General features: G+C 41.0%; 1 non-coding gene across 1 annotated transcript; it reads right to left on the bottom strand.

Moving 5' to 3' along the window:
- Positions 1 to 14949: 14949 nt before the first annotated feature.
- On the bottom strand, positions 14950 to 15043 carry trnai-uau (transfer RNA isoleucine (anticodon UAU)). Its single transcript has 2 exons — positions 15006 to 15043; positions 14950 to 14985 (listed from the first exon to the last, which is right to left on the bottom strand). It is a non-coding gene; the product is annotated as a tRNA-Ile (tRNA).
- Between the last annotated feature and the right edge of the window lie 57046 nt (positions 15044 to 72089).

A 72089-nucleotide genomic window follows, 5' to 3' on the forward strand; every position in this document is an offset into this window, starting at 1 on the left:
GAGCCGAAAAAGGAACCTGTCAAACTAGATTTAATGATGAACAATCGACCAGAATCAGTTATCAAACTGAACGTCTTGCCAATAATGTAGGTAATATGATTACAATTGTTACTGTTTTTAAGAGGCATAATGGAGTCAGAAACCACGTCTTTAACTAAAGTAAGACCAATCTGAAGGGATGCCAAATGTAATAAAAGCAGATGTCAAATAACGTGCAAGGCATATACAAGTTAGCAACAAATGTTTATTTGAGTATATTAAGGGAATAGGAGAGGCAAGAGAAAATGTTGTCCTTTTAAAGACAGATGCAGCAAAACTATGATAGAAAGTAAGGAAATGGAAGAATGGATAGCCAGCTAGTTATATATTAGTAAAGAGACAGTAGGCTGTAATTGTAGTAAAACATGGGAGGTGCTGTTCTACAGCGATCTGTGCTGTGACCATAGCGGTTCATAAAATCATGGGAGATTCTAAACTGGCCATTCGGCCTTCCAGCAACAGTTAGCAAGGGCTGACGTGAATGATATGTTTTATTAACCTCGGGGGTACATCCAGGGGCAATGATGTATGGATGATGAACTCAGGGATGCTGAGCGGTTTAAGGCTCTCCAGTCACATTGCAGTCTCATCTGGAGACGTGGCTTCGAATCTTACATTTGACAAATAAACATTTCTTTGTACAGAATATTTTTATGTATTTGCTGCATTTTCAGCGCAGTTGATTTATACCTTCCAGGAAACGATGTCGCCTTGCAGCCATGGCAGGTTTGTTTTATTAGTTGTAAGTATGTATTGTGTTGGGGTCAGCAGAATAGGGCAAGTGGAATAAAAACATAAGAAATAGGAGCAGGATTCGGCCATTTGCCTCCTGGGAGCCTGCTCTGCCATTCAATAAGCTAAAGGCTGATCAGATCTAGGACTCAGTTCCACTTCCCTGCTGTGTGCCCTTAACGCTTCACTAACTTATCGTCCAAAAGTCTGTCTATCTCCAACTTTAATTTATTCAATGACCCAGCCTCCACAGCCCTCTGGGGCAGCTAATTCCACAGATATCCGACCCTCTGAGAGAAGAAATTCCTGCTGATCTGTTCTAAATGGGCGAATCCTTATTCTTAAAGTATGCCCCCGAGTTCTAGATTCCCCCACTATTGGAAACGTCCTATCGGCAACTACCGTATTGAGTGAGTCCCCTCACTGTCTTATTCATTTAAATAAGATCACCTCTCTTTCTTATAAACTCCAATGAGAATAGACGAGATCTGCTCACCCTTTTATCATAAGTCAATCCCTTTATTGCAGGAATCAACCAAGTGAACATTCTATGAAATGTTTTAATAAGGTGAACAAAACTGTAAGCAGTACTCTGCTAGGTGCGGTCTCACCACTACCCTGTACAGTTGTAACAGGACTTCTATGCTTTTATACTCCATCTCCCTTACAATAAAGGACAGCATTCCTGATTACGTGCTCTTGTGCATACTGTTTTGTTCTGTTTAATGCACAGGGACTGTAAGGTCCCTATGTACTGCCGCATTTTGTAATATCTCTCCATTTAAGTAATAATTTGCTTTGTTATGTTTTCTGACAAGTGGATAACTTCACAATTACATGCATTATATTGCTTCTGCCAAATGTTTACTTAGCCTGTGTATAAACCTTTGTAGATTTCTTGTTTAATTTTCAGAACTTGCTTTCCAACCCATCTGTGCTTCATCAGCAAACTTGGCTAAATTACACTCGGTCCCTTCATCCAAGTCATTGATATGGATTGTAAATAGTTGAGGCCCCAGCACTGATCCCTGTGGCACCTCACTAGTCACTGTTTGCAAGCGGATAATGACTCATTTATCGTCGCTCTCTGTTTCTGTTTTTAGCCAATCTTCGACCCATGCTAATATGTTACCTCCAATCACGGGAGCTATTATCTTTCGCAGTATCATTTTACTTGGCATCTTATTGAATCCCTTCTTTAAATCCAAATATAACTCAACCCCTGGTTCCCCTTAAACAACCTGCTCGTTACATCCGCAGATAACTCAGGAAAATTTGTCAAACATGATTTCCCTTTCATAAAACTAGGCTGTCTCTGTTTGACTGCATTATTATTTTGCAACTGTGCTGGTACTGCTTCCTTTATAATGAATTCCATCAATTTCCCAACGACAGATATTAGGTTAACTCGTCTATACTTTCCTGCTGTCTGCCTCCCTTCTTTTTGATATGGAGACATAAGATTTTCAGGTTTCCAATCAGCTGGGATCTCTCCAGACACCAGTGAATTTTGGTAGATTACAAACAATATCTCTGCAGCATCTTCGTTTAAGACCCGAGGCTGCAGACAATCAGCTCCAATAGACGTGGCTGGCTTTAGTTCCATTATTTTACTGAACTCATTTTCTTTAGTGATGGTGATTGTATTAATTTACCCCTCAATACCGGCCCTTAATTATCTATTATTGGGATATTCTTAGTGTCTTCTACCGTGAATACCGGTACAAAATATTTGTTCAAAGTCTCTCCCATTTTCCTGCTCCCCATTATTTATTTCCTAGTCTCAACCTCAAAGGTACTTGAGCAATTCTCTTCATCTTTTATATACCTGCAGAACCATTTAATATCAGTTTATATATTTCTTGTATCTTTACTCTCATAATCCATGTTCACTCTGTATTATTTTTTCAGTCGTCCTTTGCAGTTATTTGTAAATACTCTGGCCTCCCACTAATCTTGCCTACATTGTATGCCATTGTTTTTAATTTGATACCATCCTTTACTTCCTTAGTTAGCCACAGTTGGTTCTCCCTTCTCTTAATGTATTTCCTTTTGACTGGAATATATTATTGTGGAGAGTTAGGAAATATCAACTTAAATATACGCCATTGCTCATCAACATTCTTACACTTTAATCTATTTTACCTATCAACTTTAGCCAACTCTGCATAGCTTTGGAAGCGACTTTATTTAAGATCATTCTGTTGAGAATCAATCCATTGGTCTCAAACGTTGCAGTATTCAACATCATAAATTATCGGATAGGAGTTTAATCATTCCACAGAAATCTACAGCGGCTTTTGAAGAAGGTTCACATAAATTTTCATATTTAAAGCATGGTCAAAAAAAAACTCAATTAAAGTTCTGTTACAACAATCAATTAACTTTGATTTTTGTAACTACACTTGAGTGTCTCCACGTTAGATTCACATCTTTTTGTGAGTTGTCATTGTGTTAAATGCAACGGTTTTTGCGTCTCTAATTATTTCAATGTAATTAACGGTATCTATATTGTTATTTAATGCATTGGGGTGGAGAATCTGTGTTAGTTATCAATGTATTTTTGAGCGCTTCAAATGTTCAGTCTGGCCTCAATCGACCATCCCATATCCCCGAAGTGGGAGACGGCAAACCATCTGTGACATTCGATTTCAACTTTTGCTTTAATTAACCATGCTGATATTTATAAAATGTGATGTTCAGAAGATAACTACTCATGTTACATTAGACTTTCTGAAGCAGCAAAAGTTTCGCATACGCTCTCTGATAGATCCCGAGCTAGCCTTACTCACTCCAATACCTCCTCAGCGTCATTAATAAATCCTGAGCTTCCCTTAGTATTTCTGAAACCTACTAAGCGTGGATTACCCGCTCTGATATCCTCTGAGGTCCCGTAATTTCTCCAAAATATTTTGAGAGTCAGTTACTTTCTCTGATATCTACTGAGAACCCTCATAATCACATGACACAATTTCAGAAAATCTTCAATTCCCACAGATCCTCTGAGATCTCCTTGCTCTCAGAATCCCCAATAAGAAATTGTGAGACTCCCCGATACCATGAGCAAAGTGTATTTTGAATGCCCGGGTGCAGGATAATGCAGGGACAAATGGCTGACTTTACAGCTGGTGAGTAGCAACGTTAATTTAGAACTTGTGTTTGAGAAGAGCACAGAAACATTCAGCTAGGACTTGCGCCCTTGCGGCAAGTTTTGAGTTGTCTGGTAAACTGCTATAGTGAAAGCACAAAATTATGAAAAGGAAGTGCTGGCAACATTCAGCAGCTCAGGCATCATCGGTGGAGAAATATTGCTTTTCCCAGGACCTCACTTCCACTTTGATTTATACTTCACGTAGTTCATATCTTACAATTCCAACATCTCCGTGGAATCAAAAGTTGTGGATGGAATTCGGACTTTGCTGTTTTCAGCAAAGAGATTAAAGGAGCAAAATAAAACTCCCCCACTGCGGCTTGAGCAAGAATGGAACTCAGACGGAGGAGTCTTGAATGAGTAAAAAAAAGCAAATAATAATATTATTCAATGCAAAAACGATATAATTGGAAACCACACACCGTCGATTAGCGGCCCATCACCTTAACCTCTCAACCACCTTGACCCGTGAACACAGCTCAGGAAGCTCTTTCATTTCCTTCATTCTCAATGCAAAGGCCTGGTCTCAAATGAGGCAACGGGAGAGCTAGCTTTCAATTATCCATCACCAGCATCATATGAATTGCCTTTGGCATTGTAGCGTGGCTGAGCGATCTAAGGCGCTGAATTTATGTTCCAGTTCCCGAGAGTGTTTGTGTTCGAAACCCACCGCTGTCATAGTTCACTTTATATTGGTGTTTTTCAACGAACTCAGAGTTGCAATGTTAAAACCAAAAAATAAAAATTGCTGGAAATTTTAGTAAGATATCGAATGAGACAAACTCTTCACAAAAAAATATATTTTTTAAATCGGCGTCGTTCGTCGCAAAACTGATTTTTTCAGTCATTCCTGGGATGTAGGTATCGCGGGCAACGCCAGCACTTATTGCCCATCTCTCATTGTCCTTGAGAAGGTGATGGTGATCCGCATTCTCTCGAGGCCTCCTTTTCTGAAACTTCCAGGCAATCTGCAGAATAAGTTTGGAAATAGGTCAGCCGTCTCAGCTTGCTTTCTTGAAGTACGTAAATATTCCAGGTCTCTCCCGAAACCTTTTGTTTCCTCAGAACAGGTCTTTAAATCTCCAAAGCCATCCAGAGGGTTCCGATTGAAGAAATTAAACGATTTGGATAATTGATTTCAATAGAGAAAGTACCCGCTGCGAGCAGGGATCAAAGCTGCACAGGGAAAGGGTAGATACGGGAATCCGCGAAAATCCAAACAGCGTAAACAAATTCACTGGTTATACTATCAGTTCCCCTAAATATCGTGACAACTTCAATCAAATCACAACTTAATCTTACAAATTCAATATCATACAACGCTGATTTTTGTAATCCTCTCCTCGTAATTTCTCCTCGAGTCCGGGTTTAATTCCTCTTTAATTACATTGCACTCACTCAAATATGAATATTTATTTCCTGCATTACAAATAAAAAACAGAAACAACACAATTATAAACCAGCACTACGGCGAAAAATGATTGGTATGTGTGCAATTTACAGAGCCGGAACAGACGCGATTGATGGACAGCCCCATTTTGTGCTGAATGATTCGATGTTCATATGTCTTCTTTTTTAAAATACAGCTGAAAAGGCAGCTGTATTCTGGGAGCACTGATACCGCACAGCATCTGCATGTGGCTCCAGTGGCATGATCGATTAGTGCGCAGTATTTAGTTGACAGTACAGGCACGCGAAATGCCTCAACTCTAAAAGACAATAGTTTTGCTAGTTACATGTGCAGCAGAGTTGAAGGAACACTTGGTCGGTTCCCAAACTTTATCTACTTATTAGAGTTTTCATGTGAGCAGTTAGGTTCCTCTGGGCCGCAATGTTGCAAGTGCAGGTGAGAGTTTTACAGTAGCGTTTTTTTATTACAGATTTATAGGAGGGAGCGGGGTCGTTTCCATTCATAAATCACTAACTCCAAAGTTAGGAAAAATGATCGAGAAACAGACTCTAATTCAACGCTCTGACAAAGGTTTTGACACAAAGTGGAATATGTGTCAACACACGGAGTATCTGTATATGCTTCCGACATAATATTCAAAACAAGCAAGAAATCCGCTGAACAGCTTGTTGAGAATTTCGATAAAGATCATCACATGTGTTCGACGTTTGCAAGCGATCACTTAGAGGTGGGAAATGAAGTTTGACGGGAGCGGACAAACCGCCCCGCTCGCTGGGAGCAACCATAATCCTCAGACTACCACAGCCATTTATAGGATTTTCGGCGTTTTTTTGATTTGAACAATTAGGCAGATGTTGGCAATGGTGCTGCAAGAAACACATTAAAACCGTTGAGGTGTTAGGGCTCGGGAGCGGCTTTGTGGCGCAATGGGTATTGCATTGACCATTTATATCATTCTATGATACAGACACATTCAAAGGATATCGGCTCAAATTTTAGGCAGGGTTTGGTGTTTAGGACCCCGGAAGTGAACATGTGGAGCAAAACCTCATCTGTCTTCATTCCGTCCGCACTATTTCGAGAATCGCACCAAAGAAAGAGACACAAAATAACTAAAAACTTCCGAAGCCCGGAGTCTTTACGTCTTCAGCAAAACGCGCTGCCAACTGCGCTATTCCGGCAATTCCAATTCAATGACCCACAGTAACGAATTAGTTGTAGGTGTGCTGCAAAAGTTCCTCACCGAAATTTGAATAAGTAACAACACGGGTTGAACGCGAACCCACAACCTTGGAATGATTGTTTGAAGTTTACCTAGAAATCTAATGTGCTGCAGATTGCAACACAGGGCCGAATACAGAATACGTTTCTGAATTAGTGACTTTGTGCTTCATGTTAGTGAATGTAAGATTTGATATGTTTTGAAGGTATCTCTGCAAATCATTTAACCTCTGTATTTTTAGCAACGCATTAGTGAGAGAACCAAGCACATTGCTCCGAGAAACCCTTCTCTAAACGTGAAAAGATGACAGTATTTAATGTGAAGAGTTTTGATTTATTCGGACGCACATCTGGAGTAAAGGCCGCCGCGACACAGATGTGATACGATCACACAGTCTTATAATCTGGAGTCAGACGGATACAATCCTGTTGTGTCTCAAATACCCCCATACAATGAGGCGCTTCTTCTACATGGTGGCACTTTGAGACATCGCTTCCTTAATTCTAACTTTGTGACACATGAAGGTTTTCCAATCCCCACAAGCTCTCGTGGGGTATAAGGCAACCATGTGAAGCAGCATTCTCTGTCAGGTTCCATATCCCGCTCGCTTCTGCCGCCTGCTGCCAATGATCGACAACTAATACAATTGTAGAGATCGGGCGCAGAGAATCATCAGAGAAAGTGGCATGATCTCAAAATACAAATTAGAGGGGCAGCATCACGGGAACAGGTAATGTTGTGGGGTATGGAATTCGGTCAGAGCTGTAAACAAATAGGTGAAAGATAAAGAGAAATATTTTCCGGAGTGGGAGGGTCCAGTTCAATGGGAGCTACACGTAAAATTAGAGCTAACCTGTCCAAGGATGATGAAAGGAATCGATTTGCTCACAGAAGGTAGGGAAATCCTGGAACTTCCTCCCCTAAAAATCGGTTGATGTTGGGGGTCGAATGACAATTTCAAACTCGTGATTGATAGATTGTTGTTAGACAAGGTTATGAAGGTGTATGGAATCATCGCACAGACCAGCTCTGATCTAATTAAATGTCGGAGCAAGCTTGAGAGGCTGAATAGCTACCTCCTGTTTCTATTTTCCTATGAACGTAACAGGACAGAAACAGAAACAGCTGCAAACACACGTTGCATTTTATTCATATTTAAAAGCAAAATAACCATGCCACGCGCAATGACGCTTTCGTCAGTGAAGAACTCCCCCGACTTTCCTGTGGCTCTCTTGCCTCTCTCACCCCTTCATCCCACACGCTGCATGTTTTTAAACCTAGTTTTAAATCTGCTGCTCTGAGCCAGTGCATTCTGCAGTCTCACAACTCTTTCTGCAAATATCGTTTCACTGCTTGCTTCTATGTTTATTGTTATGAATCTCGATGAGGTGAAATGGGACTGCTTCGGACATCGATTTAAAATATGGCTTATTGGAAACACGTTGGGGTCATAATCTCGTTCGCACATAACTGAATCTAAATCGTTCAAGTTGGAATATTGTATTTTCTGGATGACAATAAACAATATCTTGCTATAAATGTTGGCTCCTCATTTCCCTGGTGTCAGAGGAGGGACTGACCTATCAAGAAAGACTGGATCAACTGGGCTTGTATTCACTGGAGTTCAGAAGAATGAGAGGGGACCTCATAGAAACATATAAAATTCTGACGGGGTTAGACAGGTTAGATGCAGGAAGAATGTTCCCAATGTTGGGGAAGTCCAGAACCAGGGGTCACAGTCTAAGGATAAGGGGTAAGCCATTTAGGACCGAGATGCGGAGGAACTTCTTCACCCAGAGAGTGGTGAACCTGTGGAATTCTCTACCACAGAAAGTTGTTGAGGCCAATTCACTAAATATATTCAAAAAGGAGTTAGATGAGGTCCTTACTGCTAGGGGGATCAAGGGGTATGGCGAGAAAGCGGGAATGGGGTACTGAAGTTGAATGTTCAGCCATGAACTCATTGAATGGTGGTGCAGGCTAGAAGGCCCGAATGGCCTACTCCTGCACCTATTTTCTATGTCTATGTTTCTATGGTGGTAGTGAGTTCTACATCCTTACCACACTCTGCGTAAAGAAGATTATTCTTAAATCCCAATTTGATTTGCTGCTGATTTATCTTATATTGATGGTCTCTAGTAATACTTTCTCCAGAAGTGGAAACACTTTATCAACTCTATCAAAATCTTTCAAGATATTAAAGAGCTCGATTAGGTAATCCCTCAAACTTCCCATTTCACGAAAAAATAAATTAAGCCTGTCGATTCTTTCCTGATGTAGTACTAACTTCTCTGCACCCTATCCAGTGCCCCACTAGTTTCTTTTATAATATAGCGACCAGAATTGCACACAGTACGCCTAATGTGGTCTAACTGTAGAGAGTTCTGCATTGGTCGGGTTTGAAACCGGCGTGGCCAGGCTGCCAGGTCTAACTAAAAGGGGCCAGCACCTCATCATTTGAGTAGACATTTCACAGCCATCCTGTAGTAATTGAAGGCCGTTTGCTTACAGAAGCTGATTGTACAATGTCAACATTGTCGATCTGGTTGCACGGGCAGGACACGACGTGATGGGGACTTTTTGCAGCGTATTTCTATACTGATGCAAAAAGCCTGAAATTGAATAGCTGAGTTGTGCTAGTTGGCAGACGAGAGGTTAAGGCGATGGACTGCTAATGGATTGTGCTCATGTTCTTTGTTAAGCGTTTGTTGCTGATAAACCTTCCAAGCATTTGACTGAATCTTACATAAATTAGGCTTTGAATCCAAATCTCCTCAAAACTGCAATTTCCTGATAACATTATGGTACATACCGTAAATAACCATCTTATCCATTATGCTACGCGCTCACTGAGTAAGTCACGGCGATTTCTTATTTTTTCTTGATATCCCAACTGAATTTACTGACTGGAGGAATTGTATTAACTCCACGTGATCGGCTCGGCTCATCCTTGGGCCGAAATGCGAGTGGTGCGAGAAAGTTCTGCAACTGAGTCATTACTGTTCTTTAAGGAAGGGAAAATACCCACTACACGTCCTGCTATACAAGTGGGCACAGTCCTATCGAACTCTCATGGTACTTAATCCCCTCTTAGCGGGACCGGAGAACCATTTTTAAGAAGTAGGCTCATGGTCTGCTCAGCAGAAATTCATTGTTCTGCATTGCTCAGACAGCTTTCCAACTGGGCAGAGGCATCCAATTGCCGTGCGAGCATTGCTGACTATTCCACGTCAACAATATTAGAATGTCTTTACATAACTAGTTTTGAATATGTGACCTGTATTATCAAATAAGATTTTACAGCATTAATAGCTCTATATTGTCGTCTGTGTCGGCATCCACATAAGGTACACTCTACATTAAGACAACTGTAATCGGTGCTGCTTTATTTCACTGCGAGCGCGAACGAACATATCTATGAAGATATTTGCCCCGAATTTACAACATTGCTGTCCTATAGTCCACGTATTACTTTGCCCATTGCTGTACTTGTTGCAGGTTAGATCAACCCAGGCCGTCCATTTAAACCTGAGAAGTCAATCAGCGAACACCAAAGAAATACAAGAGGCAGAGATCGGGAGAGTTAGAAAGATGCATGCGAAGACAATAACAGAAAAGATCATTGCAGCTTGAGGGGAAAGCCTTTTGCTTTCTTGAAATGTTGTAAAACCATAAAAGATAATTGGGCGACAGTTTAAACGTGCCTCCCTCCCAGGCGGAGCTCACGCTCTGACAGAGATAAAGGCAGCCCGGCAGCTACAGCTCCTAGTTATTCAAGCACTGAATGGAGCTTTAAACATTGTAGCAGCGAGCAGGTAAACCTGAGTGGATTTCAGGCCCAAAACAATAAACCTTCCGGCTATCACAGGCAGTTGCGGTTTGCTGCAAACTTTTAATTTCCAGCCTCGGAACCAGCTAACCCTGTCCTGCAGGGCTATGGGGAAATGGCGGGGGAGTGGGACTAGCTGAGAGCTGGCACGCTCTGGATGGGACGAATGGCCTCCTGCTGTGCGGTAATCATTCTATTAATTTACAATTGGACTTTTATGGGACTCGAATCGACAAGTTTGAATATTTCTTGAGAACAGAATCAGCGAGGAGTCCAATGCACGAGCCATTGCAACACGGAGCACAACGGTTTTAGTGAAATGTTGAGGAAAATCCTTGTTTCTGTTGAATGTCGTGCAGGAATTATGTAGAGATAACCAATGTGTTTACATATCTTCTCTTTGAAATCGAGTGTGTTTCCGGTAGATTATTATTTACATCAGAGTTATTGATTAAATGTCAAAACGCCTCCACTCCATCTCACATGTACGTACAATTTTCATCCTCCATTGCAATATTGTGTGCTGGAATAAAAGAGTGAATATATAGGTAACGTTTGGGAGTACATCAATTGTATATTTGAATACTGTCGAAATGTCACAAGCAAAGCCATCAGCTCTATTAGGTGAGGCTCGAACTCACAACCTCGGCCTTTCTGGGTGCTCACACTGTCATATAAGTACGGCGTCTATCCGATTCCGTCGCTGGAATTGGATGCGAATGCTGTGTGGTATTAGTGCTCCCATCATACATAAGAACATAAGAACAAAATAATTAGGAACAGGAGTAGGCCATCTCGTCCGTCGAGCCTGCTCCGCCATTCAATATGATCATGGCTGATCTGCCGTGGACTCAGCTCCATTTACCCGCCCTCTCCCCGTAACCCTGAATTCCCTTATTGTTTAAAAATCTATCTATCTGTTACTTGAATACATTCAATGAGCTAGCCTCAACTGCTTCCTTGGGCAGAGAATTCCACAAATTCACTGCCCTCTGGGAGAAGAAATCCCTTCTCAACTCGGTTTTAAATTGGCTCCCCCGTATTTTGAGGCTGTGCCCCCTAGTTTTCGTCTCCCCTAGTGGAAACAACATCTCTGCCTCTTACTTGTCTATCACTTTCATAATTTTAAATGTTTCCAAAAGATCACCCCTCAGCCTTCTGAACTCCAACGAGTCAAGACCCAGTCTACTCAATCTATCATCATATGGTTACCCCCTCATCTGCGGAATCAGCCTAGTGAAACGTCGCTGTACCTCCTCCAAAGCGAGTATATCCTTTTTTCAGTAAGATGACCAAAACTGTACTCAGTACTCCATGTGCGGCCTTACCAATACCCTATATAGTTGCAGCAGGACCTCCCAGCGTTTGTACTCCATTCCTCTCGCAATGAAGGCCAACATTCCATTCGCCTTCCAGATTACCTACTGCACCTGCAAACTAACTTTTTGGGATTCATGCAGAAGGACCCCCAGGTCCCTCTGCACCTCAGCATGTTGTAATTTCTCCCCATTCAAATAATATTCCCTTTTACTGTTTTTTCCCAAGGTGGATGACCTCACACTTTCCGACATAGTATTCCATCTGCCAAACCTTAGCCCATTCGCTTAACCTATCCAAATCTCCTTGCAGCCTCTCTGTATCCTCTGCACAACCCGCTTTCCCACTAATCTTTGTGTCATCTGCATATGTTGTTACACTACACTCTGTCCCCTCTTCCAGGTCATCTATGTATATTGTAAACAGTTGTGGTCCCAGCACCGATCCCTGTGGCACACCACTAACCACCGATTTCCAACCCGAAAAGGACCCATTTATCCCGACTCTCTTTTTTCTGTTCGCCAGCCAATTCTCTATCCATGCTGATACATTTCCTCTGACTCCGTGCACCTCTATCTTCTGCAGTAATCTTTTATGTGGCACCTTATCGAATGCCTTTTGTAAATTTAGATACACCACATCCATCGGTACACCTCTATCCACCATGGTCGTTATATCCTCAAAGAATTCCAGTAAATTAGTTAAACATGATTTCCCTTTCATGAATCCATGCTGCGTCAGCTTGAGTGCACTATTCCCATCTAGATGTCCCGCTATTTCTTCCTTAATGATAGTTTCAAGCATTTTCCCCACTACAGATGTTAAACTAACCGGCCTGTAGATACCTGCCTTTTGTCTGCCCCCTTTTTTAAACAGAGGCGTTTCATTAGCTGCTTTCCAGTCCGCTGGTACCTCCCAGATTCCAGAAAACTTTGTTAGATTATAACGAATGCATCTGCTATAACTTCCGCCATCTCTTTTAATACTCTGGGATGCATTTCATCAGGACCAGGGGACTTGTCTACCTTGAATCCTATTAGCCTGTCCAGCACTACCCCCCTAGTGATAGTGATTGTCTTAATGTCCTCCTTTCCCACATTCCTGTGACCAGCAATTTTTGGCATGGTTTTTGCGTCTTCCACTGTGAAGACCGAAGCAAAATAATTTTAAGGTCTCAGCCATTTCCGCATCACCCATTACTAAATCCCCCTTCTCATCTTCTAAGGGACCAACATTTACTTTCGTCACTCTTTTCCGTTTTATATATCTGTAAAAGCTTTTACTATCTGCTTTTATGTTTTGCGCAAGTTTACCTTCGTAATCTATTTTTCCTTTCTTTACTGCTTTTTTAGTCATTCTTTGCTTTTGTTTAAAATGTTCCCAATCCTCTAGTTTCCCACTAACCTTGGCCACCTTATACGCATTAATCTTTGATTTGATACTCTCCTTTATTTCCATGGTTATCCACGGCTGGTTATCCCTTCTCTTACCGCCCTTCTTTTTCACTGGAATATTTTTTTTCCGCACTATGAAAGAGCTCCTTAAAAGTCCTCCACTGTTCCTCATTTGTGCCACCGTTTATTCTGTGTTTCCAATCTACTTTAGCCAACTCTGCCCTCATCCCACTGTAGTCCCCTTTGTTTAATCATAGTGCATTCGTTTCTGACACAACCTCCTCACCCTCAATCTGTATTACAAATTCAATCATACTGTGATCACACATTCCGAAATGATCTTTTACTCGGAGATCGTTTATTTTTCCTGTCTCATTACACAGGACCAGATCTAAGATAGCTTTTTCCCTTGCAGTTTATGTTACATATTGTTCTAAGAAACAATCCCTTATGCATTCGATGACTTCCTTTTCCAGGCTACCCCGTGCGATTTGAGTTGACCAATCGACATGTCGTTAAAATCGCCCATGACGACTGCCGTTCCTTTTTCGCATACCTCCATTATTCCATTGATTATTGCCCGCCCCACCGTGAAGTTATTATTTGGGAGCCTACAAACTTCGCCCACCAGTGACTTTTTCCCCTTACTATCTCTAATCTCCACCCACAATGATTCAACATTTTGTTCATTAGAGCCAATATCGTCTCTCACAACTGACCTGACATCACCCTTTATTAACAGAGCTCCCCGACCTCCTTTCCCTTCTTGTCTAACTTTCCAAATCGTCAGATATCCCTGTATGTTTAATTCTAAGTCTTGGCCACCCTGCAACCACGCTTCTGTAATGGCCACCAATTCATACCCATTTGTAATGATTTGTGCCGTCAACTAATTTACTTTATTTTGAATGCTGCGTGCATTTAGATAGAGTGTTTTAAGCCTAGTTTTTAAACAATGATTTTTAGTTTTGACCCCTCCTGCAGCCCGTTTATATTCAGTGGCCCTTTTTGTTGCAGCTGCCTATTACACCTGTCTTATAATTCCTCCCCTAAAAATCTATCGAGGTTTGGGTCAATGAACATTTTCAAGTTTCACATTGATCGATATTTGTTCGGCAAGGATACGAAGATTTATGGAATCATCGCAGGCAAATGAAATTAAGAATGCGTTAAAATGGACAGAAACAGAAACAGCTGCAAACAAACGTTGCATTGTATTCATATTTAACAGCAACAATATCCGTGCCATGCGCAACTATGCTGTGGTCAGAGAAAAACGCCCTGAACTTCCGAAACTCCCTTGGCTTTTCTGTGGCTCACTTTCCTCTCTTCCCTTCCTCCTGCACGCTGCCAGTTTTTAAACCTTGTTTTAAATCTTGGTCTGGGCGAGGGCATTCCACATTCTCAGAACCATCTCTACTGTTTCATTGCTTGATTTCTACGCTTATTAATTATGAATCTCCTTGAGATACAATGGTAGCGCTTGCGACAACACAGTAAAAGGTGGCTTATTGAAAACAAGTTGTGATCATAGTTTGGTTTTGTACAGAATTGAACCTATATCACTCAAGAGGGAATGTTATATTTACAATAAACTATATCGTCCTTTAAATTTTGGTTCATTCGCTCCGGAGTGCCAGATGAGGAATTGTTTGATGCCCTCATTTATTTCATGTGGGGAACAGGCACGGGTATTCAATCAGAAATAACCCACAGATTGACATCGGAATAACCGCAGCGAGACAGCAAGACAGACAGCACCACGGTAAATGGCGGAATCGACAAGAGAGATGGATGAACAGAAAACGGCCTCAGACTCTGAAAAGTGCAAACATCACATGCAAAAGCATCGGCTGCTCCAGGTGAGGCTCGAACTCACAACCTCGGCATTTCCCAAGCCTGTACTGTCATATAAGTACCGCGCGCTAACCGATTGCGCCACTAGAGCTGCATGTTCTGTGGTCTTTGTGCTCCCATCATACAGCTGCCTGTTCCACCTGTCTAACAAGGAGGAAGACAATGAATCATCGAATCATTCAACACAGAAGGAAGCTTTTCATCCCATCGTGTCGATGCCGGCTCTCTGCAAGAAGCCTTCAGTTATTGAGACTCCATAGATTTTCACCATAGACGTGTTTTATTATTTGTGTAATGTTTTGTTATTTGTAATGAATTTGGATGTCTGTGCGGGAACTTTATAAATATATTTGTGCATCTATCTGTGAGTTGTAAATTAAATTGTGTGGAACATTGATAATCAAATTATATGTGTTCATATATGTGTTATTATAAATCTATTTGTTTTTATGTCTGTTTCCGTTATGAATTTATCTCTAAGTATATCTGTGCTTATAATTGTATTTACGTTTATTTGCGAGGTGTTTACAATTAGCATAGATAAAAAGGTATTCACAGAAAATACATTTATAACAAACATAGATGCTCCACAATACTATTATAAATAACTTTGTTGCATTCAAAGACATAAACACGATCACAGATATACAAAATATATTTATATACCACAGAACATATTGCAACTTAACACAGAGACACCAAAATATATTTAGAGCTAGCACTGATCAATGAACATTTTACTCTCTACGGTCCTCAGCAAATTTTGCTGTGCCTGTCTTTCCTCTGCTTGTGCTCGGTATAAGGGAAGGTTTTGCCGAGCCGTGGTATATCGTTTCACAAGGATGGGATGAAATGCACTGTCTGAGGCCACGTTCACTGATATAGTTGATATATAATAATCATCTAGACTTGTGTATAAAAGCATAATTACAACATCTATAGATGTTTCATCCTGGTACACAAATCCACTGCCAAATTAGTTCAACGGCTCACCCGCCCCAGTTGTTAAACTTCCCGCGAGGACATTGGTCCAAGTTCTATTGATGTACTACCCGATCTACTGTAACCGGTCCCTCCTGCGCCAGAACTGGTCCCAATGCCCCGGATTCTGTAGCCCAAACTCGTGCACCATTTATCCAGACAAACGTTGCTATTTCTAACCTCAATAGCGCGGGGCATGGGAATAATCCATAGAATACCTTTGTGGTCCTGCTCATTAATTTCCTCATTGAACCTGAAACTCTGATTGAAGGAACTCATCCCCTTGTTTCCTTATGTCATTGGTTAGCACATAGATCACGGCTTATGCTGCTCCCCATCGCCCCTCAAAATGTTCTGCAACCACTCAGTGATGTTCTTTACCTGGCAGAAGGGAGGATACACACCACGCATGACTCACGTTTATCGTTGCAGAAAGGCACTGACTTTCGAATCGCCAATGACGTCAACTTATCTTACTTTTTAGTTTCAAAAGCAAAGCACTGCGAATCCTGTAAGCCTGAAATGAAATCAGGAAATGTTGGATATACTCAGCCAGTCAGGCAGCATCTCTGGAAATATTTCTGATGACGGAGTTGTGATTAAATGTCATTGACGTGAAGCGTCAACAATGGAATCCAGATACGTTCCGACATTGTAATCCCCAAGCGCCAGTTTGTGGGTACTGAAACCAATCCGGCTACCACGCATTAATCTGGGAGCTAAATTGTTGTTGTTGTTCTGGTAAAGTCGCAATAGCAGAGGACTGCAATGAAATATCCAAGTCTTTAAGATAAATCATATGTTTTACACTTAATAAAACGAGCCAGTTCCAAAAGACATTCAATCTTCAAAACGGTTAAATTCCACCGTTTAATTTCCGCCATGTCTGCCGGGGAAAAAGACAGGTTTTGGCTGTTTTTTTTAATTGCAGTTCATTGCTGTTGCGACTCGTTTACTTTGAACATTCTCCCATTAAATATTCTCACAGAGGCCGTCTGACTGGTTCACGAGTTCACGACATCAACGTTTACTCACTCCTGTGACCGCCACCTAGTGGTTAGGATGCAGCGCTCACTCCTCGTCGGCACAGGTTCGATGCATTTTCCGGGATTTATTAAATTAAAATGAAGCTTTTTAAATTAATTACATAACATTCTTTGAAAGATGAATAATTATTGCTATCGCCATTGACAACTTGTCACGTTCTGTTTCAGACTGAGGGAAATACATGACAACAGAGAGCCTTCCAAACTTCCAACAATTGCGGTCTCGAAGGGCAAGTAGGATGTCAGCACGCACCCGTCGAAGCCCCTCAAGTGCGCTTCTCAGAGCGCGATGTGCGTGCGCCGAAAACTGGCACTGGGACAGTCAAAATGGCTTTTGGCAGATCCAACGCATCCCCGAGAGAAGGGTCATTGCGGTCGGAGATTTGCGCTATTTTCCCAACTCTTGCCGAGAAAATCTCCTTCAAAATCTTACGCCTGGTAAGGGTGACAGAGAGATAGATAGGCAGGGGAAGACAGTTATGTGCATGTCACAGAAAGAAGGTGACAGACAGGGGGTCGTGATTGAGAGGAGACAGTCCGGAGAGACAGAAAGCAAGACAGACAGATTTTGAAAGAGAGAGAGAGAGAGAGCGACAGACTAGGGGGAGGGGAGACAGATTGAGTTAATTATGGTGGGGGTTATAGAATGCGACAATACTGAGGGGGGAGGGGCGGCAAAACCGACTGACAGGGTGAGAAACGGATGGAGACAAACTGGGTGGGTGGGAGATATGATGGGTGACAAAGAGAGAGGGAGACGTGGAAGTCAGAAGGGAGGAGGCAGACCGTGGAGAATGATGGAAGGGGGAAGTGCGTGACAGACAGGGGAGGCAGAAAGGGAAGACTGACGGAGGGCAGATAGAGAGCGACAGACAGGGGCAGACAAGGTTGAATGGTGGAAGGGGACAGTAATTGACAGACAGGGGAGGCAGACGGGGGTTAGCCAGAAAGATAACATACTGGGCTGAGATAGAGATAAAGAGAGAGAGACAAAAGGCGGGGTGAGGCAGTGAGAGTGAGAGAGAGGGGTTGAGACAGACGTGTAAGAGACAGATAAATAGAGAGTGTGGTGAAATGATCGGGGCAAAAAAGGCAAAACGGCGAGAGATACAGATGGGGCAGACAGCAACGGCAGTCAGATGAGGAGATATAGACAGAGAGAGAGGCATACAGGAGAGACAGGAACAGAAAGACATACGAGGAGGCAGAATGAGAGAGATATACGGCGGATCAGACCGAGAGACAGACACGGGTAGGAGGGTGGGGAGAGAGATAGAGTGATGGAAAAAAGCGGTGGAAAAAGACAGATGGCAAGACAGAGAGAGGCAGGTGGGGGAGAAAGTAGGAGGAGACAGACCGGGAAAACACCGAGAGAGAGCGAGAGAGAAACCATACAGTAGCAGAGTGGGAATGTTACTGAACTACTAATCCAGAGACCTGGTCTAAAGATCGCCGAGATGTAAGTCCAAATCCTGCCATGGCAGCTGAAGAATTTAAATTGAGTTAATTACATGAATCTGAATTTAAAGAGCGAGTATCAGAAATGACCATGACAATACTGGATTGTCATAATAATCCATCTGGTTCACTAATGACCTTTCGGGGATGAAATATACCGTCCTTTCCTGGTCTGGGCTGAGCGAGAATGAGTGATGGGGATACAGCTGTGGATAGACAGAAGTGAATACACGTGCGGAGGGTTAGAGTGGGACAGACGCAGAAGAGAAATGGGCAGAAAACAGACCCGGAAAGACAGGGAGAAAACGTCGTGGTAGACAAAGAAAAAGAGCTTGGGGAGCGAGAGAAAGAGAGAGGGAACAACAAATTGGGTGTGGTCGGATAGAGATTGACTGGAAGAATGGTGCAGTGCGACAGGCTGCGGTAGATAGATGATATATTACAAAGACAAAAGCTGAGACGTTGCTCGACGGGAACAGGAAAACTGGTGAGCTAGAGGGGCGGCAGAGAGAGCGAGAGAAAGACAGGGGAGAGATAGGAAGGAGATAGAGAGGGGCGGTGGGGTTAGCGGGGGGTGGGGGCAGAGGGAGAGAGTGACCTACAAGAGGTGATAGAGAGAGAGCGACAGACCGTGTGGTGGAGATAACCGACTGGAAATGTAAAAGAAGGAGACAGAGTGGGTGAGGCTGATGGTGGTAGACAGACGGGAGGATGTAGAAGGGGAGAGAGATACACCTGATGTAAACGAGGAAGACAGAAATAGAACAGACGAATCAGACAGACACAGAAATGTTAGGGAGAGAGAGAGCCAGACAGGGGAGACAGAGAGGGTGACAAACGGGGGAGTTAAACACGAGGGAGACAGGGAGGTAACGACAGAGACAGACAGTGAGAGAGATCGGTTGACAGACTGCGGGGCCAGACGGACCGAGAAGTGCAAGGGACAGACTCGAGAGACAGAGACAGAGGGATGGAGGGGGAGAGACTGATGGGCACAGATGGCGAGTCAGAAATAGAGATAACAGCAGAGGAAAGAAAAATACAGTGGGAGTCAGACGGAGAGAAAGGCGGGAGGGGCACAGAGAAAGACAGACGGAGGTTACACAAGTGGCGAGAAAGACTGCGGAGTGATAGGTTGGGCAAGAGAGTTTTGGAAACAGATGGGGAGACAGAAAGAAAGACAGACATGAGGAGAAAGAGAAAGAAAAACAAACGGGGAGACTCTTTTCAGTCCCGGTCTCGTCCAATTTTAGTAAATAAAAATGTAACTGGCACTGTAAATAGTGTCGTGGAACATAATGTTGCAAAGAGACGCTTATTAAGTGCTTGTGAAAATAAATATGCAGATATAGGTCCCAGTGACGAAGTGTAAATTATTTCATATTGAACCTAAGAAAGATGGATCAGAGTATATTATACTGAGAAACTGTGCCTGAGAATGATATTTAGCGGTGCAAGTACTGAAATCTCTCCAGATCCCCCTGTTTTTGGTGGTCATAATTTCCCTATCTTTTGAACACAAAATGCCCCTGTTTCTGAAACTCCTTATTTCCATGTACCCGGAGCTCTGAATTCCTCATGTTTCAATAGCTCCTAATTCCTCTGTTTCAGGAGCTCCTCATCCCTCTGTTTCAAGAGCTCCAAATTCCTGTTTCTGGAGCTCCTTGTCCCTCTGATTCAGGAACTCCTGATTCCCCTGTTTCAGGAGCTCCTTATCCTACTGTTTCTGGAGCTCCTAATTCAGCTGCTTCTGGAGCTCCTTATCCCTCTGTTACAGGAGCTCCTTATCCCTATGTTTCTGGAGCTCCGAATTCTCCATTTTCTTGCACACCTCATTTCTCTATTTCAGCAGCTTCTAATTCTCCAGTTTCAGGTGCTCCTCATTTCCCTGTGTCAGGAAATCCAGATTATCCTCTTTCTGGCGCTCAAATTACACTCTTTCTGTCGCTCCTTGTTCTAATGTTTCAGTCGGATCTTTGTCCCATGTTTTGGAGTAAATAATGCCCCTGTTACTGGAGCTCATAATATTTATTGTATTCTTCATGTCTGTATTTATTGTACTCTCCATGTCAGTATTTCTTGTACTCTCAAGGTCAGTATTTATTTGTACTCTCCAGGGCAGTATTTATTGTACTCTCCAGGTCACTATTTATTATACTCTCCTGGTCAGTATTTATTGCACTCAGCAGGTCAATATTTATTGCCCTCTCCAGGTCAGTATTTATTGCCCTCACCATGTCAGTATTTATTGTACTCTCCAGGTCAGTATTTATTGCATTCTCCATGTCTGTATGTATTGTACTCTCCAGGTCAGTATTTGTTGTACTCTCCAGGTCAGTATTTATTACCCTCTCCAGGTAAGTATTTATTGTATTCTCCAAGTCAGTATTTATTATATTCTCCAGGTCACTATTTATTACCCTCTCCAGGGCAGTATTTATTGTAATCTCCAGGTGAGTATTATTTGTACTCTCCAGATCAGTATTTATTGTACTCTCCAGGTCAGTATTTATGTCCTCTCCAGGTCAGTATGTATTGTAGTCTCCAGGTCAGTATTTATTGTACCATACAGGTCAATATTTATTGTACTCTCCAGGTTAGTAATTATTTTACTCTCCAGGTCTGTATTTATTACCCTCTCCAGGTCAGTATTTAATACACTCTCCAAGTCAGTATTTATTGTACTCTCCCGGTCAGTATTTATTACACTCTCCAGGTCAGTATTTATTGTTCCGACCAGGTCAATAGTTATTCTACTCTCCAGGTCAGTATTTATTGTAATCTGCAGGTCCGTATTTATTGTTCTCTCCAAGTCAGTATTTATTGTACTCTCCAGGTCAGTATTTATTGTACTCTAAAGGTCAGTATTTATTGTATTCTCCAGGTTAGTATTTATTGTACTCTCCAGGTCAATATTTATTACACTCTCCACGTCAGTATTTATTGCACTCTCCAGGTCAGTATTCATTGTACTCTCCAGGTCAGTATTTATTGTACTCCCCAGATCAGTATTTATTGTACTCTCCAGGTCAGTATTTATTGTGCTCTCCAGGTCAGTATTTATTGTTCTCTCCAAGTCAGTATTTATTGTACTCTCCAGGTCAGTATTTATTGTACTCTACAGGTCAGTATTTATTGTACTCTCCAGGTTAGTATTTATTGTACTCTCCAGGTCAATATTTATTACACTCTCCAGGTCAGTATTTATTGCACTCTCCAGGTCAGTATTCATTGTACTCTCCAGGTCAGTATTTATTGTACTCCCCAGATCAGTTTTTATTGTACTCTCCAGGTCAGTATTTATTGTGCTCTCCAGGTCAGAATTTATTGTACGCTCCATTTCAGTATTTACTGTACCCTACAGGTCACTATTTATAGTACTCTCCAGGTTAGTATGTATTGTACTCTCCAGATCTGTATTTATTACCCTCTGCAGGTCAGTATTTATTACCCTCTCCGGGTCAGTATTTATTGTCCTCTCCAGGCCAGTATTCATTGTACTCTCCAGGTCAAAATTTATTGTACTCTCCAGGTCAGTATTTATTACCCTCTCCAGGTCCGTATTTATTGTACTCTCCAGGTCAGTATCTATTGTACTCTCCAAGTTAGTATTTATTGTACTCTCCAGGTCAGTATTTATTGTACTCTCCAGGTCACCATTTATGGTACTCTCCAGGTCAATATTTATTACACTCTCCAGGTCAGTATTTATTGTACTGTCCAGGTCAGTATTTATTGTACTCTCCAGGTCTCTATTTATTGAACTCTCCAGGTCACTATTTATTACAGTCTCCAGGTCAGTGTTTAATCTACTCTCCACGTCAGAATTTATTGTATTCTCCATGACTGTATTTATTGTACTCTCCATATCAGTATTTCTTGTACTCTCTAGGTCAGTATTTATTGTACTGTCCAGGTCAGTATTTATTGTTCTCTCCAAGTCAGTATTTATTGTACTCTCCAGGTCAGTATTTATAGTAGTCTCCATGTCAGTTTTTATTGTACCCTGCAGGTCACTAGTTATTGTATTCTCCAGGAAAAAATGTATTGGACTCTCCAAATCTGAACTTATTACCCTCTCCAGGTCAGTATTTATTACCCTCTCCAGGTCAGTATTTATTGTACCCTCCAGGTCAGTATTTATTGCACTCCGCAGGTCAATATTTATTGCCCTCTCCAGGTCAGTAATTATTGCCCTCTCCATGTCAGTATTTATTTTACTCTCCAGGTCAGTATTTATTGTATTCTCCATGTCTGTATTTATTGTACTCTCCAGGTCAGTATTTGTTGTACTCTCCAGGTCAGTATTTATTGTACTCTCCAGGTCAGTATTTATTGTACTCTCCAGGTCATTATTTATTACACTCTCCAGGTCAGTATTTATTGTACTCTCCAGGTCAGTATTTATTGTGCTCTCCAGGTCAGTATTTATTGTACTCTCCAGGTCAGTAATTATTTTACACTCCAGGTCAGTATTTATAGTACTCACAAATTCAGTATTTCTTAACCTCTCCAGGTCACTATTTATTGTATCCTCCAGCTCAGTATGTATTACCCTTTCCAGGTCAGTATTTAATGTAGTCTCAGGTTCAGTATTTACTGTACTCTCCAGGTCAGTATTTATTATATTCTCCAGGTCAATAGTTATTAACCTCTCCAGGGCCGCATTTATTGTACTCTCCAGTTCAGTATTTATTTGTACTCTCCAGGTGAATATTTACTGTACTCTCCAGATCAGTATTTATTGTACTCACCAGGTCCGTGTTTATTGTCCTCTCCAATTCAGTATGTGTTGCATTCTCCAGGTCAGTATTTATTGTACCCAAAAGGTCAATATTTATTGTACTCTCCAGGTTAGTATTTATTTTACTCTCCATGTCTGTATTTATTACCCTCTCCAGGTCATTATTTAATACCCTCTCCAAATCAGTATTTATTGTACTCTCCAGGTCAGTATTTATTGCCCTCTCCAGGTCAGTATTTATTGTACTGTCCAGGTCAATATTGATTGTACTCTCCAGGTCAACATTTATTGTACTCTCCAGGTCATTATTTATTATACTCTCCTGGTCACTATTTTTTGCACGCTCCAGGTTAATATTTATTGCCCTCTCTAGGTTAGTATTTATTGCCCTTTCCAGGTCAGGACTTATTGTACTCTCCAGGTCAGTATTTATTGCATTCTCCAGGTCAGTATTTATTGTAATCTCCAGGTCCGTATTTATTGTACTCTCCAGGTCACTATTTATTGTACACTCCAGGTCACTATATATTACAGTCTCCAGGTCAGTATTTATTGTACTCTCCAGGTCAGTATTTATAGTACTCTGCAGGTCAGTATTTATTGTACTCTCCAGGTTAGTATTTATTGTACTCTCCAGGTCAATATGTATTACACTCTCCAGGTCAGTATTTATTGTACTCTCCAGGTCAGTATTCATTGTACTCTCCAAGTCAGTATTTATTGCACTCCCCAGATCAGTATTTATTGTACTCTCCAGGTCAGTATTTATTGTCCTCTCCAGGTCAGTATTAATTGTACTCTCCATTTCAGTATTTATTGTACCCTACAGTTCACTATTTATTGTGCTCTCCAGGTTAGTATTTCTTGTACTCTCCAGATCTGTATTTATTACCCTCTCACGGTCAGTATTTATTACACTCTCCTGGTCAGTATTTATTGTACTCTCCAGATCAGTATTTATTATACTCTCCAGGTCAGTATTTATTGTACTCTCCAGGTAAGTATTTATTGTACTCTCCAGGTAATTATTTGTTGCACTCTCCAAGTCACTTTTAATTACACACTCCCGGTCAGTATTAATTGTACTCTCCAGGTCAATATTTGTTGTACTCTCCAGATCAGTATTTATTGTTCTCTCCAGGTCAGTATGTATTGTCTTCTCCAGGTCAATATTTATTGTACTCTCCAGATTAGTATTTATTTTACTTTCCAGGTCTGTATTTATTACCCTCTCCAGGTCAGTATTTAATACCCTCTCCAGGTCAGTATTTAATGTACTTCCAGGTCTGTATTTATAACCCTCTCCAGGTCAGTATTTATAACCCTCTCCAGGTTAGTATTTATTGTACTCTCCAGGTCAGTATTTATTGTACTCTCCAGGTCATTATTTATTGCACTCTCCAGGTCAGTATTTATTGCACTCTCCAGGGCAGTATTTATTGTACTCTCCAGGTCAGAATTGATTGTACTCTCCAGGTCAGTATGTATTGTCCTCTCCAGGTCAGTATTTATTGTACTGACCAGGTCAGTGTTTTTTTTACTCTCCAGGTCATTATTTATTGCACACTCCAGGTCAGTATTTATTGCACTCTCCAGGGCAGTATTTATTGTACTCACCAGGTCAGTATTTATTGCACTCTCCTGGTCAGTATTTATTGCCCTCTCCACGTCTGTATTTATTGCCCTCTCCAGGTCAGTATTTATTGTACTCTCCACGTCAGTAGTTATTGTATTCTCCAGGTCAGTGTTTATTGAAATTTCCAGGTCAGTATTTATTGTACTCTCCAGGTCAGTATTTTTTGTGCTCTCCAGGTCAGTATATATTATCCTCTCCAGGTCAGTATTTATTGTACTCTCCAGGTCAGTATTTATTGTACTCTCCAGGTCAGTATTTATTACCCTCTCCAGGTCAGTATTTATTGTACTCTCCAGTTCAGTTTTTATTGTACCTTCCAGGTCAGTATTTATTGCCCTGTCCATGTCAGTATTTATTGTACTCTCCAGGTCAGTATTTATTTTATTCTACATGTCGGTATTTATTGTACTCTCCAGGAAAGTATTTGTTGTACTCTCCAAGTCAGTATTTATTGTACTCTCCAGGTCATTATTTATTGTACTCTCCAGGTCATTATTTATTACACTCTCCAGGTCAGTATTTATTGTACTCTCCAGGTCAGAATTTATTGTACTCTCCAGGTCAGTATATATTGTACTCTCCAGGTCAGTAATTATTGTACTCTCCAGGTCAGTATTTATAGTACTCACAAATTCAGTATTTCTTAACCTCTCCAGGTCACTATTTATTGTACCCTCCAGGTCAGTATTTATTACCCTCTCCAGGTCAGTATTTATTGTAGTCTGCAGGTCAGTATTTACTGTACTCTCCAGGTCAGTATTTATTATATTCTCCAGGTCACTATTTATTTCCCTCTCCAGGGCAGTATTTATTGTACTCTCCAGGTCAGTATTTATTGTACTCTCCAGGTGAGTATTAATTGTTATCTCCAGATCAGTATTTATTGCACTCTCCAGGTCAGTATTTATGTCCTCTCCAGGTCAGTATGTATTGTAGTCTCCAGGTCACTATTTATTGTACCATACAGGTCAATATTTATTGTACTCTCATGGTTATTATTTATTTTACTCTCCAGGTCTGTATTTATTACCCTCTCCAGGTCAGTATTTAATACACTCTCAAGGTCAGTATTTATTGTACTCTCCCGGTCAGTATTTATTACCCTCTCCAGGTCAGTATTTATTGTTCTGTCCAGGTCAATAGTTATTCTACTCAAAAGGTCAGTATTTATTGTACTCTCCAGGTCAGAATTTATTATACTCTCCACGTCACTATTTTTTGCACTCTCCAGGTTAATATTTATTGCCCTCTCCATGTCAGTATTTATTGTACTCTACAGATCAGTATTTATTTTATTCTCCATGTCTGTATTTATTATACTCTCCAGGACATTATTTGTTGTACTCTCCAAGTCAGTATTTATTGTACTCTCCAGGTCATTATTTATTGTACTCTCCAGATCATTATTTATTACACTCTCCAGGTCAGCATTTATTGTACTCTCCAGGTCAGTATTTATTGTACTCTCCAGGTCAGTATATATTGTACTCTCCAGGTCAGTAATTATTGTACTCTCCAGGTCAGTATTTATAGTACTCACCAATTGAGTATTTCTTAACCTCTCCAGGTCACTATTTATTGTACCCTCCAGGTCAGTATTTATTACCCTCTCCAGGTCAGTATTTATTGTAGTCTCCAGGTCAGTATTTACTGTACTCTCCAGGTCAGTATTTATTATATTCTCCAGGTCACTATTTATTACCTTCTCCAGGGCAGTATTTATTGTACTCTCCAGGTCAGTATTTATTGTACTCTCCAGGTCCGTATTTATTGTTCTCTCCAAGTCAGTATTTATTGTACTCTCCAGGTCACTATTTATTGTACTCTCCAGTTCACTATTTATTACAGTCTCCAGGTCAGTATTTATTGTACTCTCCAGGTCAGTATTTATTGTACTCTACAGGTCAGTATTTATTGTACTCTTTAGGTTAGTATTTATTGTACTCTCCAGGTCAATATTTATTACACTCTCCAGGTCAGTATTTATTGTACTCCCCAGATCAGTATTTATTGTACTCTCCAGGTCAGTATTTATTGTCCTCTCCAGTCAGTATTTATTGTACTTTCCATTTCAGTATTTATTGTACCCTACAGGTCGCTATTTATTGTACTCTCCAGGTTAGTATTTATTGCAATCCCCAGATCTGTATTTATTACCCTCTGCAGGTCAGTACTTATTACCCTCTCCTGGTCAGTATTTATTGTCCTCTCCAGGTCAGTATTTATTGTAATCTCCATGTCAAAATTTATTATATTCTCCAGGACAGTATTTATTACCCTCTCTAGGTCCGTATTTATTGTACTCTCCAGGTCAGTGTATATTGTACTCTTCATGTCAGTATTTATTGTCCTCTCCTGTCAGTATTTATTGTACTTTCCATTTCACTATTTATTGTATCCTCCAAGTCAGTATTTATTGCACTCTGCAGGTCAATATTTATTGCCCTCTCCAGGTCAGTATTTATTGCCCTCTCCATGTCAGTATTTATTTTACTCTCCAGGTCAGTATTTATTGTATTCTCCATGTCTGTATTTATTGTACTCTCCAGGTCAGTATTTGTTGTACTCTCCAGGTCAGTATTTATTGTACTCTCCAGGTCAGTAATTATTGTACACTCCAGGTCAGTATTTATAGTACTCACCAATTCATTATTTCTTAACCGCCTCAGGTCACTATTTATTGTACCCTTCAGATCAGTATTGTTTACCCTCTCCAGGGCAGCATATATTGCACTCTCCAGATCAGTATTTATTGTACTCTCCAGGTGAGTACTTATTGTACTATCCAGATCAGTATTTATTGTACTCTCCAGGTCCGTATTTATTGTCCTCTCCAGGTCAGTATGTGTTGTCGTCTCCAGGTCAGAATTTATTGTACCCTACAGGTCAATATTTATTTTACTCTCCAGTTTAGTATTTATTTTACTCTCCAGGTCTCTATTTATTACCCTCTCCATGTCATTATTTAATACCCTCTCCAAATCAGTATTTATTGTACTCTCCAGGTCAGTATTTATTACCCTCTCCAAGTCAGTATTTATTGTACTGTCCAGGTCAATATTTATTGTACTCTCCAGGTCAAAATGTATTGTACTCTGCAGCTCAGTATTTATTATACTATCCTGGTCAATATTTTTTGCACTCTCCAGGTTAATATTTATTGACCTCTCTAGGTTAGTATTTATTGCCCTCTCCAGGTCAGTACTTATTGTAATCTCCAAGTCAGTATTTATTGTATTCTCCAGGTCAGTATTTATTGTAATCACCAGGTCCGTATTTATTGTACTCTCCAGGTCACTATTTATTGCACTCTCCAGGTCACTATGTATTACAGTCTCCAGGTCAGTATTTATTGTACTCTCCAGGTCAGTATTTATTGTATTCTACAGGTCAGTATTTATTGTACTCTCCAGGTTAGTATTTATTGTACTCCCCAGGTCAATATTTATTACACTCTCCAGGTCAGTATTTATTGTACTCTCCAGGTCAGTATTCATTGTACTCTCCAGGTCAGTATTTATTGTACTCCCCAGATCAGTATTTATTGTACTCTCCAGGTCAGTATTTATTTTCCTCTCCAGGTCAGTATTTATTGTATTCTCCATTTCAGTATTTATTGTACCCTACAGGTCACTATTTATTGTACTCTCCAGTTTAGTATTTCATGTACTCTCCAGATCTGTATTTATTACCCTCTCCAGGTCAGTATTTATTACCCTCTCCTGGTCAGTATTTATTGTGCCCTCCAGGTCAGTATTTATTGTACTCTCCAGGTCAGTATTTATTGTACTCTCCAGGTCATTATTTATTGTACTCTCCAGGTCAGAATTTATTGTACTCTTCAGGTCAGTATGTATCACCCTCTCCAGCTCCGTATTTATTGTACTCTCCAAGTCAGTATTTATTGTACTCTCCAGATCAGTATTTATTGAACTCTCCAGATCAGTATTTATTGTACTCTTCAGGTCAGTATTTATTGCAGTCTCCTGGTCAATAATAATTGTCCTCTCCAGGTCAGTTTTTATTGCCCTCTCCAGGTCAGTATTTATTGTACTCTCCAGGTCAGTAGTTATTGTATTCTCCAGGTGAATATTTATTGTTCTCTCCAGGTCAGTATTTATTGCCCTCTCCAGGAGAGTATTTATTGTACTCTCCATGTCAGTAGTTATTGTACTCTCCAGGTCAGTATTTATTGTTCTGTCCAGGTGAGTATTTATTATACTCTCCAGGTCAGTATTTCTTGTTCTCTCCAGGTCAGTGTTTATTGCCCTCTCCAGGTCAATATTTATTGTACTCTCCAGGTCAGTAGTTATTGTATTCTCCAGGTCAGTGTTTATTGTAATCTCCAGGTCAGTATTTATTGTACTCTCCAGGTCAGTATTTATTGTGCAATCCAGGTCAGTATTTATTACCCTCTTTAGGTCAGTATTTATTGTAGTCTCCAGGTCATTATTTATTGTACTCTCCAGGTCAGTATTTATTGTACTCTCCAGGTCAGTAGTTATTGTATTCTCCAGGTCAGTGTTTATTGTAATCTCCAGGTCAGTATTTATTGTACTCTCCAGGTCAGTATTTATTGTGCAATCCAGGTCAGTATTTATTACCCTCTCTAGGTCAGTATTTATTGTACTCTCCAGGTCATTATTTATTGTACTCTCCAGGTCAGAATTTATTGTACTCCTCAGGTCAGTATGTATCACCCTCTCCAGCTCCGTATTTATTGTACTCTCCAAGTCAGTATTTATTGTACTCTCCAGGTCAGTATTTATTGTACTCTCCAGGTCACTATTTATTGTACTCTCCAGGTCAGTTTTTCTTGTACTCTCCAAGTCAGTATTTATTGTACTCTCCAGGTCAGTATTTATTGTGCACTCCAGGTCAGTATTTATTATCCTTTCTAGGTCAGTATTTATTGTACTCTCCAGATCATTATTTATTGTACTCTCCAGGTCTGAATTTATTGTACTCTTCAGGTCAGTATGTATCACCCGCTCCAGCTCCGTATTTATTGTGCTCTCCAAGTCAGTATTTATTGTACTCTCCAGGTCAGTAGTTATTGTATTCTCCAGGTCAGTGTTTATTGTAATCTCCAGGTCAGTATTTATTGTTCTCTCCAGGTCAATTTTTATTGTGCTCTCCATGTCAGTATTTATTACCCTCTCCAGGTCAGTATTTATTGTATCCTCCAAGTCAGTATTTATTGCACTCTGCAGGTCAATATTTATTGCCCTCTCCAGGTCAGTATTTATTGCCCTCTCCATGTCAGTATTTATTTTACTCTCCAGGTCAGCATTTATTGTATTCTCCATGTCTGTATTTATTGTACTTTCCAGGACAGTATTTGTTGTACTCTCCAGGTCAGCATTTATTGTACTCTCCAGGTCAGTATTTATTGTACTCTCCAGGTCATTATTTTTTTCAATCTCCAGGTCAGTATTTAGTGTACTCTCCAGGTCAGTATTTATTGTACTCTCCAGGTCAGTATTTATTGTACTCTCCAGGTCAGTAATTATTGTACACTCCAGGTCAGTATTTATAGTACTCACCAATTCAGTATTTCTTAACCGCTCCAGGTCACTATTTATTGTACCCTTCAGATCAGTATTTATTACCCTCTCCAGGGCAGCATTTATTGCACTCTCCAGATCAGTATTTATTGTACTCTCCAGGTGAGTATTTATTGTACTATCCAGATCAGTATTTATTGTACTCTCCAGGTGAGTATTTATTGTACTATCCAGATCAGTATTTATTGTACTCTCCAGGTCCGTATTTATTGTCCTCTCCAGGTCAGTATGTGTTGTCGTCTCCAGGTCAGTATTTATTGTACCCTACAGGTCAATATTTATTTTACTCTCCAGTTTAGTATTTATTTTACTCTCCAGGTCTCTATTTATTACCCTCTCCAGGTCATTATTTAATACCCTCTCCAAATCAGTATTTATTGCACTCTCCAGGTCAGTATTTATTACCCTCTCCAAGTCAGTATTTATTGTACTGTCCAGGTCAATATTTATTGTACTCTCCAGGTCAAAATTTATTGTACTCTCAAGCTCAGTATTTATTATACTAGCCTGGTAAATATTTTTTGCACTCTCCAGGTTAATATTTATTGCCCTCTCTAGGTTAGTATTTATTGCCCTCTCCAGGTCAGTACTTATTGTAATCTCCAAGTCAGTATTTATTGTATTCTCCAGGTCAGTATTTATTGTAATCACCAGGTCCGTATTTATTGTACTCTCCAGGTCACTATTTATTGTACTCTCCAGGTCACTATGTATTACAGTCTCCAGGTCAGTATTTATTGTACTCTCCAGGTCCGTATATATTGTATTCTGCAGGTCAGTATTTATTGTACTCTCCAGGTTAGTATTTATTGTACTCTCCAGGTCAATATTTATTACACTCTCCAGGTCAGTATTTATTGTACTCTCCAGGTCAGTATTCATTGTACTCTCCAGGTCAGTATTTATTGTACTCCCCAGATCAGTATTTATTGTACTCTCCAGGTCAGTATTTATTTTCCTCTCCAGGTCAGTATTTATTGTACTCTCCATTTCAGTATTTATTGTACCCTACAGGTCACTATTTATTGTACTCTCCAGGTTAGTATTTCATGTACTCTCCAGATCTGTATTTATTACCCTCTCCAGGTCAGTATTTATACCCTCTCCTGGTCAGTGTTTATTGTGCCCTCCAGGTCAGTATTTATTGTACTCTCCAGGTCAGTATTTATTGTACTCTCCAGGTCATTATTTAGTGTACTCTCCAGGCCATTATTTATTGTACTCTCCAGGTCAGAATTTATTGTACTCTTCAGGTCAGTATGTATCACCCTCTCCAGCTCCGTATTTATTGTACTCTCCAAGTCAGTATTTATTGTACTCTCGAGATCAGTATTTATTGAACTCTCCAGATCAGTATTTATTGTACTCTTCAGGTCAGTATTTATTGCAGTCTCCTGGTCAATAATAATTGTCCTCTCCAGGTCAGTTTTTATTGCCCTCTCCAGGTCAGTATTTATTGTACTCTCCAGGTCAGTAGTTATTGTATTCTCTAGGTCAATATTTATTGTTCTCTCCAGGTCATTATTTATTGCCCTCTCCAGGTCAGTATTTATTGTACTCTCCATGTCAGTAGTTATTGTACTCTCCAGGTCAGTATTTATTGTTCTGTCCAGGTGAGTATTTATTATACTCTCCAGGTCAGTATTTCTTGTTCTCTCCAGGTCAGTGTTTATTGCCCTCTCCAGGTCAGTATTTATTGTACTCTCCAGGTCAGTAGTTATTGTATTCTCCAGGTCAGTGTTTATTGTAATCTCCAGGTCAGTATTTATTGTACTCTCCATGTCAGTATTTATTGTGCACTCCAGATCAGTATCTATTACCCTCTCTAGGTCAGTATTTATTGTACTCTACAGGTCATTATTTATTGTACTCTCCAGTTCAGAATTTATTGTACTCCTCAGGTCAGTAGTTATTGTATTCTCCAGGTCAGTGTTTATTGTAATCTCCAGGTCAGTGTTTATTGTACTCTCCATGTCAGTATTTATTGTGCACTCCAGGTCAGTATGTATTACCCTCTCTAGGTCAGTATGTATTGTACTTCCCACGTCAGAATTTATTGTACTCCTCAGGTCAGTATGTATCACCCTCTCCAGCTCCGTATTTATTGTACTCTCCAAGTCAGTATTTATTGTACTCTCCAGGTCAGTATTTATTGTACTCTCCAGGTCACTATTTATTGTACTCTCCAGGTCAGTTTTTCTTGTACTCTCCAAGTCAGTATTTATTGTACTCTCCAGGTCAGTATTTATTGTACTCTCCAGGTCAGTATTTATTACCCTCTCCAGGTCAGTATTTATTGTACCCTCCAGGTCAGTATTTATTGCACTCTGCAGGTCAATATTTAGTGCCCTGTCCAGGTCAGTATTTATTGCCCTCCCCATGTCAGTATTTATTTTACTCTCCAGGTCAGTATTTATTGTATTCTCCATGTCTGTATTTATTGTACTCTCCAGGTCAGTATTTGTTGTACTCTCCAGCTCAGTATTTATTGTACTCTCCAGGTCAGTAATTATTGTACACTCCAGGTCAGTATTTATAGTACTCACCAATTCAGTATTTCTTAACCTCTCCAGGTCGCTATTTATTGTACCCTCCAGGTCAGTATTTATTACCCTCTCCAGGTCAGTATTTATTGTAGTCTCCAGGTCAGTATTTACTGTACTCTCCAGGTCACTATTTATTACCCTCTCCAGGGCAGCATTTATTGTACTCTCCAGATCAGTATTTATTGTACTCTCCAGGTTGGTATTTATTGTACTCTCCAGGTCATTATATATATTACACTCTCCAGGTCAGTATTTATTGTACTCTCCAGGTCAGTATTCATTGTACTCTCCTGGTCAGTATTTATTGTACTCCCCAGATCAGTATTTATTGTACTCTCCAGGTCAGTAATTATTTTCCTCTCCAGGTCAGTATTTATTGTACTCTCCATTTCAGTATTTATTGTTCCCTACAGGTCACTATTTATTGTACTCTCCAGGTTAGTATTTCTTGTGCTGTCCATGTTAGTATATATTACCCTCTCCAGGTCACTATTTATTGTACTCTCCAGGTGAGTATTTATTGTACTCTCCAGGTCAAAATTTATTGTACTCTCCAGGTCAGTATTTATTACCCTCTCCAGGTCCGTATTTATTGTACTCTCCAGGTCAGCATTTATTGTACTCTCCAGGTCAGTATTTATTGTACTCTCCAGGTCAGTATTTATTGTACTCTCCAGGTCAGTGTTTATTGTACTGTCCAAGTCACTATTTATTGTACTGTCCAGGTCAGTATTTATTGTACTCTCCAGGTCACTATTTATTGAACTCTCCAGGTCAGTTTTTATTGTACTCTCCAGGTCAGTATTTAGTGTATTCTTCATGTCTGTATTTATTGTTCTCTTCATGTCAGTATTTCTTGAACTCTCAAGGTCAGTATTTATTTGTACTCGCCAGGTCAGTATTTATTGTACTCTGCAGGTCACTATTTATTGTATTCTCCAGGAAAGCATTTATTGCACTCTCCAAATCTGTACTTATTACCCTCTCCAGGTCAGTATTTATTACCCTCTCCAGGTCAGTATTTATTGTGCCCTCAAGGTCAGTATTTATTGTACTCTCCAGGTCAGTATTTATTGCACTCTGCAGGTCAATATTTATTGCCCTCTCCAGGTCAGTATTTATTGCCCTCTCCATGTCAGTATTTATTGTACTCTCCAGGTCAGTATTTATTGTATTCTCCATGTTTCTATTTATTGTACTCTCCAGGTCAGTATTTGTTGTAATCTCCAGGTCAGTATTTCTTGTACTCTCCAGATCAGTATTTATTGTACTCTCCAGGTCAGTATTTATTGCACTCTCCTGGTCAATAATTATTGTCCTCTCAAGGTCAGTTTTTATTGCCCTCTCCTGGTCAGTATTTATTGTACTCTCCAGGTCACTCGTTATTGTATTCTCCAGGTCAGTGTTTATTGTACTCCTCAGGTCAGTATTTATTGTACTCTGCAGTTCAGAATTTATTGTACTCTCCAGGTCAGTATTTATTACCCTCTCCAGGTCCGTATTTATTGTATTCTCCAGGTCAGTATTTATTGTACTGAAAAGGTCATTATTTTTTGTACTCTCCAGGTCAGTATTTATTGTACTGTCAGGTCAGTATTTATTATACTCTCCAGATCAGTATTTATTACCCTCCCCAGGTCAGTATGTATTGTACTCTCCAGGTCAGTATTTATTGCACTCTCCTGGTCAATATTTATTGCCCTCTCCAGCTCACTATTTATTGCCCTCTCCAGGTCAGTATTTACAGTGCTCTCCAGGTCAGTAGTTATTGTACTCTCCACGTCAGAATTTATTGTACTCTCCAGGCCAGTATTTATTACACTCTCCAGGTCCGTATTTATTGTCCTCTCCAGGTCAGTATTTATTGTACTCTCCAGGTCAGTAGTTATTGTATTCTCCAGGTCAGTATTTATTGTACTGTCCAGGTCAGTATTTATTCTACTCTCCAGGTCAGTATTTATTGTACACTCCATGTCAGTATTTATGATACTCGCCAGGTCAGTATTTATTGTTCTCTCTAGGTCAGTATTTAATGCCCTCTCCAGGTCAGTATTTATTGTACTCTCCAGGTCAGTAGTTATTGCATTCTCCAGGTCAGTGGTTATTGTAATCTCCAGGTCAGTATTTATTGTACTCTCCAGGTCAGTATTTATTGTGCATTCCAGGTCAGTATTTATTACCCTCTCTAGGTCAGTATTTATTGTACTCTCCAGGTCATTATTTAATGTACTCTCCAGGTCAGAATTTATTGTACTCTTCAGTTCAGTATGTATCACCCTCTCCAGCTCCGTATTTATTGTACTCTCCAGATCAGTATTTATTGAACACTCCAGGTCAGTATTTATTGTACTGTCCAGGTCAGTATTTATTGTACTCTCCAGATTAGTATTTATTGTACTCTTCAGGTCAGTATTTATTGCAGTCTCCTGGTCAATAATAATTGTTCTCTCCAGGTCAGTTTTTATTGCCCTCTCCAGGTCAGTATTTATTGTACTCTCCAGGTCAGTAGTTATTGTATTCTCCAGGTCAGTGTTTATTGTAATCTCCAGGTCAGTATTTATTGTACTCTCCAGGTCAATTTTTATTGTGCTCTCCAGGTCAGTATTTATTACCCTCTCCAGGTCAGTATTTATTGTACTCTTCAGGTCAGTATTTATTGTACTCTCCAGTTCAGAATTTATTGTACTCTCCAGGTCAGTATTTATTGCACTCTCCAGCTCAGTATTTCTTGTACTCTACAGATCAGTATTTATTGTACTCTCCAGGTCAATATTTATTGCAGTCTCCTGGTCAATAATAATTGTCCTCTCCAGGTCAGTATTTATTGCCCTCTCCAGGTCAGTATTTATTGTACTCTCCATGTCAGTAGTTATTGTATCTCCAGGTCAGTATCTATTGTTCTGTCCAGGTCAGTATTTATTATACTCTCCAGGTCAGTATTTCTTGTTCTCTTCAGGTCAGTATTTATTGCCCTCTCCAGGTCAGTATTTATTGTACTCTCCAGGTCTATAGTTATTGTATTCTCCAGGTCAGTGTTTATTGTAATCTCCAGGTCAGTATTTATTGTACTCTCCAGGTCAGTATTTATTGTGCAATCCAGGTCAGTATTTATTACCCTCTTTAGGTCAGTATTTATTGTACTCTCCAGGTCATTATATATTGTATTCTCCAGGTCAGAATGTATTGTACTCTTCAGGTCAGTATGTATCACCCTCTCCAGCTCCGTATTTATTGTACTCTCCAAGTCAGTATTTATTGTACTCTCCAGCTCAGTATTTATTGTACTCTCCAGGTCAGTATTTCTTGTACTCCTCAGATTAGTATTTATTGTACTCTCCAGGTCAGTATTTATTGCAGTCTCCTGTTCAATAATAATTGTCCTCTCCAGGTCAGTTTTTATTGCCCTCTCCAGGTCAGTATTTATTGTACTCTCCAGGTCAGTAGTTATTGTATTCTCCAGGTCAGTGTTTATTGTAATCTCGAGGTCAGTATTTATTCTACTCTCCATGTAAATTTTTATTGTGCTCTCCAGGTCAGTATTTATTACCCTCTCCAGGTCAGTATTTATTGTATTCTCCAGGTCAGTGTTTATTGTACTGAAAAGGTCATTATTTTTGTACTCTCCAGGTCAGTATTTATTGTACTGTCAGGTCAGTATTTATTATACTATCCAGATCAATTTTTATTACATTGCCCAGGTCAGTATGTATTGCACTCTCCAGATCAGTATTTATTGTACTCTCCAGGTCAGTAGTAATTGTACTCTCCAGGTCAGAATTTATTATACTCTCCAGGACAGTATTTATTACCCTCTCCAGGCCAGTATTTATTGTCCTCTCCAGGTCAGTATTTATTGTACTCTCCAGGTCAGTATTTATTGTACTCTCCAGGTCAGTATTTGTTGTTCTCTCCAGGTCAGTATTTATTGACCTCTCCAGGTCAGTATTTATTGTACTCTCCAGGTCAGTCGTTATTTTATTCTCCAGGTCAGAATTTATTGTACTGTCCAGGTCAGCATTTATTATACTCTCCAGGTCAGTATTTATTGTACTTTCCACGTCAGAATTTATTGTACTCTCCAGGCCTGTATTTATTACCCTCTCCAGGTCCGTATTTATTGTCCTCTCCAGGTCAGTATTTATTGTAAACTCCAGGTCAGTATATATTGTACTCTCCAGGTCAATATTTATTGTAATCTCCAGGTCAGTATTTAATGTACTCTCCAGTTCAGTATTTATTGTTCTCTCCAGGTCAGTATTTATTGCCCTCTCCAGGTCAGTATTTATTGTACTCTCCAGGTCAGTAGTTATTGTATTCTCCAGGTCAGTATTTATTGTATTGTCCAGGTTACTATTTATTATACTCTCCAGGACAGTATTTATTGTACACTCCATGTCAGTATTTATGGTACTCTCCAGGTCAGTATTTATTGTTCTCTCCAGGTCAGTATTTATTGCCCTCTCCAGGTCAGTATTTATTGTTCTCTCCAGGTCAGTAGTTATTGTATTCTCCAGGTCAGTGTTTATTGTTATCTCCAGGTCAGTATTTATTGTACTCTCCAGGTCAGTATTTATTGTGCACTCCAGGTCAGTATTTATTAACCTCTCTAAGTCAGTATTTATTGTACTCTCCAGGTCATTATTTATTGTACTCTCCAGGTCAGAATTTATTGTACTCTTCATTTCAGTATGTATCACCCTCTCCAGGTCCGTATTTATTATACTCTCCAAATCAGTATTTATTGTACTCTCCAGGTCAGTATTTATTGTGCTCTCCAGGTCAGTATTTATTGTACTCTCCAGGTCAGTATTTCTTGTACTTTCCAGATCAGTATTTATTGTACTCTCCTGGTCATTATTTATTGCAGTCTCCTGGTCAATAATAATTGTCCTCTACAGGTCAGTTTTTATTGCCCTCTCCAGGTCAGTATTTATTGTACTCTCCAGGCCAGTAGTTATTGTATTCTCCAGGTCAGTGTTTATTGTCATCTCCAGGTCATTTGTATTCTCCTCTCCAGGTCAGTATTTATTACGCTCTCCAGGTCAGTATTTATTGTACTCTTCAGGTCAGTATTTATTGTACTCTCCAGATCAGAATTTATTGTCCTCCACAGGTCAGTATTTACTACCCTCTCCAGGTCCTTCTTTATCGTATTCTCCAGGTCAGTATTTATTGTACTGAAAAGGTCACTATTTTTTTTTCTCTCCAGGTCAGTATTTATTGTACTATCAGGTCAGTATTTATTATACTCTCCAGATCAGTATTTATTACCCTCCACAGGTCAGTATGTATTGTACTCTCCAGATCAGTATGTATTGTACTCTCTAGGTCAGTATTTATTGCACTCTCCTGGTCAATATTTATTGCCCTTCCAGGTCAGTATATATTGCCCTCTCCAGGTCAGTATTTATTGTACTCTCCAGGTCAGTAGTTATTGTACTCTCCAGGTCAGAATTTATTGTACTCTCCAGGCCAGTATTTATTACCCTCTCCAGGTCCGTATTTATTGTCCTCTCCAGGTCAGTATTTATTGTACACTCCAGGTCAGTATTTATTGCCCTCTCCAGGTCAGTATTTATTGTACTCTCCAGGTCAGTATTTATTGTACTCTCCAGGTCAGTAGTTATTGTATTCTCAAGGTCAGTGTTTATTGTACTGTCCAGGTCAGTATTTATTATACTCTCTAGGTCAGTATTTATTGTACACTCCATGTCAGTAATTATGGTACTCTCCAGGTCAGTATTTATTGTTCTCTCCAGGTCAGTATTTATTGCCCCCTCCAGGTAAGTATTTATTGTACTCTCCAGGTCAGTAGTTATTGTATTATCCAGGTCAGTGTTTATTGTAATCTCCAGGTCAGTATTTATTCTACTCTCCAGGTCAGTATTTATTGTGCACACCAGGTCAGTATTTATTACCCTCTCCATGTCAGTATTTATTGCACTCTCCAGGTCATTATGTATTGTACTCTCCAAATCAGAATTTATTCTACTCTTCAGCTCAGTATTTATCACCCTCTCCAGGTCCGTATTTATTGTACTCTCCAAGTCAGTCTTTATTGTAGTCTCCGGGTCAGCATTTATTGTACTCTCCAGGTCAGTATTTATTGTACTCTCAAGGTCCGTATTTATTGTATTCTCCAAGTCAGTATTTATTGTACTCTCCAGGTCAGTATTTATTGTACTCTCCAGGTCCGTAGTTATTGTACTCTCCAGATCTGTATTTATTGTACTCTCCAGGTCAGTGTTTATTGTACTCTCCAGGACAGTATTAATTACCCTCTCCAGGTCAGTATGTAATAGCCACTCCAGGTCTGTATCTATTGTACTCCCCTGGTCAGTATTTATTGTACTCTCCATGTCAGTATTTATTGTACTCTCCACGTCAGTACTTATTGTACTCTCCATGTCAGTATTTATTGTACTCTCCAGGTCAGTATTTATTGTAGTCTCCAGGTCAGTATCGATTACTCTCTCCATGTCAGTATTTATTGTACTCTCCAGGTCTGTATTTATTTTCCTCTCCAGGTCATTACTTATTACCCTCTCCAGGTCAGTATTTATTACCCGCTCCAGGTCTGTATTTGTGGTACTCTCCAGGTCAGTATTTATTGTACTCTCCAAGTCACTATTAATTGTACTATCCTGGTCAGTATTTATTGTACTCTCCAATTCAGTTTTTATTGTACTCTCCAGGTCAGTATTTATTGTTCTCTCCAGGTCAGTGTTTATTGTACTCTCCAGTTCAGTATTTAATGTACTCTCCAGGTCAGTACTTATTGTACTCTCCAGGTCAGTATTTATTGAACTCTACAGGTCAGTATATATTGTACTCTCCAGGTCAGTTCTTATTGTACTCTCCAGGTCAGCATTTATTGTACTCTCCAGGTCAGTATTTATTACCCTCTCGAGGTCAGTATTTATTGTACTCTCCAGGTCAGTATTTATTGTACTCTCTAGATCAGTATTTATTGTACGTCCAAGTCATTATTTATTGTACTCTCCAGGTCAGTATTTATTGTACTCTCCAATTCAGTTTTTATTGTACTCTCCAGATCAGTATTTATTGTGCTCTCCAGATCAGTATTTATTGTACTCTCCATGTCAGTATTTATTGCAGTCTCCAGGTCAGTATTTATTGTCCTCTCGTGGTCAGTATTTATTGTATTCTCCAGGTCAGTATTTATTTTACTCTCCAAGTCAGAATTGATTGTACTCCCCAGGTCAATAGTTATTGTACTCGCCAGGTCAATATTTATTGTACTGTCCAAGTCATTATTTATTGTACTCTCCACGTCAGTATTTAGTGTACTCTCCAGATCAGTATTTATACTACTCTCCAAGTCACTATTTATTGTACTCTCCAGATCAGTATTTATTGCCCTCTCCAGGTCAGTAATAATTGTGCTCTCCAGGTCAGTATTTATTGTAGTCTCCAGGTCAGTAATTATTGCCCTCTCATGGTCAGTATTTATTGTATTCTCCAGGTAAGTATATATTTTACTCTCCAGGTCAGTATTTATTGTACTCCCCAGGTCAGTATATTTTGTACTCTCTAGGTCAGTATTTATTGTACTCTCCAAGTCATTATTTATTGTACTCTCCAGGTCAGTATTTATTGTACTCTCCTATTCAGTTTTTATTGTACTCTCCAGGTCAGTATTTATTGTACTCTCCAGGTCAGTATTTATTATTCTCTCCAGATCAGTATTTATTGTACTCTCCAGGTCAGTATTTATTGTACTCTCCAGGTCAGTACTTATTGCGCTCTCCAGGTCAGTATTTATTATACTCTCCTGGTCAGTATTTATTACCCTCTCCTGGTCCGTATTTATTACCCTCTCCAGGTCAGTATTTATTGTACTCTCCAGGTCAGTATTTATTGTTCTCTCCAGATCAGTATTTATTGTACTCTCCAGGTCAGTATTTATTGTACTCTCCAGGTCAGTATTTATTGCCCTCTCCTGGTCGGTATTTATTACCCCTTCCAGGTCAGTATTTATTGTACTCTCCAGGTCAGTATTTATTGTTCTCTCCAGATCAGTATTTATTGTACTCTCCAGGTCAGTACTTATTGCGCTCTCCAGGTCAGTATTTATTATACTCTCCAGGTCAGTATTTATTGATCTCTCCAGGGCAGTATTTATTGCCCCCTCCAGGTAAGTATTTATTGTACTCACCAGGTCAGTAGTTATTGTATTATCCAGGTCAGTGTTTATTGTACTCTCCAATTCATTATTTATTGTACTCTCCAGTTCAGTATTTATTGTGCTCACCAGCTCAGTATTTATTGCCCTCTCCAGGTCAGTATTTATTGTAATCTCCAGGTCAGTACTTATTGTACTCTCCAGGTCAGTATTTATTGTACTTCCAGGTAAGTATTTATTGTGCTCTCCAGGTCAGTATTTATTGTAATCTCTAGGTCAGAATTTATTGCCCACTCCAGATCAGTATTTATTGTACTCCCTAGGTCATTATTTATTGTACTCTCCAGGTCAGTATATATTTTACTCTCCAGGTCAGTTTTTATTGTACTCTCCTGGTCAGTATTTATTTTAATCTCCAGGTCAGTATTTATTGTACTCCCCAGGCCAGTATTTATTGCCCTCTCCAGGTCAGTATTTAATTTACTCCCCAGGTCAATATTTATTGTATTCTCCAGGTCAGTATTGATTGTACTCTCCAAATCATTATTTATTGTACTCTCCAGGTCAATGTTTATTGTACTCTCCAGATCAGTATTTATTACCCTCTCCAGATCAGTTTTTATTACCCTCTCCAGGTCAGTATTTATTGTACTCTCCAAGTCACTATTTATTACCCTCTCCAGGTCAGTATTTATTACTCTCTCCAGGTCAGTATTTATTACTCTCTCCAGGTCAGTATTTATTGTACTCCCCATGTCAGTATTTATTGTACTCTCCAGGTCAGTATTTATTGTATTCTCCAGGTCATTATTTATTGTACTGTCCAAGTCAGTTTTTATTGTACTTTCCATGTCAGTATTTATTGTACTCTCCAGGTCAGTATTTATTGTAATCTCCAGGTCAGTATTCATTGTACTCTCCATGTAAGTATATATTACACTCTCCAGGTCAGTATTTATTGTACTCTCCAGGTCAGCATTTATTGTACTCTGCAAATCACTATTTATTGTACTCTCCAGTTCAGTATGTATTGTTCTCTCCAGGTCAGTATTTATTGTACTCTCCAGGTCGGTATTTATTGTACTCTCCAGGTCAGTATTTATTGTACTCTCCAGGTCAGTATTTATTGTACTCTCCAGGTCAGTTTTATTGTACTCTCCAGGAGAGTATTTATTGCCCTCTCCAGGTCAGTATTTATTGCCCTCTCTAGTTCAGTATTTATTGTACTCTCCAGGTCAGTATTTATTGTATTCTACTGGTCAATATTTATTGTACTCTCCAGGTCAGTATTTATTGTACTCTCCAGTTCACTATTTATTGTACTCTCCAGGTCAGTATTTATTGCCCTCTCCAGGTCAGTGTTTATTGTACTCTCCAGGGCAGTATTTATTGTACTCTCCACGTCAGTATTTATTGTACACTCCAGGTCAGTATTTATTGCCCTCTCCAGGTCATTAATTATTGTATTCACAGGTCAGTATTTATTGTACTCTCCAGGTCAGTATTTATTGTTCCCTGCAGGTCAGTATATATTGCCCTCTCCAGGTCAGTATTTATTGTACTCTCCAGGTCAGTTGTTATTGTACTCTCCAGGTCAGTATTTATTGTACTCTCCAATTCAGTTTTTATTGTACTCTCCAGATCAGTATTTATTGTGCTCCCCAGATCAGTATTTATTGTACTCTCCATGTCAGTATTTATTGCAGTCTCCAGGTCAGTATTTATTGTCCTCTCATGGTCAGTATTTATTGTATTCTCCAGGTCAGTATTTATTTTACTCTCCAGGTCAGTATTTATTGTACTCCCCAGGTCAATAGTATTGTACTCTCCAGGTCAATATTTATTGTACTCTCCAAGTCATTATTTATTGTACTCTCCACGTCAGTATTTATTGTACTCTCCAGATCAGTATTTATACTACTCTCCAAGTCACTATTTTTTGTACTCACCTGATCAGTATTTATTGCCCTCTCCAGGTCAGTAATTATTGTGCCCTCCAAGGCAGTATTTATTGTAGTCTCCAGGTCAGTAATTATTGCCCTCTCATGGTCAGTATTTATTGTATTCTCCAGGTCAGTATTTATTTTACTCTCCAGGTCAGTATTTATTGTACTCCCCAGGTCAGTATTTATTGTACTCTCCAAGTCATTATTTATTGTACTCTCCAGGTCAGTACTTATTGCGCTCTCCAGGTCAGTATTTATTATACTCTCCAGGTCAGTATTTATTACCCTCTCCAGGTCGGTATTTATTACGCTCTCCAATTCAATATTTATTGTACTCTCCAGATCAGTATTTATTGTGCTCTCCAGCTCAGTATTTATTGCTCTCTCCAGGTCAGTATTTATTGTACTCTCCAGGTCAATATTTATTGTAATCTCCAGGTCAGTACTTATTGTACTCTCCAGGTCAGTATTTATTGTACTTCCAGGTAAGTATTTATTGTGCTCTCCAGGTCAGTATTTATTGTACTCTCTAGGTCAGAATTTATTGCCCACTCCAGATCAGTATTTATTGTACTCCCTAGGTCAGTATTTATTGTACTCTCCAGGTCAGTATTTATTTTACTCTCCAGGTCAGTTTTTATTGTACTCTCCTGGTCAGTATTTATTTTACTCTCCAGGTCAGTATTTATTGTACTCCCCAGGCCAGTATTTATTGCACTCTCCAGGTCAGTATTTAATTTACTCCCCAGGTCAATATTTATTGTATTCTCCAGGTCAGTATTGATTGTTCTCTCCAAGTCATTATTTATTGTAATCTCCAGGTCAATATTTATTGTACTCTCCAGATCAGTATTTATTACCCTCTCCAGATCAGTTTTTATTACCCTCTCCAGGTCAGTATTTATTGTACTCTCCAAGTCACTATTTATTACCCTCTCCAGGTCAGTATTTATTACTCTCTCCAGGTCAGTATTTATTACTCTCTCCAGGTAAGTATTTATTGTACTCCCCATGTCAGTATTTATTGTACTCTCCAGGTCAGTATTTATTGTATTCTCCAGGTCAGTATTTATTGTACTATCCAAGTCAGTTTTTATTGTACTTTCCATGTCATTATTTATTGTACTCTCCAGGTCAGTATTTATTGTAATCTCCAGGTCAGTATTCATTGTACTCTCCAGGTAAGTATATATTACACTCTCCAGGTAAGTATTTATTGTACTCTCCAGGTCAGCATTTATTGTACTCTGCAAATCACTATTTATTGTACTCTCCAGTTCAGTATTTATTGTTCTCTCCAGGTCAGTATTTATTGTACTCTCCAGGTCGGTATTTATTGTACTCTCCAGGTCAGTATTTATTGTACTCTCCAGGTCAGTATTTATTGTACTCTCCAGGTCAGTTTTATTGTACTCTCCAGGAGAGTATTTATTGCCCTCTCCAGGTCAGTATTTATTGCCCTCTCTAGTTCAGTATTTATTTTACTCTCCAGGTCAGTATTTATTGTATTCTACTGGTCAATATTTATTGTACTCTCCAGGTCAGTATTTATTGTACTCTCCAGTTCACTATTTATTGTACTCTCCAGGTCAGTATTTATTGCCCTCTCCAGGTCAGTATTTATTGTACTCTCCAGGTCTATAGTTATTGTATTCTCCAGGTCAGTGTTTATTGTAATCTCCAGGTCAGTATTTATTGTACTCTCCAGGTCAGTATTTATTGTGCAATCCAGGTCAGTATTTATTACCCTCTTTAGGTCAGTATTTATTGTACTCTCCAGGTCATTATATATTGTATTCTCCAGGTCAGAATGTATTGTACTCTTCAGGTCAGTATGTATCACCCTCTCCAGCTCCGTATTTATTGTACTCTCCAAGTCAGTATTTATTGTACTCTCCAGCTCAGTATTTATTGTACTCTCCAGGTCAGTATTTCTTGTACTCCTCAGATTAGTATTTATTGTACTCTCCAGGTCAGTATTTATTGCAGTCTCCTGTTCAATAATAATTGTCCTCTCCAGGTCAGTTTTTATTGCCCTCTCCAGGTCAGTATTTATTGTACTCTCCAGGTCAGTAGTTATTGTATTCTCCAGGTCAGTGTTTATTGTAATCTCGAGGTCAGTATTTATTCTACTCTCCATGTAAATTTTTATTGTGCTCTCCAGGTCAGTATTTATTACCCTCTCCAGGTCAGTATTTATTGTATTCTCCAGGTCAGTGTTTATTGTACTGAAAAGGTCATTATTTTTGTACTCTCCAGGTCAGTATTTATTGTACTGTCAGGTCAGTATTTATTATACTATCCAGATCAATTTTTATTACATTGCCCAGGTCAGTATGTATTGCACTCTCCAGATCAGTATTTATTGTACTCTCCAGGTCAGTAGTAATTGTACTCTCCAGGTCAGAATTTATTATACTCTCCAGGACAGTATTTATTACCCTCTCCAGGCCAGTATTTATTGTCCTCTCCAGGTCAGTATTTATTGTACTCTCCAGGTCAGTATTTATTGTACTCTCCAGGTCAGTATTTGTTGTTCTCTCCAGGTCAGTATTTATTGACCTCTCCAGGTCAGTATTTATTGTACTCTCCAGGTCAGTCGTTATTTTATTCTCCAGGTCAGAATTTATTGTACTGTCCAGGTCAGCATTTATTATACTCTCCAGGTCAGTATTTATTGTACTTTCCACGTCAGAATTTATTGTACTCTCCAGGCCTGTATTTATTACCCTCTCCAGGTCCGTATTTATTGTCCTCTCCAGGTCAGTATTTATTGTAAACTCCAGGTCAGTATATATTGTACTCTCCAGGTCAATATTTATTGTAATCTCCAGGTCAGTATTTAATGTACTCTCCAGTTCAGTATTTATTGTTCTCTCCAGGTCAGTATTTATTGCCCTCTCCAGGTCAGTATTTATTGTACTCTCCAGGTCAGTAGTTATTGTATTCTCCAGGTCAGTATTTATTGTATTGTCCAGGTTACTATTTATTATACTCTCCAGGACAGTATTTATTGTACACTCCATGTCAGTATTTATGGTACTCTCCAGGTCAGTATTTATTGTTCTCTCCAGGTCAGTATTTATTGCCCTCTCCAGGTCAGTATTTATTGTTCTCTCCAGGTCAGTAGTTATTGTATTCTCCAGGTCAGTGTTTATTGTTATCTCCAGGTCAGTATTTATTGTACTCTCCAGGTCAGTATTTATTGTGCACTCCAGGTCAGTATTTATTAACCTCTCTAAGTCAGTATTTATTGTACTCTCCAGGTCATTATTTATTGTACTCTCCAGGTCAGAATTTATTGTACTCTTCATTTCAGTATGTATCACCCTCTCCAGGTCCGTATTTATTATACTCTCCAAATCAGTATTTATTGTACTCTCCAGGTCAGTATTTATTGTGCTCTCCAGGTCAGTATTTATTGTACTCTCCAGGTCAGTATTTCTTGTACTTTCCAGATCAGTATTTATTGTACTCTCCTGGTCATTATTTATTGCAGTCTCCTGGTCAATAATAATTGTCCTCTACAGGTCAGTTTTTATTGCCCTCTCCAGGTCAGTATTTATTGTACTCTCCAGGCCAGTAGTTATTGTATTCTCCAGGTCAGTGTTTATTGTCATCTCCAGGTCATTTGTATTCTCCTCTCCAGGTCAGTATTTATTACGCTCTCCAGGTCAGTATTTATTGTACTCTTCAGGTCAGTATTTATTGTACTCTCCAGATCAGAATTTATTGTCCTCCACAGGTCAGTATTTACTACCCTCTCCAGGTCCTTCTTTATCGTATTCTCCAGGTCAGTATTTATTGTACTGAAAAGGTCACTATTTTTTTTTCTCTCCAGGTCAGTATTTATTGTACTATCAGGTCAGTATTTATTATACTCTCCAGATCAGTATTTATTACCCTCCACAGGTCAGTATGTATTGTACTCTCCAGATCAGTATGTATTGTACTCTCTAGGTCAGTATTTATTGCACTCTCCTGGTCAATATTTATTGCCCTTCCAGGTCAGTATATATTGCCCTCTCCAGGTCAGTATTTATTGTACTCTCCAGGTCAGTAGTTATTGTACTCTCCAGGTCAGAATTTATTGTACTCTCCAGGCCAGTATTTATTACCCTCTCCAGGTCCGTATTTATTGTCCTCTCCAGGTCAGTATTTATTGTACACTCCAGGTCAGTATTTATTGCCCTCTCCAGGTCAGTATTTATTGTACTCTCCAGGTCAGTATTTATTGTACTCTCCAGGTCAGTAGTTATTGTATTCTCAAGGTCAGTGTTTATTGTACTGTCCAGGTCAGTATTTATTATACTCTCTAGGTCAGTATTTATTGTACACTCCATGTCAGTAATTATGGTACTCTCCAGGTCAGTATTTATTGTTCTCTCCAGGTCAGTATTTATTGCCCCCTCCAGGTAAGTATTTATTGTACTCTCCAGGTCAGTAGTTATTGTATTATCCAGGTCAGTGTTTATTGTAATCTCCAGGTCAGTATTTATTCTACTCTCCAGGTCAGTATTTATTGTGCACACCAGGTCAGTATTTATTACCCTCTCCATGTCAGTATTTATTGCACTCTCCAGGTCATTATGTATTGTACTCTCCAAATCAGAATTTATTCTACTCTTCAGCTCAGTATTTATCACCCTCTCCAGGTCCGTATTTATTGTACTCTCCAAGTCAGTCTTTATTGTAGTCTCCGGGTCAGCATTTATTGTACTCTCCAGGTCAGTATTTATTGTACTCTCAAGGTCCGTATTTATTGTATTCTCCAAGTCAGTATTTATTGTACTCTCCAGGTCAGTATTTATTGTACTCTCCAGGTCCGTAGTTATTGTACTCTCCAGATCTGTATTTATTGTACTCTCCAGGTCAGTGTTTATTGTACTCTCCAGGACAGTATTAATTACCCTCTCCAGGTCAGTATGTAATAGCCACTCCAGGTCTGTATCTATTGTACTCCCCTGGTCAGTATTTATTGTACTCTCCATGTCAGTATTTATTGTACTCTCCACGTCAGTACTTATTGTACTCTCCATGTCAGTATTTATTGTACTCTCCAGGTCAGTATTTATTGTAGTCTCCAGGTCAGTATCGATTACTCTCTCCATGTCAGTATTTATTGTACTCTCCAGGTCTGTATTTATTTTCCTCTCCAGGTCATTACTTATTACCCTCTCCAGGTCAGTATTTATTACCCGCTCCAGGTCTGTATTTGTGGTACTCTCCAGGTCAGTATTTATTGTACTCTCCAAGTCACTATTAATTGTACTATCCTGGTCAGTATTTATTGTACTCTCCAATTCAGTTTTTATTGTACTCTCCAGGTCAGTATTTATTGTTCTCTCCAGGTCAGTGTTTATTGTACTCTCCAGTTCAGTATTTAATGTACTCTCCAGGTCAGTACTTATTGTACTCTCCAGGTCAGTATTTATTGAACTCTACAGGTCAGTATATATTGTACTCTCCAGGTCAGTTCTTATTGTACTCTCCAGGTCAGCATTTATTGTACTCTCCAGGTCAGTATTTATTACCCTCTCGAGGTCAGTATTTATTGTACTCTCCAGGTCAGTATTTATTGTACTCTCTAGATCAGTATTTATTGTACGTCCAAGTCATTATTTATTGTACTCTCCAGGTCAGTATTTATTGTACTCTCCAATTCAGTTTTTATTGTACTCTCCAGATCAGTATTTATTGTGCTCTCCAGATCAGTATTTATTGTACTCTCCATGTCAGTATTTATTGCAGTCTCCAGGTCAGTATTTATTGTCCTCTCGTGGTCAGTATTTATTGTATTCTCCAGGTCAGTATTTATTTTACTCTCCAAGTCAGAATTGATTGTACTCCCCAGGTCAATAGTTATTGTACTCGCCAGGTCAATATTTATTGTACTGTCCAAGTCATTATTTATTGTACTCTCCACGTCAGTATTTAGTGTACTCTCCAGATCAGTATTTATACTACTCTCCAAGTCACTATTTATTGTACTCTCCAGATCAGTATTTATTGCCCTCTCCAGGTCAGTAATAATTGTGCTCTCCAGGTCAGTATTTATTGTAGTCTCCAGGTCAGTAATTATTGCCCTCTCATGGTCAGTATTTATTGTATTCTCCAGGTAAGTATATATTTTACTCTCCAGGTCAGTATTTATTGTACTCCCCAGGTCAGTATATTTTGTACTCTCTAGGTCAGTATTTATTGTACTCTCCAAGTCATTATTTATTGTACTCTCCAGGTCAGTATTTATTGTACTCTCCTATTCAGTTTTTATTGTACTCTCCAGGTCAGTATTTATTGTACTCTCCAGGTCAGTATTTATTATTCTCTCCAGATCAGTATTTATTGTACTCTCCAGGTCAGTATTTATTGTACTCTCCAGGTCAGTACTTATTGCGCTCTCCAGGTCAGTATTTATTATACTCTCCTGGTCAGTATTTATTACCCTCTCCTGGTCCGTATTTATTACCCTCTCCAGGTCAGTATTTATTGTACTCTCCAGGTCAGTATTTATTGTTCTCTCCAGATCAGTATTTATTGTACTCTCCAGGTCAGTATTTATTGTACTCTCCAGGTCAGTATTTATTGCCCTCTCCTGGTCGGTATTTATTACCCCTTCCAGGTCAGTATTTATTGTACTCTCCAGGTCAGTATTTATTGTTCTCTCCAGATCAGTATTTATTGTACTCTCCAGGTCAGTACTTATTGCGCTCTCCAGGTCAGTATTTATTATACTCTCCAGGTCAGTATTTATTGATCTCTCCAGGGCAGTATTTATTGCCCCCTCCAGGTAAGTATTTATTGTACTCACCAGGTCAGTAGTTATTGTATTATCCAGGTCAGTGTTTATTGTACTCTCCAATTCATTATTTATTGTACTCTCCAGTTCAGTATTTATTGTGCTCACCAGCTCAGTATTTATTGCCCTCTCCAGGTCAGTATTTATTGTAATCTCCAGGTCAGTACTTATTGTACTCTCCAGGTCAGTATTTATTGTACTTCCAGGTAAGTATTTATTGTGCTCTCCAGGTCAGTATTTATTGTAATCTCTAGGTCAGAATTTATTGCCCACTCCAGATCAGTATTTATTGTACTCCCTAGGTCATTATTTATTGTACTCTCCAGGTCAGTATATATTTTACTCTCCAGGTCAGTTTTTATTGTACTCTCCTGGTCAGTATTTATTTTAATCTCCAGGTCAGTATTTATTGTACTCCCCAGGCCAGTATTTATTGCCCTCTCCAGGTCAGTATTTAATTTACTCCCCAGGTCAATATTTATTGTATTCTCCAGGTCAGTATTGATTGTACTCTCCAAATCATTATTTATTGTACTCTCCAGGTCAATGTTTATTGTACTCTCCAGATCAGTATTTATTACCCTCTCCAGATCAGTTTTTATTACCCTCTCCAGGTCAGTATTTATTGTACTCTCCAAGTCACTATTTATTACCCTCTCCAGGTCAGTATTTATTACTCTCTCCAGGTCAGTATTTATTACTCTCTCCAGGTCAGTATTTATTGTACTCCCCATGTCAGTATTTATTGTACTCTCCAGGTCAGTATTTATTGTATTCTCCAGGTCATTATTTATTGTACTGTCCAAGTCAGTTTTTATTGTACTTTCCATGTCAGTATTTATTGTACTCTCCAGGTCAGTATTTATTGTAATCTCCAGGTCAGTATTCATTGTACTCTCCATGTAAGTATATATTACACTCTCCAGGTCAGTATTTATTGTACTCTCCAGGTCAGCATTTATTGTACTCTGCAAATCACTATTTATTGTACTCTCCAGTTCAGTATGTATTGTTCTCTCCAGGTCAGTATTTATTGTACTCTCCAGGTCGGTATTTATTGTACTCTCCAGGTCAGTATTTATTGTACTCTCCAGGTCAGTATTTATTGTACTCTCCAGGTCAGTTTTATTGTACTCTCCAGGAGAGTATTTATTGCCCTCTCCAGGTCAGTATTTATTGCCCTCTCTAGTTCAGTATTTATTGTACTCTCCAGGTCAGTATTTATTGTATTCTACTGGTCAATATTTATTGTACTCTCCAGGTCAGTATTTATTGTACTCTCCAGTTCACTATTTATTGTACTCTCCAGGTCAGTATTTATTGCCCTCTCCAGGTCAGTGTTTATTGTACTCTCCAGGGCAGTATTTATTGTACTCTCCACGTCAGTATTTATTGTACACTCCAGGTCAGTATTTATTGCCCTCTCCAGGTCATTAATTATTGTATTCACAGGTCAGTATTTATTGTACTCTCCAGGTCAGTATTTATTGTTCCCTGCAGGTCAGTATATATTGCCCTCTCCAGGTCAGTATTTATTGTACTCTCCAGGTCAGTTGTTATTGTACTCTCCAGGTCAGTATTTATTGTACTCTCCAATTCAGTTTTTATTGTACTCTCCAGATCAGTATTTATTGTGCTCCCCAGATCAGTATTTATTGTACTCTCCATGTCAGTATTTATTGCAGTCTCCAGGTCAGTATTTATTGTCCTCTCATGGTCAGTATTTATTGTATTCTCCAGGTCAGTATTTATTTTACTCTCCAGGTCAGTATTTATTGTACTCCCCAGGTCAATAGTATTGTACTCTCCAGGTCAATATTTATTGTACTCTCCAAGTCATTATTTATTGTACTCTCCACGTCAGTATTTATTGTACTCTCCAGATCAGTATTTATACTACTCTCCAAGTCACTATTTTTTGTACTCACCTGATCAGTATTTATTGCCCTCTCCAGGTCAGTAATTATTGTGCCCTCCAAGGCAGTATTTATTGTAGTCTCCAGGTCAGTAATTATTGCCCTCTCATGGTCAGTATTTATTGTATTCTCCAGGTCAGTATTTATTTTACTCTCCAGGTCAGTATTTATTGTACTCCCCAGGTCAGTATTTATTGTACTCTCCAAGTCATTATTTATTGTACTCTCCAGGTCAGTACTTATTGCGCTCTCCAGGTCAGTATTTATTATACTCTCCAGGTCAGTATTTATTACCCTCTCCAGGTCGGTATTTATTACGCTCTCCAATTCAATATTTATTGTACTCTCCAGATCAGTATTTATTGTGCTCTCCAGCTCAGTATTTATTGCTCTCTCCAGGTCAGTATTTATTGTACTCTCCAGGTCAATATTTATTGTAATCTCCAGGTCAGTACTTATTGTACTCTCCAGGTCAGTATTTATTGTACTTCCAGGTAAGTATTTATTGTGCTCTCCAGGTCAGTATTTATTGTACTCTCTAGGTCAGAATTTATTGCCCACTCCAGATCAGTATTTATTGTACTCCCTAGGTCAGTATTTATTGTACTCTCCAGGTCAGTATTTATTTTACTCTCCAGGTCAGTTTTTATTGTACTCTCCTGGTCAGTATTTATTTTACTCTCCAGGTCAGTATTTATTGTACTCCCCAGGCCAGTATTTATTGCACTCTCCAGGTCAGTATTTAATTTACTCCCCAGGTCAATATTTATTGTATTCTCCAGGTCAGTATTGATTGTTCTCTCCAAGTCATTATTTATTGTAATCTCCAGGTCAATATTTATTGTACTCTCCAGATCAGTATTTATTACCCTCTCCAGATCAGTTTTTATTACCCTCTCCAGGTCAGTATTTATTGTACTCTCCAAGTCACTATTTATTACCCTCTCCAGGTCAGTATTTATTACTCTCTCCAGGTCAGTATTTATTACTCTCTCCAGGTAAGTATTTATTGTACTCCCCATGTCAGTATTTATTGTACTCTCCAGGTCAGTATTTATTGTATTCTCCAGGTCAGTATTTATTGTACTATCCAAGTCAGTTTTTATTGTACTTTCCATGTCATTATTTATTGTACTCTCCAGGTCAGTATTTATTGTAATCTCCAGGTCAGTATTCATTGTACTCTCCAGGTAAGTATATATTACACTCTCCAGGTAAGTATTTATTGTACTCTCCAGGTCAGCATTTATTGTACTCTGCAAATCACTATTTATTGTACTCTCCAGTTCAGTATTTATTGTTCTCTCCAGGTCAGTATTTATTGTACTCTCCAGGTCGGTATTTATTGTACTCTCCAGGTCAGTATTTATTGTACTCTCCAGGTCAGTATTTATTGTACTCTCCAGGTCAGTTTTATTGTACTCTCCAGGAGAGTATTTATTGCCCTCTCCAGGTCAGTATTTATTGCCCTCTCTAGTTCAGTATTTATTTTACTCTCCAGGTCAGTATTTATTGTATTCTACTGGTCAATATTTATTGTACTCTCCAGGTCAGTATTTATTGTACTCTCCAGTTCACTATTTATTGTACTCTCCAGGTCAGTATTTATTGCCCTCTCCAGGTCAGTGTTTATTGTACTCTCCAGGGCAGTATTTATTGTACTCTCCATGTCAGTATTTATTGTACACTCCAGGTCAGTATTTATTGCCCTCTCCAGGTCATTAATTATTGTATTCACAGGTCAGTATTTATTGTACTCTCCAGGTCAGTATTTATTGTTCCCTGCAGGTCAGTATATATTGCCCTCTCCAGGTCACTATTTATTGTACTCTCCAGGTCAGTTGTTATTGTACTCTCCAGGTCAGTATTTATTGTACTCTCTAATTCAGTTTTTATTGTACTCTCCAGATCAGTATTTATTGTGCTCCCCAGATCAGTATTTATTGTACTCTCCATGTCAGTATTTATTGCAGTCTCCAGGTCAGTATTTATTGTCCTCTCATGGTCAGTATTTATTGTATTATCCAGGTCAGTATTTATTTTACTCTCCAGGTCAGTATTTATTGTACTCCCCAGGTCAATAGTTATTGTACTCTCCAGGTCAATATTTATTGTACTCTCCAAGTCATTATTTATTGTACTCTCCACGTCAGTATTTATTGTACTCTCCAGATCAGTATTTATACTACTCTCCAAGTCACTATTTTTTGTACTCTCCTGATCAGTATGTATTGCCCTCTCCAGGTCAGTAATTATTGTGCTCTCCAGGTCAGTATTTATTGTAGTCTCCAGGTCAGTAATTATTGCCCTCTCATGGTCAGTATTTATTGTATTCTCCAGGTCAGTATTTATTTTACTCTCCAGGTCAGTATTTATTGTACTCCCCAGGTCAGTATTTATTGTACTCTCCAAGTCATTATTTATTGTACTCTCCAGGTCAGTACTTATTGCGCTCTCCAGGTCAGTATTTATTATACTCTCCAGGTCAGTATTTATTACCCTCTCCAGGTCGGTATTTATTACGCTCTCCAATTCAATATTTATTGTACTCTCCAGATCAGTATTTATTGTGCTCTCCAGCTCAGTATTTATTGCCCTCTCCAGGTCAGTATTTATTGTACTCTCCAGGTCAATATTTATTGTAATCTCCAGGTCAGTACTTATTGTACTCTACAGGTCAGTATTTATTGTACTTCCAGGTAAGTATTTATTGTGCTCTCCAGGTCAGTATTTATTGTACTCTCTTGGTCAGAATTTATTGCCCTCTCCAGATCAGTATTTATTGTACTCCGTCGGTCAGTATTTATTGTACTCTCCAGGTCAGTGTTTATTTTACTCTCCAGGTCAGTTTTGATTGTACTCTCCTGGTCAGTATTTATTTTACTCTCCAGGTCAGTATTTATTGTACTCCCCAGGCCAGTATTTATTGCCCTCTCCAGGTCAGTATTTAATTTACTCCCCAGGTCAATATTTATTGTATTCTCCAGGTCAGTATTGATTGTACTCTCCAAGTCATTATTTATTGTACTCTCCAGGTCAATATTTATTGTACTCTCCAGATCAGTATTTATTACCCTCTCCAGGTCAGTCTTTATTGTACTCTCCAGGTCAGTTTTTATTGTACTCTCCAGGTCAGTATTTCTTATACTCTCCAGGTCAGTATTTATTACCCTCTCCAGGTCAGTATTTATTAATCTCTCCAGGTCAGTATTTATTACTCTCTCCAGGTCAGTATTTATTGTACTCCCCATGTCAGTATTTATTGTACTCTCCAGGTCAGTATTTATTGTATTCTCCAGGTCAGTATTTATTGTACTATCCAAGTCAGTTTTTATTGTACTTTCCATGTCAGTATTTATTGTACTCTCCAGGTCAGTATTTATTGTAATATCCAGGTCAGTATCCATTGTACTCTCCAGGTAAGTATATATTACACTCTCCAGGTCAGTATTTATTGTACTCTCCAGGTCAGCATTTATTGTACTCTGCAAGTAACTATTTATTGTACTCTCCAGTTCAGTATTTATTGTTCTCTCCAGGTCAGTATTTATTGTACTCTCCAACTCGTTTTTTATTGTACTCTCCAGGTCAGTATTTATTGTACTCTCCAGGTCAGTATTTATTGTATATTCAAGGTCAGTTTTATTGTACTCTCCAGGACAGTATTTATTGCCCTCTCCAGGTCAGTATTTATTGCCCTCTCTAGTTCAGTATTTATTGTACTCTCCAGGTCAGTATTTATTGTATTCTCCTGGTCAATATTTATTGTACACTCCAGGTCAGTATTTATTGCCCTCTTCAGGTCAGTGTTTATTGTACTCTCCAGGGCAGTATTTATTGTACTCTCCATGTCTATATTTATTGTACACTCCAGGTCAGTATTTATTGCCCTCTCCAGGTCAGTATTTATTGTACTCTTCAGGTCAGTATTTATTGTACTCTCCAGGTCAGGATTTATTGTTCCCTCCAGGACAGTATTTATTGCCCTCTCCAGGTCAGTATTTATTGTACTCTCCAGGACACTTGTTTTTGTACTCTCCAGGTCAGTATTTATTGCACTCTCCAGGTCAGCATTGATTGCCCACTCCAGGTCAGTATTTATTGACGATCCCTAATTGTCCCCGAGAATGTGAGTGAGCCGCCTTGTTGAACCGCTGCAGTCCGTGTGCTGAAGGTGTTCCCACAGTGCTGTTTGGGAGGGAGTGCCAGGATTTTTACCCAGCGACTATGAAGGAACATCCAATATATTTAGAAGTCAGGATGGTGAGTAACTTGGAGATGGTATTGCAGATAATGGTGTTTCCATGTACTTGCTGCCCTTGTCCTTCTCGGTGGTAGGGGTCGCGTGTATGGGAGGTGCTGACAACTAAGCCTTGGCGAGTTGCTGCAGTGCATCTTTTCGCCGGTGTGCCGGTGCTGGAGGGAGTGAATGTTTAATGTGGTGGATGCAGGGCCAATCAAGTGGGCTGATTTGTCCATACAAAAGGAGCCAGACAAAAAGCAGGAAACTATAGAGCAGTTAGCCCAACATCTGTGGTTAGGAAAATGATGTAGTCTGTTATGAAGGAAGCAGTAGCAGGACATTTGGAAAAGCATAATACAATCAAGCAGAGTCAGCATGGTTTTATGAAAGGGCACTCTCATTTCACAAATGTGCTGGAATACTTTGACGATGTAACGAACAGGGTGGATAAGGGGGAACCAGTGAATGTGGAGTATTTGACAAGGTGCCATAGAACAGGTTATTGCAGAAGATAAATGTTCACGGGGTTGGGGGTAATATATTAGCATGGATAGAGGATTGTTTAACTGACAGAAAACAGATGGTCTGGATAAATGGGTCATTTTCGTGTTGGAAATCAGTGACTAGTGAGGTGCCGCAAGGATCGGTGCTGGGGCCTCAACTATTTACAATCTTATATTAATGACTCGGATGAGGGGATCAAGTGTAATGTAGCCATGTTTTCCGATGATATAAAGGGGTGGGAATGCAAATTGTGAGGAGGACACAAACAATCTACAAATAGATATAGACAGGCTAAGTGAGTGGGCAAAAAATTGTCAGATCGAGTATAATGTGGGAAAATGTGAGGTTATCCACTTTGGCAGAACAAATAGAAAAGCAAATTATAATTTAAATGGAGACAAATTGCAAAGTGCTGCAGTACAGAGAGACCTGGGGGGACTTGTACATCAAACACAAAAGGTTAGTATGCAGGTACAGCAAGTAATCAGGAAGGCAAATGGAATGTTGGCCTTTATTGCAAGGGGGATAAAGCAGAGAAGTCCTGCTACAACTGTACAGCGTATTGGTGAGGCCAAACCTGGAGTACTGCATGCAATTTTGGTCTCCGTATTTAAGGAAGGATATACTTGCAGTGGACGCTGTTCATAGAAGGTTCACTAGGTTGATGCCAGAGAAGTGGGGGTTGACTTATGAAGATAGGTTGAGTAGGTTGGGCCTATACACATTGGAGTTCAGAAGAATGAGGTGATCTTATCGAAACATACAAGATAATGAGGTGGTTCGACAAGGTGGATGCAGAGAGGATATTTCCACTCATACTACCGGGCATAGTCTAAGAATAATGGGCCGCCCATTTCAAACTGTGATGAGGAGGAATTTTTTCTCTGAGGGTTGCAAATCAATGCAATTCTCTCCCCCAGAGAGTTATGGAGGCTGGGTCATTGAATATATTTAAGGCAGAGATAGACAGATCTTTGAGTGATCAGGGAGTAAAGAGTTATGGGGAACGGGCAGGCAGGCAAGTGGAACGATGACCACGATCAGATCAGCCATGATCGTACTAAATGGAGGAGCAGGTTCGGTGGGCCAAATTGCCTAATCCTGGTTCTATTTCTGATGTTCTTATGGATAGAGGGTGGACTAACTGACAGAAGACAGAGAATCAGGCTAAATGGTTCATTCTCCGGTTGTCAAACAGTAACGTGTGTGGTCCCACAGGGATCGGTTCTTGGAACCTCAACTATTGGGACCAAGTGTAATGGGGCCAAGTTTCCTGATGATACAAATATGTGTGGGAAAGCAAGTTGTGAGGAGGACACAACGAATCTGCAGATGGATATTGGCAGGCTAAGAGAGTGGAAAAATGTTGTAGATGGTGTATAATGTGGGAATTGTGGGGTTATCCACTTTGGCAAGAAAAAAAAACGCAAATTATTATTTAAATAGAGATATATTAAAAATGCTGCAGTACAGAGGGACCAGGGAGTCCTTGTACATAATACATAAAATTAGAAGCAGGAGTAGGCCATACGGCACCTCAACCCTGCTCCGCCATTTAATATGATCCTGGCTGATCTGATCATTGACTCCGCTGCACTTCCCCGCCCGCTTCCCATTACCCTTTATTCCCTTATCGGTTAAGAAACTGTCTATCTCTTTCTTATATTTATTCAATGTCCCAGCTTCCACAGCTCTCTGAGGCAGCGACTTCCAGATTTACAAGCCTTTGAGAGAAAAGATTCCTCCTGATCTCAGATTTAAATGGGCGGCCCCTTATTCTAAATTTATGCCCTCTCGTTCTAGTCTCCCCCATCAGTGGAAACATCCTCTCTGCATCCACCTTGTCAAGCCCCCTCATAAGCTTATACGTTTCGATAAGATCACCTCTCATTCTTCTGAATTCCAATGAGTAGAGGCCCAAACGCGACAACCTTTCCTCATAAGTCAAGCCCCAGATCTCTGGAATCAACCGAATGAATCTTCTCTGAATTGCCTCCAAAGCAAGTATATTCTTTCGTAAATATGCAAATCAAAACTGCACGCAGTATTCCAGGTGTGGCCTCACCAAAACCCTGTACAGTTGGAACAAGACTTCCCTTCTTTTATACTACATCTCCTTTGCAATAAAAGCCAAGATTCCATTGGCCTTCCTGATCACTTGCTGTACCTGCATACTAACCTTTTGTGTTTCATGCACATTTACCCCCAGGTACCGCTGCACCTCAAAACTTTGCAATCTTTCTGCATTTAAATAATAACTTTCTCTTTTTAATTTTTTTCTGCCGAAGTGCATGACCTCACACTTTCCAACATTATACTCCATCTACCGAAATTTTTGCCCACTCGCTTAGCCTGTCTATGGCCTTTTAAAGATTTTGTGTGTCCTCCTCACACATTGCTTTTCCTCCCATCTTTGTATGGTCAGCAAACTTGGCTCCGTTACACTCGGTCCCTTCCTCTAAATCGTTAATATTGATTGTAAATAGTTGGGGTCCCGGTACTGATCCCTGCTGCACCGCACTAGTTCCTGATTGCCAAACCGAGGATGAACCATTTATCCCGACTCTCTGTTTTCTCTTGGTTAGCTAATTCTCTATCATAGAAACATTGAAAATAGGTGCATAAGTAGGCCATTCGGCCCTTCGAGCCTGCACCGCCACTAAATAAGATCATGGCTGATCATTCCTTCAGCACCCCTTTCCTGCTTTCTCTACATACCCCGTGATCCCCTTTACCGTAACAGCCAAATCAAACTCCCTCTTGAAGATATCCAATGAACTGGCATCAACAACTCTCTGCGGCAGGGAATTCCACAGGTCAACAACTCTCTGAGTGAAGAAGATTCTCCTCATCTCAGTCCTAAATGGCCTATCCCTTATCCTAAGACTGTGTCCCCTGGTTCTGGACTTCCCCAACATCGAGAACATTCTTCCCGCATCTAGTCTGCCCAGTCCAGTCAGGATCTTGTATGTTTCTATGAGATCCCCTCTCATCCTTCTAAACACCAGTGAATAAAGGCCCAGTTGACCCAGTATCTCCTCATATGACAGCCCAGCCATCCCTGGAATCAGTGTGGTGAACTATCGCTGCAATCCCTCAATAACATGAACGTCCTTCCTCAGACTAGGATATCAAAACTGAACAAAATATTCCAGGTGAGGCTTCACGATGGCCCTGCACAACTGCAGTAAGACCTCCCTGCTCCGATATTCAAATCCCCTAGCTATTAAGGCCAACTTACCATTAGTCTTCTTCACCGCCTGCTGTGAAATGGATGTGGGGAGTTCAAACACAGTCCTTGCTTCTTTAATAACGGACTCCAACATTTACCCAACCACAGATGCTAGGCTTAATGGTCTATAGTTTCCCTGCTTATTGTCTGCCTCTTTTATTAAATAGGGGCGTTTACATCACAGTGACACTGACCCCTCACACTCCTCTATCTGTGGGGGTCCCTCTAACCACTCACACACCTGGATCTGGGCGGGGCGGGACGTCCATCTAACCACTCACATTCCTGTATTTGCGGAGGAACCTCTAAGTCTTCTCTCACACTACTGTATCTGGTGACATCCCTCCAACCCCTCTCGCACACTCCTGTATCTGGGAAGCTCCCTTTAAAGCCTCTCTCTCACTCCTGTATCTGGGGTGGTCCCTCTAACCCTTCTCTCACTCTACTATATCTTGGGTTGTCACTCTAAATCTTCTCTCACACTCCTGTATCTGGGAAGGTACCTCTAATCCCTTCTCTCACACTCCTGTATCTGGGGAGGTGCCTCTAACCCCTCTCTCACACTCCTGTATCTGAAGAGCTCTCTCTAACCCCTTTCCCTCACTCCTGTATCTGCAGAGATAATTCTAACACTTCTCTGTCACTCCAATATCTAGGGAGGCTCCTATAACCACTCTCTCACACTTATGTCTCTGGGGAGCTGCTCCTAACCCCTCTCACATCACTCCTCTAATTGAGGATGTCCCTCTAACCCATTCCACATTAATCCTGTATTTCGGAATTTCCGAACTCCTTTCTCCCACTCAGAGTCTGGGGATGTCCCTTAAACCCCTCTCTCCCAATCCAGTATTTGGGGAGTTTCATCAAATTCCTAACTCACAGTCCTATATCTGGGGAGGTCCCTCTAAACCCTTCTCTCACACTCCTGTATCTGGGGAGCTCCCTCTAACCCCTCTCTCACACTCCTGTATCTGTGGACGTCCGTTTTAAATCAATGAGCTAATGCCCATTTTACTGTACACAGCAAGAATCCTTGCATGGACCTGTGTCAGGTTGAGGTCAGTGAGTTGCTTGAGGGAGGAGAGAATGAGGAAGGAGCTGTGATTCCATAATATCGATTGTGAATACCTCTCTTGCTATTTCACTGGTATTGTTGACAGTAAGGGGTGAGCAATTGACTGGGTGTGTTTCGAAGATGTACGTGACACTGTCGTTTCACAGGGGTATAATAAGCTGTGATATTCATTCCAGTTTACTGCAGCTATCCTTATTTCAACCTGAAATATTTGCTCAGGTTTTGTGAAAGGGCAGGTTAAAAAATGAATGTAAAACTGACCTCGTCTCTGAGCTTGAGACAAAGACAAAAGCTTGCAGTTATAAACTGATATCAACACAGTAGACTCTAGACGCAATTCCGAGGTCAGGTTTCTGGGGAGCTCGCTCTAATCTCTCGCTCATACTCCTGTGTCTGGGGAGGTCCTTTTCACCATCTCTCACACCTCAGTATCTAGAGAGGTTCCTTTAACCCATCTCTCACACTCCTGTATCTGAGGAGGTCCCTCTAACCCCGACACTCCTGTATTTGGGCAGGTCCCACTAACCCCTCTCTCACACTCCTGCATCTGGGGAGTTCCGTCGAACCCCTCTCTCACACTCATGTATCTGGGGAAGTCCCTCTAACCCCTCTGTCACAATCCTGTATCTGGGGAGGTCCCTCTAACCCCTCTCTCACACTCCTGTATCTCGGGAGGTCCCTCTAAACCCTCTCTCACACTCCTGTATCTGGGGGAGGTCCCTCGAACCACTCACACTCCTGTGTCTGGGAAGGTCCCTCTAACCCCTCTCTCACACTCCTGTATCTGGGGAGGTCCCTCTAACCCCTCTCTCACACTCCTGTATCTGTGGAGGTCCCTCTAAACACTCCCTCACACTCCTGTATCTGGGGAAGTCCCTCTAACCCCTCTCTCACACTCCTGTATCTGGGGGAGGTCCCTCTAACCCCTCACACTCCTGTATCAGGGAAGCTCCCTCTAACCCCTCTCTCACACTCCTGTATCTGGGGAGGTCCCTTTTACCCCTCTCTCACACTCCTTTATCTGGGTCGGTCCCTCTAACCCCTCACATTCCTGTATCTGGGGAGCTCCCTTAACACGGCTCTCAGACTCCTGTATCTGCGGAGGTCCCTCTAATCCCTCCTGCACACTCCTATATCTGGGGATGTCCCTCTAAACCCTTCTCTCACAGTCCTGTATTTGGGGATGTCCCTGTAACCCCTCTCTCACACTTCTGTATCTGTGGACGTCCCTTTCAATCAGTTAGCTAGTGCCCATTTTACTGTACACAGCAAGAGTCCTTGCATGGACCTGTGTCTGGTTGAGGTCAGTGATTTGCTTGAGGGAGGAGAGAATGAGGAAGGAGCTGTGATTCGATAATATCTACTGTGAATACCTCTCCTGCATTTCCCTGGTGTTGTTGACAGTAAGGGGTGAAAAATTGACTGGATGTGTTTGGAAGATGTACGTGACTCTGTAGTTTCTCAGGTGTATACTCAGGTGTGATATTCATTCCAGTTTACTGCAGCTATCCTTATTACAACCTGAAATTTTTGTTTAGGTTTTGTGAAATGGCAGGTTAAAAAAATGATTGTAAAACTGACCTCGCCTGTGAGCTGTCAGCGTAAGACAACAGCTCCCAGTTATATACTGGTGTCAACACAGTCAGACTCCGGACGCAATTCCTAGGTCATGTTTCTGGGGAGCTCCCTCTAACCTCTTACTCACACTTCTGTATCTGGGAGTTCCCGCTAACCTCCCAAACTCCTGTATCTGAGCAGGTTCCTCTCACCCCTCGCACACACTCCTGTAATGCAGGAGGTCCCTCCAACCCCTCTCCCACACTCCTGTATCGAGTGAGCTCCCTCAAACCTCTCTCTCACACTCCTGTACCCGGGGAGGTCCCGCTAACCCGTCTCTCATACTTCTGTGTCTGGGGAGTTCGTTCGAAACCCTCACACTCCTATCTCTAGGGAGGTCCCTCTAACCCAGAAGAAGAGGAAATAGGAACTGGCGTAGGCCATACCGCCCCTCGAGCCTGCTCTGCCATTCAATATAATTTCATGGCTGATCTGATCATGGACTCAGCTCCACTTCCCCACCCACTCCCCATAACCCCTTATCCTCATCGTTTAAGAAACTGCCTATTTCTGTCTTAAATTTATTCAATGTCCCAGCTTCCTGAGGAAGCGAATTTCATACATTTACATCCCTGAGAGAAGAAATTTCTCCCCATGTCACTTATTCTAAGATCACGGACACTAGTTCTAGTCTCCCCCGTCAGTGGAATCATCCTCTCTGCATCCACCTTGACATGCTCCCTCTTAATCTTATACGTTTCGATAAGGTCCCCTCTTATTCTTCTTCTGAATTCCAATGAGTAGAAGTCCAACCGACTCAACCTTTCCTCATAAAGCAATCGTCTCATCCCCGGAATCAACCTAGTGAATCTTATCTGAACAGGCTCCAAAGCAAGTATATCCTTTCGTAAATATGGAAAACAAAACTGCACGCAGTACTCCAATTTTGGCCTCACCAATACCCTGTATAGCTGTTGTAAGACTTCCCTGCTTTTATACTCCATTCTCTTTGCAATATAGGCCAATATTCCATTGGCCTTCCTGATGACTTGCTGTATATGTGTACTATCGTTTTGTGTTTCATGCACAAGTACCCACAGGCAATCTTTCTCCATTTAAATAATAATTTTTTCTACCAAATTGCATGACCTCACAGTTTCCAACATTATATTCCATCTGCCAATTTTTTTCCCACTCACTTCGCCAGTTTATGTCCATTTGCAGATTTTTTGTATCCTCCTCACACATTGCATTTCCTCCCATCTTTATATCATCAACAAACTTGGCAAGGTTACACGTTCTTCCAAGTCGTTAATATAGATTGTAAATAGTTGGGTTCCCAGCACTGATCCCTGCGGCACCCCAATCGTTACCAACCAGAGAATGAAGGATTTGTCCCGACTCTCTGTTTTCTGTTTGTTAGCCAATCCTCTATCCGGGCTAATTAACCCCAACCCCATGAAATTTTATCTTGGGCAGTAACCTTTTTATGTGGTATCTTATCAAATGCATTCTGGAAGTTCAAATACAGCACATCCACTGGTTCCCCTTTATCAACCCTATTCGTGACATCCTCAAAAAATATCCAGCAAATTTGTCAAACATGACCTCGCCTTTGTAAATCCATACTGACTCTGCCTAACCGAATTTTGCTTTTCCAAATGTCCTGCTATTGCTTCTTTAATAACGTATCCAACATTTTCCCAACCACAGATACTAGGCTAACTGGTCTATAGTTTCCCTGCTTTTTGTCTGCCACTTTTTTAAAATAGGGGCGTTTACACTCACAGTGACACTGACCCCTCACATTCCTCCATCTGGAGGGGTCCCTCTAACCCCTCTCTCACATTCCTGTATTTGAGAAGCTCCCTTTAAAGCCACTCTCTCACTCCTTTATTGTGGGAGGTCCCTCACACTCTTCTCTCACTCTCCTATATCAAGGGGTGTCCCTCTAAACCTCTCTCACATTCCTGTATCTGCGGAGTTACTTCTAACCCTTCTCTGACACTCCAGTATCTAGGGAGGCTCCTATAACCCATCTCTCACACTTATGTCTCTGAGCAGGTGATCCTAACCCCTCTCACATCACTCCTCTAATTGAGGATGTCCCTCTAACCCCTCCCACATTTATCCTGTATTTCGGGAATTTCCTAACTCCTTTCTCCCATTCCGAGTCTGGGGAGGTCTCTTAAACCCCTCTCTCCCAATCCAGTATTTGGGGGTTTTCATGTAACTCCTTTTGCACACTCCTGTATCTGGGGAGCTCCATCTAACACCTCTCTCCCACATTCCTGTGTCTGGGGAGATCCCGCTAACACCCCTCTCACACACCTGTAACTGGGGAGGTCCCTCGAACCCCTGCTGCACACTCCTGTTTCTGGGGAGCTCCCTCTAACCCCTCTCTCTCACTCCTGTAACTGGGGAGGTCCCTCTAACCCCTCCTGCACACTCGTGTATCTGGGGAGGTCCCTCGAACCCCTCCTGCACACTCCTCTTTCTGGGGAGCTCCCTGTAACCCCTCTCTCTCACTCCTGTAACTGGGGAGGTCCCTCTAACCAGTCCTGCACACTCGTGTAGCTAGGGAGGTTCCTCTAACCCCTTTCTCACACTCCTGTATCTGGCGAGCTCTTTCTAACCCCTCTCTCACACTCCTGTAACTGGGGAGGCCCCTCTAACCCCTCCTGCACACTCGTGTATCTGGGGAGGTCCCTCTAAACCCTCTCTCACACTCCTGTATCTGGGGAGCTCCATCTAACCCCTCTCTCACACTCCTGTATCTACAGAGACCCGTTGAACACTTCCTGCACACTCATGTATCTGGGGAGTTCTCTCTAAACCCTTCTCTCACATTTCTGTATCTCTGGAGGACCCTCTAACCCCTCTCTCATACTCCTGTATCTGTGGACGTCCCTTTTAATCAGTGAGCTAGTGCCCATTTTACTGTACACAGCAAACGTCCTTGCATGGACCTGTGTCAGGTTGAGGTCAATGATTTACTTGAGGGAGGAGAGAATGAGGAAGGAGTTGTGATTCCACAATACCTATTGTGAATAACTCTCTTGCGATTTCCCTGGTATTGTTGACAGTAAGGGGTGAGCTATTGACTCGGTGTGTTTGGAAGATATACGGAACTGTCGTTTATCAGGAGCATAATCAGCTGTGATATTCATTCCAGTTTACTGCAGCGATCCTCATAGCAATCTGAAATATTTGTTCAGGTTTTGTGAAATGGCAGGTTAAAAAATGGTTTTAAAAATGACCTCGCCTGTGAGCTGTCAGACTAAGACAACAGCTCCCAGTTATATACTGGTGTCAACACAGTCTGACTCCGGACGCAATTCCTAGGTCAGGTTTCTGGGGAGCTCCATCTAATCCCTCGTTCACACTCCTGCAACGCAGGAGGTCCCTTTAACCCCTCTCCCACACTCCTGTATCGAGGGAGCTCCCTCTGACCCCTCTCCCACACTCCTGTACCCGGGGAGGTCCCTCCAAACCCTCTCTCATACTTCTGTTTCTGGGGAGTTCGTTCTAAACCCTCACAGTCCTGTATCTGGGGAGGTCCCTCTAACCCAGAAGAAGAGAAAATAGGAACGGGCGTAGGCAATACGGCCCCTCGAGCCTGCTCTTCCATTCAATATAATTTCGTGACTGATCTGATATGGACTCAGCTCCACTTCCCCACCCACTCCCCATAACCCCTTATCCTGTTATCGTTTCAGAAAGTGCCTATTTCTGTCTTAAATTTATTCAATGTCCCAGCTTCCTCAGGCAGCGAATTCCATAGATTTACATCCCTGAGAGAAGAAATTTCACCCCATGTCACTTATTCTAAGATCACGAACTCTAGTTCCCGTCTCCCCCGTCAGTGGAATCATCCTCTCTGCATCCACCTTGACATGCTCCCTCTTAATCTTATACGTTTCGATAAGGTCCCCTCTTATTCATTCTCCGGAATCCAATGAGTAGAAGTCCAACCTACTCAACCTTTCCGCATAAAGCAACCGCCTCATCCCCGGAATCAACCGAGTGAATCTTCTCTGAACTGCCTCCAAAGAAAGTATATCCTTTCGTAAATATGGAAACCAAAACTGCACGCAGTACTCCAGGTGTGGCCTCACCAATGACCTATATAGCTGTTGTAAGACTTCCCTGTTTTTATACTCCATCCTCTTTGCAATATAGGCCAAGATTCCATTGGCCTTTCTGATCACTTGCTGTATATTGTACTATCGTGTTGTGTTTCATGCACAAGTACCCCCAGGCAATCTTTCTCCATTTATAAATATTTTTTTCTATCAAAGTGCATGACCTCACAGTTTTCAACATTATATTCCATCTGCCAATTTTTTTCCCACTCACTTCGCCAGTTTATGTCCATTTTCAGATTTGTTGTGTCCTCCTCACACATTGCTTTTCCTCCCATCTTTAAATCATCAACAAACTTGGCAAATCTTACACGTTCATCCAAGTCGTTAATATAGATTGTAAATTGTTGGGTTCCCAGCACTGATCCCTGCGGCACCCCACTAGTTACCAACCAGAGAATGAAGCATTTATCGCGACTCTCTGTTTTCTGTCAGTTAGCCAATCCTCTATCCGGGCTAATTAACCCCAACCCCATGAACTTTTATCTTGGGCATTAACCTTTTTATGTGGTACCTTATCAAATGCATTCTGGAAGTTCAAATACAGCACATCCACTGGTTCCCCTTTATCAACCCAGTTCGTGACATCCTCAAAAAATTTCCAGCAAATATGTAAAACATGACTTCCCCTTTGTAAATCCATGCTGACTCTGCCTGACCGAATTTTGCTTTTCCAAATGTCCTGCTATTGCTTCTTTAATAACGGACTCCAACATTTTACCAAACATAGATGGTAGGCTAACTGGCCGATAGTTTCCCTGCTTTTTGTCTGCCACTTCTTTTAAATAGGGGTTTTTACAATGACAGTGACACTGACCCCTCACGCTCCTCTATCTGGGGGGGGGGTCCCTCTAACCCCTCACACACCTGGATCTGGGAGGGAGGGCAAGGCGTCCATCTAACCACTCACATTCCTGTATTTGGGGAGGAACCTCTAAGCCTTCTCTCACACTGCTGTATTTTCGGACGTCCCTCTAACGACTCTCGCACACTCCTGTATCTGGGGAGGACCCTCTAACCCCTCTCTCACACTCCTGTATCTGGAGAGCTCTCTCTAACACCTTTCTCTCACTCCTGTATCTGCGGATATAATTTTAACCCTTCTCTGTCACTCCAGTTTCTAGTGAGGCTCCTATAACCCCTCTTGCAAAATTATGTATTTGGGGAGGTGCACCTAACCCCTATCACATCACTCCTCTAATTGAGGATGTCCCTCTAAACCCTCCCACATTAATCCTGTATTTCGGGAATTTCCTAGCTCCTTTCTCCCACTCCTGTATTTGGGGAGTTCCTCTAACCCCTCTCTCTCACTACTGTATCTGGGGAGGTCCCTCTAACCACTCTCTCACACGCCTGTATCTGGGGAGGTCCCTCAAACCTCTCACACTCCTGTATCTGAGGAGGTCCCTCAAACCCTTCACACTCCTGTATCTGGGGAGGTCCCTCAAACCCCTCACACTCCTGTATCTGGGGAGGTCCCTCGAACCTCTATCTCACACTCCTGTATCTGTGGAGGTCCCTCTAACCTCTCTCTCACACTCCTGTATCTGGGGAGGTCCCTCTCACCCCTCTCTCACACTCCTGTACCTGGGGAGGTCCCTCTAACCTCTCTCTCACACTCCTGTATCTGGGGAGGTCCCTCTCACCCCTCTCTCACACTCCTGTATCTGGGGAGGTCCCTCAAACCTCTCACACTCCTGTATCTGGGGAGATCCCTCAAACCCCTCACACTCCTGTACCTGGGGAGGTCCCTCAAACCCCTCACACTCCTGTATCTGGGGAGGTCCCTCTAACCTCTCTCTCACACTCCTGTATCTGGGGAGGTCCCTCTAACCCCTCGCTCACTCTCCTGTATCTGGGGAGCTCCCTCTCACCCCTCTCTCACACTTCTGTATCTGCGGATCTCCCTCTAACGCCTCCTGCTAACTCCTGTATCTGGTGAGATCCCTCCAAACCCTTCTCTCACAGTCCTGCATGTGGGGATGTCCCTCTAACCCCTCTCTAACACTCCTATATCTGTGGACGTCCCTTTTAATCAGTGAGCTACTGCCCATTTTAATCTACACAGCAAGAGTCCTTGCATGGACCTGTGTCAGGTTGAGGTCAGTGATTTGCTTGAGGGAGGAGAGAATGAGGAAGGAGCTGTGATTTTATAATGTCTACTGTGAATACGTCTCCTGCTATTTCCCTGGTATTGCTGACAGTAAGAGATGAACAATTGACTGGGTGTGTTTGGAAGATGTCCGTGACTCTGATGTTTCACAGGGGTATAATCAGCTGTGATATTCACTCTACTTTACGGCAGCTATACTTCTTTCAACCTGAAATATTTGCTCAGGTTTTGTGAAAGGGCAGGTTAAAAAATTGTTGTAAAACTGACCTCGTTTCTGAGCATGAGACTAAGACAACAGCTCCCAGTTATAAACTGATATCAACACAGTCTGATTCTACGCAATTCCGAGGTCAGGTTTCCGGGGGAGCTCGCTCTATCCTCTCGCTCACACTCCTGTGTCTGGGGAGGTCCTTTTCACCATCTCTCTCACCTCAGTATATACAGAGGTTCCTTCAACCCATCTCTCACACTCCTGGATCTGAGGAGCTCCCTCGAACCCCTCTCTCACACTCCTGTATCTGGGGATGTCCATCTAACCCCTCTCTCACACTCCTGTATCTGGGTAGGTCCCTCTAACCCCTCTCCCACACTCCTGTATCTGGGGCTCTCCCTCTAACACGGCTCTCACACTTCTGTATCTGCAGAGGTCCCTCTAACCCCTCCTGCACATTCCTGTATCTGGGGAGCTCCCTCGTAACCCTTCTCTCACAGTCCTGTATCTGGGTAGGTCCCTCTAACCCCGCTCTCACACTCCTGTATCTGTGGACGTCCCTTTTAATCAGTGAGCTAGTGCCCATTTTATTCTACACAGCAAGAGTCCTTGCATGGACCTGTGTCAGGTTGAGGTCAGTGATTTGCTTGAGGGAGTAGAGAATGAGGAAGGAGCTGTGATTCCATAATATCTAATGTGAATACGTCTCCTGCTATTTTTCTGGTATTGTTGACAGTAAAGTGTGAACAATTGACTGGGTGTGTTTGGAAGATGTCCGTGACTCTGTCGTTTCATAGGGGTATAATCAGCTGTGATATTCATTCTACTTTACTGCAGCTATCCTTATTTCAACCTGAAATATTTGCTCAGGTTTTGTGAAAGGGCAGGTTAAAAAATGGTTGTAAAACTGACCTCGTCTCTGAGCTTGAGACTAAGACAACAGCGCCCAGTTATAAACTGATATCAACACAGTCTGACTCAGGACGCAATTCCGAGGTCAGGTTTCTGGGGAGCTCGCTCTAACCTCTCGCTCATACTCCTGTATCTGGGGAGGTCCGTTTCACCTTCTCTCTCACATCAGTATCGAGAGAGGTTCCTTTAACCCATCTCTCACACTCCTGTATCTGGGGAGCTCCCTCGAACCCCTCTCTCACACTCCTGCATCTGGAGAGCTTCCTCTAACCCCTCTCTCTCACTCCTGTATCTGGGGAGGTCACTCTAACCACTCTCTCGCACTCCTGTATCTGGGGAGTTCCATCTAACCCGTCCTGCACACTCCTGTATCTGGGGAGCTTCCTCTAACCCCTCTCTCTCACTCCTGTCTGTGGGTAGGTCCCTCTAACCCCTCTCTCACACTCCTGTATCTGGCGAGAATGATCTAACCCCTCTCTCACACTCCTGTAGCTGCGGAGGACCCTCGACCCCCTCACTCACACTCCTGTATCGCGGAAACTCCCTCTAACCACTCTCTCTCACTCCTGTATCTAGGAATGTCCCTCTAACCCCTCTCTCACCCTCTAACACATGAGCGGATAATTATTTGGGATGGACTTGCACTTAACAAGTTTTGTTGATCTGTTGATCACCAATGCCGCTCACAAATGCTTCCCCTCAGATGTGAGGCTGCACGGTCGCCCACCAATTGTGCGGTCCCGTGCAGGCAGCTCCCCAGGGAAATCAGGGATAGCATTAAAGCCAAGGAAGTAGCATACAAATTGGCCAGAAATCGCAGCGAACCCGGGGACTGGGAGAAATTTAGAACTCAGCAGAGGACGACAAAAGGTTTGATTAGGGCAGGGAAAATGGAGTACGAGAAGAAACTTGCCGGGAACATTAAGACGGATTGCAAAAGTTTCTATCGACATGTAAAGAGAAAAAGGTTAGTAAAGACAAACGTAGGTCCCTTGCAGTCAGAATCAGGGGAAGTCATAACGGGGAACAAAGAAATGGCGGACCAATTGAACAAGTACTTTGGTTCGGTATTCACTGAGGAGGACACAAACAACCTTCCGGATATAAAAGGGGTCGGAGAGTCTAGTAAGGAGGAGGAACTGAGGGAAATCCTTATTAGTCGGGAAATTGTGTTGGGGAAATTGATGGGATTCAAGGCCGATAAATCCCCAGGGCCTGATGGATTGCATCCCAGAGTACTCAAGGAGGTGGCCTTGGAAATAGTGGATGCATTGACATTCATTTTCCAACATTCCATTGACTCTGGATCAGTTCCTATGGAGTGGAGGGTAGCCAATGTAACCCCACTTTTTAAAAAAGGAGGGAGAGAGAAAACAGGGAATTATAGACCGGTCAGCCTGACATCGGTTGTCGGTAAAATGATGGAATTAATTATTAAGGATGTCATAGCAGTGCATTTGGAAAGAGATAATATGATAGGTCCAAGTCAGCATGGATTTGAGAAAGGGAAATCATGCTTGACAAATCTTCAGGAATTTTTTGAGGATGTTTCAATTAGAGTGGACAATGGAGAACCAGTTGATGTGGTATATTTGGACTTTCAGAAGGCTTTCGACAAGGTCCCACACAAGAGATTAATGTGCAAAGTTAAAGCACATGGGATTGGGGGTAGTGTGCTGACATGAACTGGTTGTCAGACAGGAAGCAAAGAGTAGGAGTAAATGGGGACTTTTCAGAATGGCAGGCAGTGACTAGTGGGGTACCGCAAGGTTCTGCGCTGGGGCCCCAGCTGTTTACACTGTACATTAATGATTTAGACGAGGGGATTAAATGTAGTATCTCCAAATTTTTGGATGACACTAAGTTGGGTGGCAGTGTGAGCTGCAAGGAGGATTCTATGAGGCTGCAGAGCGACTTGGATAGGTTAGGTGAGTGGGCAAATTCATGGCAGATGAAGTATAATGTGCATAAATGTGAGGTTATCCACTTTGGTGGTAAAAACAGAGAGACAGACTATTATCTGAATGGTGACAGATTAGGAAAAGGGGAGGTGCAAAGAGACCTGGGTGTCATGGTACATCAGTCATTGAAGGTTGGCATGCAGGTACAGCAGGCGGTTAAGAAAGCAAATGGCATGTTGGCCTTCAAAGCGAGGGGATTTGAGTACACGGGCAGGGAGGTGTTGCTACAATTGTACAGGGCCTTGGTGAGGCCACACCTGGAGTATTGTGTACAGTTTTGGTCTCCTAAACTGAGGAAGGACATTCTTGCTCTTGAGGTGGTGCAGCGAAGTTTCACCAGACTGATTCCCGGGATGGCGGGACTGACCTATCAAGAAAGACTGGATCAACTGGGCCTGT

This window comes from Pristiophorus japonicus, unplaced genomic scaffold, assembly GCF_044704955.1.
Source record: "Pristiophorus japonicus isolate sPriJap1 unplaced genomic scaffold, sPriJap1.hap1 HAP1_SCAFFOLD_35, whole genome shotgun sequence".
Lineage (NCBI taxonomy): Eukaryota > Metazoa > Chordata > Chondrichthyes > Pristiophoridae > Pristiophorus > Pristiophorus japonicus.